At 41.9% G+C, this 72,089-nt stretch overlaps 1 protein-coding gene across 1 annotated transcript; it reads left to right on the forward strand.

The window, feature by feature from the left end:
* The first annotated feature begins 3,626 nt into the window (after positions 1-3,626).
* Positions 3,627-42,306, forward strand: ankrd50 (ankyrin repeat domain 50). Its single transcript, XM_003443366.5, has 5 exons — positions 3,627-3,904; positions 5,219-6,332; positions 21,903-22,135; positions 36,752-40,296; positions 40,566-42,306. The coding sequence occupies exons 2-4, from the start codon at positions 5,827-5,829 to the stop codon at positions 40,291-40,293; spliced, it is 4,281 nt and encodes a 1,426-aa protein (XP_003443414.1). The 5' UTR covers positions 3,627-3,904; positions 5,219-5,826; the 3' UTR covers positions 40,294-40,296; positions 40,566-42,306.
* Positions 42,307-72,089: the final 29,783 nt, after the last annotated feature.

Genomic DNA, 72,089 nt, shown 5'->3' on the forward strand with positions numbered 1-72,089 from the left:
AAGAGTTTTGCACGTACACTATAATGCAACCACATGCAGTGTTATTAAAACCAAAGCAGAGATTTACTGAGTGCTGTTTCTTTGTTTTGCTTTGCTTTTTTGGTCCATTAAATGATTTTTCCTTGGAATTAACAACTTAAAAGAAGTGGTGAACAAAAAGACTTAAAAGAAAAAGATAAATGGGCCAGAGTTCAGAAAAAAATACAGCTTTTCTGTTATGCAACAGCAAAAAAGGTTTTTACTATGGATTATAGCCGTTGTGCTGAACAATTCTGATGAAATATTTATTTAATTACTGTGTTTGAAGTGACTACCTTTGAATTTTGGACAGCGATGAACATTTCTTTTTTTTTCAAGAAAGCTGTTTATAGATTAATGGAGAGCGTCATTAGTTTCAGCCCTATAATCGCCCAAAGTAAGATGTAAAATGGAAAACCTGAGTCATTTATCTTCCTCCTGTCTTCTTCTTGTTTATTTGCTGAGGGGCAGCATTAGCAGACTGAGTATCATGTAAGGTAGATGAGTGTTTGTGATTACTCTTGAGGGGAGTTCAATATATGGATTTGCTTATCTCCTCTCTGCATCCACAGGGGGCACGTCCATGTTTCCTGCTCTGGGTGGTAACACCAACAACAGGCTATCTGAAAGAACAAAAAACTGAAGCAGCTGGTAGATGTAGAGAAAGTGTTTGTGTCTCCAAAGATGGGATATTTCCTATGCTTGTCTAGTATTTTTTCCAAAACTGCCTTTATCTGGATGGAATAATCATTTTGCGTAAGAGATAAAGCTATGACAAAGATCATTTTCCAACAATATTCCAATGGATACATCTAATGTATTTGTGGAACTTTGTGCTTTGTAGTTTTAGAGAACCTTTTCAGAGTTAGGCCTATTAATGTTTTTAGTTATTCTTTAATAGTATACCTTCTAAGATGCTATCCATATGGCATCATGATCTCATCACTATGTCTGTGTGTTAATTATTAATTAATCTGATTAATTAATTATTAGTTTATCATTCAATTTTTTTGCTTTTTTGTTGGGAGAATGCAAATGTTGACACATTAAATCCTTGAATCTGCAAAGTGCTGGTGGTGTCACTGTGAGAAACGCACAGGTATACTCAGTGGATTCACAATGTGAGGCACTAGTGAGAACAGAATTATTACCTATTGTGCGCATCATTTGAAAACCAAGTTTTGAACTTTCTCCTGACTTGATTGCCTCAACATCGTTTGGAGTTTCCCGTCACATACTGAGATCAAATCTACAGTTTTGACATCATCACACCAATCATCGGTTCTCTTCTGCTTATCTGGTTCAGGGTTGCAGGGATGCTGGAGCCTATGTTAACTGCCACTGGGCAGTGCATACCTTAGACAGGTCGTCCTATGGCTAATTCACTAGAAATCAGCCAAAATGCATGACTTTGGACTGCGGGAGGAAACCAGCATTTCCGGAGAGAACCTGCACAGGAAGAACATGCTGACTCCACACAGGCAGATGGATTTTCTGAACTTCTTGCTGTGAGGTAACACTGGTGACCACCACACCACTGTGCTGCTGTGCCACCCACATCATCACACTTTGCATAATTTAATTATATTAAGCGTGGTATAGTTTAGAGGTTACACCTTTCAAACTTTTTCTATTATTGCGTATCCTCAGACTTTTTCGATTTTTATTTGTTTTGTTTCTGAACCTATATCATGTCTTGTTTTGCCTTATTTTAACCACCAATCCTAGCTCCTGTCTTTTTCTTCCTGTCTGACTTGAACCCAGCCTTGAGCCTATCCCCAAGCAATCATTTCTGTAATACCTTACCATGAAGAAAAAGGCTGTTATGCGACTATAGAAAATTAGATCTGAAGTGGAACTTCACTTTAGCACAAGACTGAATTATCTTCATTTGAGCACAGTCAGCTTCAGCCGGCAACACACTGTCAGCTATTACAACCTACTGCAGCTACACCTCACAGTAAAAGTCCCTGAAGTAATTCTTCAGGGAGTGATAAATAAGTTGTGAGATCAGCAGCCTCCAGTTAGATCAAAAAGTATCAGCGTGAAAGCCCTGTGTGCATCCCTGCTGGAAGGAAGAAAAAAACTTTTGGGAAACTCATTTCTTCTGCATTTTGATTGCTTACGGATTTCATTTCTAAAGTGGCTTATGTAACAAACAGAATGTCTTTGTGCAGCTTTGGTCGAAACACACACAAATCAGCTGGTGTTGCTCATCAGTGAATTTCTCTTGTATTATAAAACACATGCAGCCATTTAGTTGGTTTGTTCACAAATCAAAAACAATCACTCAGAGACTAAAACGGGGAAGGTCTGCACACAGGTGAACTACAATTTAATCACTGGGAATGAGAATTCAGTCATTAAATTGTTTATTGTGTAGCCCTTTTCCATTTTGTCACATGCAGTGACTGAATATTTTTTCTTTGGTGTGAGCACACTCGGTCTTTTTTTCTGTCATTACTCTGGTGCTGCCAAATTTAGAAGCCTCATCAGAGTCAAAAGGAAGACCTAATTCTAAAGCACGCACCTGCCTTCTGCTCTCTAACAATGACAGCATCTGGTGTGTCATCCATGAAGCAGGAAATACATCACAGTTAATAGCTTTCTAATGATAGGAAAAACCTGAGATTGATTATATATAGACGGTATAATGTAATTATAAAGACATTCTCATATACTCCCCAGATAAAGACCTCGGAGCCATAATTCAGCCAGGTACAAGGCATCGTTGATTTACTGTGGGTTCTTTCACAGCTCATCTTCTGCTCAACATCAGTGGCTGCACTTCATTCATAAAAAAACGTGCAAATATTGCAGTGTCCTTAATTGAAAAGCCTTAGGCAGAATCAAAGCAGGGTCATTTTTCTCATGTTATTTTTTTTAAGACAAAGGGCTTTTATCACCACAATGAGATGCAAGTAATGAAATATTTTCAAACATCATCATGTGCATGTACAATTTTACTGCTACTGCTACTTAAGCTGCATATTTTATATCTTTTTGTTTCAAACAACTTGCTGATCAACACAGTTAAATAAAAGTACCACAGGCACTCACTGGGGGCCTTATACAATGAGAGAGTTGCAAGAATTTTTTTTATATTTAAAACAATGATAAAAACAAAGAAAAGTAAAAACTGAAGTTAGTTAAAAACAGTAAATGTAAGACTGACATTGTGTAAGAGATAAGTGCAGATTGCATGAACAAATAAGGTATAAACTATAAATCAAAGAAAAACAATGGGATCTTAACCTGACAGGTGTGCTCACCTGTTATAGAATGAAAGGGTTCACGCCTGTCTAGTATAATTAGCATCTCCACAACAGGAAGTAAATTATATTGAAAAACTGGATTGGATATGAGTAGAACCAGTCTTTGTAATGACATTAATGGACCGGTTTGTACCGTTCGTTTTGGCCCCCGGGCCACATGTTTGACACCCTGGCTTGAAAGCGAAATAACCGTTCCATGAGAAGATAATTCATCTGCAGTTGTTATTCAGCTTTTATAATGAACCACCTGTTTGTACACAATGAATAGCGACCAAAGGTTGAAAACTACAAGTCCCAAAAAGCTTTGCGCCACTCATTAGCGTGTGTTCTGCATGCAGTGGGGAGAAATGTAGAGTGTTTGGAGGCGGAGAGTCAGTCTGCTCACTGTGGAGCTGTGTAGGGGCAGCAGGAGGAGCCGACGCCGACAGAAAGGAGCGATTCAAAGAAAGACGTGAACGTTGCTCAAATGCACAAAATTGGGCTTTGAATTACGCCGGGAGGAACGGTCGTGTGGTTTATCCGGAGCCTTTGGTTTGGACAGAAAGGGTGTAGACTACGGACACGGCAATCCCCTTTACCCCCCCTGAAACAGCGAGAGGAATCGGAAAGAGGTGAGAGGAAAACCGTTTGGGACTGTGAGACATTTAAAACTAGCGAAGACAGAGAAACGCTCCACAATTGGCTCAATTGAAGTTGAAGGAACAGTTCTGACGGGCTGCAGGAACATGACCGGCTTCAGTTAGCCTTTATATGATTTTTTTTCCTTCTTGATGAATGCAGTTGTTCGCCGGTCTAGTCATTTTTAAAAAAGCCCCCATAGGTGTAAATTGTATCCCATCCGAAATGGGTGAGGTTTGTCTGCCATACAAAAGACTTGCGCTTCCTTTCCAGTCAGCTGAAGTGAATTTATGTCGTTTTCTCTGATGGATGTATTTTTTTTGTTTGGTTTTTTGGTCGCCTTCCGTCTTAAGACAGCTAAGGTTTGATGTATTGAACACTTATTTGGAAGGCTTTGTGTTGACGGCGGGGAGCGCCTTAGAAAAACAGAAATGTGGAAATGCATAGCAGCCCGTGTAAACCCTTGTTATTTGGCAGTGTTACAAAGTAACCAGCAAGACTACGTGTGTGCGCGCGCACGTGTGCGTGTATGTCTGTCTGTGTGTGTGTGTGTGTGTGTGTAAGCGTGTGATTTCTTGGCTGAGGAGACTGGGGAGTATTTGCATTTGCTCCAGTATAGAAACAACAACGATGATGAACAACTAAATAGGAAGATGGTTAAAGTGCAGCTGGCCACCAAAGCGCCAGAATCTTTTCGGTGAGAGCTTTAATGGGCCTTTTTGCCCTCTAAAGTTTAATCATTGCTGCAAAACCTTAAAAAAAAAAAAGCTGTTATGTTACATTTACGCCCATGTAAACGACCTTTGTACGTGCAGGAAAGGGGGTCCTGTTACTTGGACTTTTTTCCCCCCACAGTTCAGGACGGATGTGGACTGTTTGGGATTTAAAGCCACATAGGAAGGAAGAGGGGATCAGTGGATAGACTAGAGAAACTGGACGAACCCCTGCCAAGAATTTAGTTGCAGGGCAGGCAGGCAGTGATGTGGGATGTGGAGGATGAAAGCACCGAAAAACCAGCTTGCCCACCTCTTGTAGCTCACTAAATAGAGTTCACTCTTCTTTGTAGGCTGGAAAATATCTGTAAAAGTACTGTGCATGATGATAAATGGTGTCAAACTGCTTCAGCTTGTATGGAGACTCTTTAGGGCAGTAGATGTGTAAATAAATTACACACTTGTGTTTTCCACTGTCTGCTTCTAGGAGAGTAAAATATGTCTCATCAACTGCCTACTTGACTAATTAGGACATATTGATGATTTTTTTCTTTTTTCTAATTTGTGTGTTCTCATTTTGTTTCTGTTTTCCAGGGAAGGAGGCAGGCTTAGTGTGTTATTGGAGAAAGCCATTCAGCACTGGCAGTCTATTCCATATTAATGTAATGGAAACACCCTTTTGGTCGGTAGCATCTGAAATGCATCAGTGGAAATATATCAGTAACTTCCATGGCTAATTCTATCAAGCAGCGGTGGCTTGAGTTTGCCAGTGGATGCACTCAAGAGCCGAGTGCCCTGCCATGCCCAGCGCCATGCTAAGGCAACACATTCATAATAACAAGGAGCACTTAGTTCAACCAGTGGGGAAGCTATGGAAAAAGTTGGTGGAAAATCTATGGTTTAAACCTCAATTTTAAACTTCCTTTTTTCATTTTGACCTAGATTTTCTGTAACGCTCCATAGCTCAGTTGCTTTTCCTGCCATCCACAGCGGCTCTGCTCTTTTCTCTACTTTTCACCCAGCTTGCCTTCTCTCTCACTGCTTCTTAAAACCAAGGACAGCTAAAGTGCATCCTTCTTTTGCACCTGACAAAATGGATGTTCGAATTTACAGCCAGCCTTTGTTGGAGATGAAAATGTGAAGGGGCGTAATGAAGGGAACCTGAAGAGGAGGAATAGGTGGAACAGCAGCACTAGATCAAAATGGCCCAAACCAGTTTGCTGAAAGGGAAGCGCTTTTACTGCCGGGAGTGGGTGTTCCATAAGATCCAGCATTGCCTCCAGGAGAAAACCAACAACCTCAGTGGAGTAATCAGCACTCCCAGTAAACAGCCCCCGTTGGCACCTGGTGGTAGTGCGTCCAACCCTGGCACCCTCACAGCAGGATCTGCAAAGTCGGGTAGCTCCTGGGGTGTGTTGCTGGTGGGAGGGCCAGGGAGTGGGAAAACTGCACTGTGTACAGAGCTGTTATGGCCCACATCAGCCCAGGGAACCCACCGCGGTCTACACCAGCAAAGCCTGGCTTTCCACTTCTGCCGGGCAGATGACTCGGACACGCTGTGCGTCGGCGGTTTCATCCGAGGTCTGGTGGCTCAGATTTGCCGCAGCGGGCTACTGCCGGGATATGAGGAAAAGGTGCGCGATCCGGCTGTGCAGAACACTTTGCAGCCTGGAGAGTGCGAGAGGAACCCCACAGAGGCTTTCAAGAGGTAAAGACACACACTCTCACACAGTTAAAGTATGGCTGCAAGCAGATGATTTCACAGATTAGCACCTCTTTACAGTGAGACGGATATCTAATCCATGTCGACAGGACCTCATTCTTTGCTTAATCAATTAGTCAGCATCTAAAAGCAAATAGTTGCCGTTTGCAGCTTGCCTTATGTGACTATTATGTGTTTTTGTCAGCTTTTATCTCATTGTTAAATACTGGATGATTAGACATACACACCATTTAATACCATCCTGTTTTTCAGTCTCTATCTGTTTTTTCCTGTTGATTCATTAAAAAAAATCAACTGATGCACTTATATATCTTATTGAAACAGCTACCTATTGCAGCCCTTCACAAAATTACCTGAATTATGATTCTTTTTTGGAAAATATAAACCTGCCTATTAAGTGTTTCTTCATATCTTCTTAAGTTAAAAAAAAAAAAAAAAAAGAAGTAGCAAAAACCGGTGTCTCAGGTAGTAACAGAAATCTAGGAATTTGGTTTGACTAGAAATGTAAAGTGCAGCCAGCCCATCCCCCCCAAACCTACCCTCGCCACCTCCTGACCCTGATGCACCTCCCCCCATTTATTTTTTTTTCCCTGCACACACTCATCACATAGCTCCGCCCCAGCAGCTTCTCCAGTTATTTCTTGTCATGGTTTTGTTGGTCTCCCCCCAGTGTGACATGCTGGGTGGGACTGTCCCCGCTTGGCTTCGGATTCAGGAAAGGTCAGATATTTTTAAGTTGTAGCTTAGCTCACGAGGTTAGAGACTCATGAGAAAGAAGCTTTGAAGTACCACTGACTCACTGACCTGGGTGAACTGAACTGTGGTTTAGGTTCACCCGGGTCAGCCCAACACTGTGCAAGAAGATGAAGTGCACATGTAAGGCTGAAGTACAGTAGGCTCGTGGGATTCGAGCACCCTGCCCGGACATGTAACACGATCAAGATGGACTGTTATTGCAGACGGGGGCTTTAAACAGAGCTGTGTGTGCGCGTTACTTGCACGACTTGTCTACACAGTATAGGTCAGGCCGTCTATGCAACACAGGCTGGAATGCAGCACTGTACACACACACTCACGTTTCTCATCTGGCCATCTGGTGATGCTTATTGCACCATCTCAGCATCACACACAGGAAGAAAAGTAGGTCAAATGTTTAGTAAGGTAAATCATTTTTCAATTACTCACCAGAGTCAAGATCCTAACCCACCTTTTTTTCCTTTCTTTTTGTTTTAAACCCACTCATTCCTAAGGAAATGCTCATCTTGTCATCGTCTCGTAATCACGAGGCTTCCACCAATGATTAAGACTTCAGTTTGACCCTCTGAGATAAAAGACAGGTTATCATAGGAACATTGAAAAATAGACTGAACCCAACAGGGACAGACTTTTCACTTCAGCTTTGCTCTATGTCACTCTGGATGTTGAGGGCCTTTTGCAGACACTTGCACTTCACTGAACCCAGCCTCATGAAGCAAACATTCTGTAACACTCGAGACCTCAGGCTTTAGATTTTGCAGACAACAAAGACACAAGGCCTATTATCTCTGCCTGTTGTGTTCGTCAGCCACATAAACGGTTGAGTAAATGCCTTATCGCCATCTCAGGTGTAAAAGCATCCCAGGCGCTGTTGTACACAAAAATCTGAACAGATCCCCTGCTGATCGAGATGCTATCTGGATTCAGGAAGTCAAGATTGCATCTGGCAGTGGCATTTAGAAAAGTACAAAACAAAGCAAGACGTGGAACGGTGTTACTCTATGAGTAGTAATTTACATCAGGACTAATGTTTACACAGGGATGCATGTCTCGTTTTGATTCAACTACCTTTGGGTTCATATTTATTGCAATAAAGGTCACACGAGTTTCATTTAGTTAAGGGTCTTGTTTAACACAGTTTTTTTGAGGCGCTGTTGACCCCCTCCTCCTCCCCTGCCTTCCAGCTGTGATTTTTAAACATTACCTAGTGAGTGAGTGCAAGAGGCCCTGCAAAATTCTTTGGCCTAGTCAAAGACAAACAAGTCAGTTTGTTGGTAGTAATCACCAGCACTGTGTTAATACAATGAAAGCGGTTTAAACATGGGTTTACGTCCACTTACTTCCACTCCGATACCACAACTAACCAAAATTTGGACATTTTAATAAATCCCTGCACATTTTTTATGAACCTGAAGTTTCCCCCCCATGTTGTAATCCTTAATTTCTGTGTTTTATTGCTGTCAGGTTACAAACATTTGTAGCATGAACAGTGACTTTAATAATAAGAAGCCAATATACTATTTAAATGAAGGATATCTTCAAAGTAGAGTTAATTTTTAAGTATGACTAGAACAATCTTGCATTTTAAGATGAGTCTTGTGGACATGATGATTAAATTAACAATAAATGGCAATCAAGTGAATAAACAGAATTAAAGCAGGTTCTTAAAATTTACCTGATTATCTACTGATTCATTGATTGGATACTTATCTGTCGGTCCAGTATCTCTGCTAAAGGACAGATCAGTTCAGTTTTGATGTTAGTCCATGTTTACTACATCAGATGTCAGCAGTGCGTCCGTAAACCTGCGTATGGAGCACGGAGAGTGCTAATGACGAAAGGTCAGGACTTTGGAGGCATTTCACGCTGGCTCACAACAAGTTTTGTTCATTTCTTTGCAGTTGTTTGTAACTTTACCGATTCAACAGCAAACGGTGATTTGACGATGACGGACAAGAGCAGTTAATGGAGGTTTTCCTTGTTTCCCTTGCTCTTAACTCCAATTTGCTCAATCGGATGAACTTCCATCTTAACCTGTCTGTCAACTGCTCTGTAAAGTTTGCAAAGGAGCAAGTGGTGAAACAGAGAGCAATGGAGGCAATATGGGAAAGAGGCGCAGAAAAGCAACAATTCAGAAATTTACATGGGAATTTATGCTTTCAAGTTTCTCAAATCTGCCTTTTTTCTTTTTTGTAGACAAAAACATCTGAAATGCTTTTTCTGAATTTCTTTGGGCTAAAATAATAGGAAGATGAAATAACCCGAAGGTCAGTAAAAAAGAAAAATCTGTGGCCTTAATCGTAACATTAACAAAAAAATCCTTTATTAGATTGTGATCATGACTTTAGTTCTTTTAACCAGACTTTCTATAAAGTCTTTTTTAATTCATGCCTGTATCAAAAGGCAGTTTCACCTTTTAATTTGCCCTTTGTGTGCTTCAAGTCTGCCAGTGCCAGCGTGTGTCTTGTTCAGACAATAAACTTCATAAAATAAACTTTGGTACATTCACTGCTTGCCATCAGAGCTATCTAAAGGCTTTGACACTTGAGTTGCAGTGTATCATCAAAGATTCGACTTCCAGACAAAGCCAAAGCACATTCCTCTGTCTTTATCGCTTCTTCTGTAGTCTGTGTCTTAGCACTATCAAAGGCCACTGCCATGTTTTGACTGGAGTCCTCCCGTTTGAATCAGTTTGTGAATTTTAAACAACCAGTCAGCCTCCTGTCATCCAACATGCGTCACTTTCTCCCTTCAGGACAAAAGAGCTGGCTTCGAATAGGTGGAATTAACTCAGTCGCGTCGGTCAAATGACAGGCAACAGTTGCTTTTCTTCTTCTTTTTTTTTTTTTTTTTTTCCCTGATGGGACAAAGCAGGCTTTTAGTGTAGGTGTGACTTATATGTGGATCTGTTGTAAGGCTATTCTCCAGTAAGCAGGAGTTAAGTTTGAATTGCAGCTGGACGAGTTTCTATTTTTATAGAAAGGGCACAGACTTCAGAAATGATGAATGACTGTGGCTTTAACTGGTGAAAAAGATTTGAACTTTCTTGGCAATGTTTTATTCCCTCAAGAATTGTCTGTGGAAGAAATTGATGATGCAGTTTTGAGATTTTCCTAAAAGATGGTTAGAAATGTTGATTTTCTGGCAGCTTCATCAGAAGGTTCTTTGTTTAAAAAAAAAAAAAAAAAAAAAAAAAAAAAAATTTGCCTGTTGCTTTGTTCCAAACAACTGTTGATCCTCCGGAAAAATAGTCACATCAATCAAAGATAAAGAAAGATTAGATCAGCTGTTCTTGCCTCCGGTGAGATCATGAATATTGTTAAACTTTTTTTTTTCCTAGTCATTTTTCTAGACAGTATTGGCCCAATGGGATTTCCTTTTTAAGCGTCTTGAGACCAATTATGCCAGAGAGATAAATGTAGTGACATTTGCAAAGGCCTCTGATCTGATTGTTACCTGAACGAGAGAAAGCTTTAAATAATATAAAATTAACGTAAAACTGTGACCTCACCCATATTGGTTGCCTGAGTCTCAAGTAAAACTAACCAAGCGGGAGCTCTGCGGTGTTTTTTTCCTCTTTGTGTTGACTTTTTGACTGTTGCACGTTGGGCGGCCGTGCTTATTGGGGTTAAGGGACCTTAAATGAAAGCAGCTCACTGGCTTTCATGTGGTGCACGGCTGTGGAAAACTCGCTGCAGATTAGGCCCACATTTTAGAAACCAAAAAAAGACTCCCAGTGTGACGCATCAGCTCCAGTAGAGCAGATGAGGAGAAATGGCAGCACTGGTGTGGCTGCACCGATGACTCAGCAATCTAATGCCAACGTCTGTCTCCACACCACCGGCTATGTGTGTACTTTTTGTTAGAGCTTATTTGTTTGTGGATATGTCTGCCTACGTGCTGCATGTGGGCATACAAAACTGATTCATGTAATTGTTACCCTCACACACTCACAGTCAGCATTGCTGCAAGTTTATACTCATTCATGAAGTGGAGCTCCTTTCTGATTGTTCATTTAGTCTACAGAATATTGGATAATTGTGGAAAATGTAAATCATGTTTGTAGAACCCAAGATTAAATCTCCATATGATCTCACAGTCTAAATAAAAGTCTCCAATGTATTAGGACTTGGAACAAAGGAAAGCAGCAAGTCTAGCTTTTTGCAAAGCTAGACTTGCTGAATGTTTGCCTGATATATTACGTAAATGATTAAAGCCTCTGAAAAGTTAGTTGATGAATAAGTTACAATTTAAAAGTTTCAAATTAAGTACAAGCGAACCTCTAAGTCCTGGAGAAGACTTTCTAGTGTTTGAATGGTTTAAAGAAAAATGCTTAAAAAAACTGGACTACTCTTCTGTGCCTCATCCGGATTGTGTGGGTGTGTTTTAATCCCGTTTGATTGATAATGGTCTGGAAACCTAAGCAAACAACCCCACAACTGTCATCACATTTTGCTGCAGAACCCTGATTAGTAGAGATGAATATGAGATCACCTTTTTCAGCGGAGTCCCACCCACTTGAATTCTAAGGAGCCTGGAAAGAAAAGCGTCTGGACTTAAGGTTTCTTGAAGACGTTTCACCTCTCATCATAGAAGCTTCTTCAGTTCTAAGAGCAATTGGTGGAGAGTCACAGATTTTAAGCCCTATGGGAGTGTCTTCAAGAAACCTAAATGTGTCCAGATGCTTTTTTCCCCAAGCTCCTTGGACTACGATGACCTGGATGAGTGAGAACCTGCACAGACACACCCACTTGAATCCATTGAAACAACTAAGGACCAAAAACAAAGACAAATTTTGCTCATGGAGCACTTCTCAGGGGCTTTAATCCAATATTGAGATTATTTTTAGAAAGCTTCGGCATCACTCTGCTGCCCTTTGTTACCAGAAATCTGTGAATCCAGGTAAAACCTCTGCTTGAAGGTTTACCTGTCAGTGCTGAAATCCTTCCCAGTGTGTGTATATGTGTGCTTAAGCTGGATGGACCCAGCTGTGAGTCTGTGTACATCTGTGTGTGAGGAGAGCAGGAGCACAGCAGAGTGTTGGATGAGGACAAAAGGGAGGGAGGGGGGCCCAAAAAGGATGAAATTTCAAATTCCTTTGACGGTATTGGATAGCTGGCCAGGAATGCACACCTCATCTGGGTTGGGAAGAGCTTGGGGGGATTTGGAATAGCTATGGCATGAGGAGGTATGCATGGTGGCCATGAAAGAAGTGTGTTTACACTTTGTCAAATCATTAAACAGCATCATTATATAGATGCATAACGTTGAGGAGATCTCATTTTAATATAATTTACCAAGAAATTGGTCCATTCTGAGCAACTACAATTGGAATCACTTTGGGTAATAAGTTGACTATAATACTCTCACAGAGTGAACACACAGTGTAGTCATTGTGTGATCAGTCTCGTGAGATGCTTTCGGATTTAAAATAAAAAAGTCATAAGACTCAAAGATTAGATTAACTAAAAATTATCACTTTAAGATCTTTATCAATGGTCTATTAAGAAGATCCTTTTCGGACTTGCCTTTGAAAGCTGAAGCTGTTTTTGCATGAAAGCAACTTGGATCTCTTTTCATATGCTTCTCACTTCCCCCTGACCAAGCAGTCTCCAACACACCATTTCTCGGTCGAGGAGGAGGCATTTGTCTGCCGAGGGATTCAGCGCAGAATTGATCGTGCAAATCCATTAAGACGAGATCAGATTCTTGCATTGTCCAGCAGTTTTAAAGAACAGCAGAAGCAAACACTTTTAAATACTTACAGGGCTTTTCTAAAATGATTTTTGTTTTGTTACTTTTGTGTTATGTCGGATAATCTGCCTTCGATACAAGGTTTATACACCTGTTTTGATGCCACAGGCTAAAGCCTGGCCTGAAGTGGAGCATGGTTGAGATGTCACAGCCCTTTTCCCAAATACTGGAATACTTAAGATGTCAATATAGTAATTAATTTTTCTACCTATAGCACAAGCAGGTGCAGCTTTTCATGCTGTATGCCCGCATTATAGCCTGACATAAACCCCACCTAATGCAAATGTGGTAAACACTATACAATGTCAAATTACTCTAAATAAAAGAAGAAATACACCAGATCAGCTACAGTCTTAGTTGTCATTAAGCTGTGAAAATGATACTCACATATTTTGTCATACTTTTTCTGTTATTGTTTTATGGTTGTTCATAAACTGCCTTTAAAAATTCATTTTTATAGGGAATCTTTTTAAAAAAATATATAATTCAATTGAAAAATGAATAAATTAAGATGTAAAGGGTGGTGGTGGATACAAGTTCATCAAGAAGAGGAGTTGGGGCCCTAACTAGGCTTTGTTTTGACTCTAAAGTCTGCCTCGCAAGGGCAGCCGCCAGTCGTTGGCTTCTGCTTCCACCTGGGGATGTCTGCGGGGGCAGATGAGGCGAAGAGAGAGCCCCAGGCGGCAGTGGACTCAGATGCCTGCTTGAGACATGCTCAGCAGCCAGTGGGTGAATATTAGAGAGCTGATGCAGACAGCCAACTGAAAGTTGGATTGGGTAAGAGATCCTGTACAATTTGGAGACACTAAGGAACCAATAACCCACCTACAGCTTTAACTGTGAAACCTTGAGGGATTTACTTCCTGTAGATGCATCTTGTTGACTGAAGGCTCTCCGTCATCCTGGCTGAAGCTGCTCTAAGCAGCAAGTGAGTTTAGGGTGGGTTTAAATTTCTCTGCTGTAAAGGAAAGGTGTGTGCTTGATTGGCTGCAAGTGCTTCATATCAAAATTGAATGCAAGACAGTAACAATTTTAGCATTATTCCCACTTTCATAATCATTCAAAGCAGAACTGATACTTAAGTTATTTGGTCACCCAGCCCCAGGCCCCCTGCAATTCTGGCAGTTGTCATGTCTGTCTGGTTGTGGATGGAAATATTTGTCAGCAATTGATCCCTTTTAGTTCTGATGGTTGGAGCCTTTGTGGATTGGGGTTTTTCAGTTAAGATGCTAGTTACCCTTAGATTTAGACAAGGTCACAGTTTCACAGTTAGTCCATTCGTCCTCCTGCCAAAAATAATGGCTCTCTCCTGAAAGGCTGTTGAACTCTCACCTTTTTCCTTCTGAAAGCAACACTGGAAATTGAACTCTCACTAAGAATTTGTTGGGATGAGTGAATTCGCATGAATGCCAGGAGCCAAGGTTTTCTAGCTGAATATTGGATTGTGTGGTGATAAGGTTGTTTGCTTTTCTTGACAGTGGTTTATTTGCTGTGGCTGATGAGTGTAAAATTTCAGTTTCTGTTATTTGATGTGGCATTTTTTTCCCATTTTAGATAAATTAGTCCTGAAGACATTTGTGATTTGAAGAAATCTGTTTAATATATTTACAGGATGTAAACACAGCCTTAGAGGCTTTAAACTCGGGTATCTCCATTTAGATTACATGTTTACATGTTTTTTCTAAGAGACAACTGGAATGTCTTTTTGCTAATTAGGCAGCACTAAATGTACCATACTGGTACACTTAGTACAACATATTGGTAGACATGAACAGAGTGGTGCTTTTTAAGCAAAATGTTTGTGTGGGTGTGCTAATGTGGTTTCATGATGACATTATTTGAAAAGTCAAAGGATCACCGAAGTTAATAGCAGCCATCTTAGTTGGCTTTTTACTCCAAACAGGAAATGTCAACCTCAAAGTGGTGTTGGAGTAAAAGTGAAGGGATCACCAAAGTCAACAGGAATGGCAATCCATCAAGAAGTAATTTAAATACCCAAGTCAGGAGCAAAGTGGTGGGATATATGGTGGGATATTGTCATATTTTTTAAAATTTAGATTATAAATCTGTTCTAATTCAGCCCTGCACAGAGTCTTGTGAAAACTAAATATATCCTTACTGATTCTATAGGAATTAAGAGAGTAAGTAGTAGCCATGTGCTGATAATCAAATAGACTTGATTACTTGATCATCAGCATGTGTGACGTTGTGTCATTTACAGGTCAGGCGAGTTCAGATGTGTGTTAACACAATGCCACAAGCTTCCCAGAAGTGGATGTCCCAAAAAAAATTACCTAAAAGCTGGACTATGCAGTGCTCAGAGACATTGTTTACAAAGCAAAAACCCAAAGCATTGGGCCTCACAGACTAGAGGCCTCAGCTGGCATATTAAATGTTGAAGTTCATCACAGCACAATTAGAAATTGAGTCGACAAGGATGGCTTGCTTGTAAAGGTGTCAAGAGAAGGCCTCTTTTCTGAAAAACAGCATAGCAGCACAGCGAAGGTTTGCAAAGCTGGATCTGAACAAACTAAAAGACCACAGTATCCTTTGGAGAGATGAGACCAAAGTGGAGATGTCTGGATTTAAGGCAAAGCATTACTTTAGCAAAAACCAAAACACTTATCGGCATAAACTTAGAAGTCAAGCATGGTGGCCGAGGGGCGGCGAAATTGGTGATGGGCTTTTTTTGTACTCACAGAGTTGATCATGAACTGTCTCATAGCTAAAAAGAACTGTGGATAAATGCCTGTGAACCTCAATGGACAGAAGTAATGTTGTAATGAAGAGAATTCCTCCACCACGACATAAGAGACTGATAAGTCACTCAGAAAACAAGGAGAACAAGTTATTGATGCGAAATGTGGTTCTACAAGCTACTGAATCATGGGGCGTACTTACTTCTCACAAGCACACAAAAAGAATGAAAAGTGTGTGCAGAGCAGCTTTATGTCAGGGGAGATGTTGATAAAATGGTGCCGTTAATCAGAAAAATGTCATGACATGTTTTAAGCTCATATTCCACTTGGATACAATGTAGTTGTTTGAGTTTAACAGGGATTTTTTTTTAACATCACCTAATTCTCCACTCAGTCATTTTGAACAAATGATTATCATGCCCATTTCAGTAATTTTGAAAAGCAACTAATTTTCTGCTGCAAGGTTGACATCCTCAGAGGATTATCTGTCTAATGAAAAGCTCTCAACTCAAATTAATGTAAATATGCCTGTCCAAAGCTTACATAAGTGCTGTTCTGCTCCTGTGTAACCACTCTGGATCAGACCACTTTTTTTTTTTTTTTGTTAAAGCTTAAAAGTCCAGCTTTTTTTTCAGTGCATAAATGTTTTCCCAAAGCCTGTAATAAACCCTTAGAATGGCAATTTATGTCCAATCAGACAAAACTGGAGTTGGATGATAACAGATCGTGTAGGAAACGAGACCATATGGTCGATATAATGGGAAGAATACAGTTAAAGTGTGTGAGCCTCTTTGTTCAGAACATTTTGCCCACAGCACCAGTCACTCTTATTGTTCTTGTCAGTGTGATTACTTTCGACGGGATGATTGCAGTAATATAATTCATAATGTACGAATCGCAAAGGAAACTGTGAGCAAACGATCTGCAAGATAGTCGTCCCTTTCAGTTTGGATGAGCGGGTGTATGAGTCAGCTGTTGTCATTGAGCTCTGTGGTATTAAATTGTCTTGACTTTGCAAAGATGCTGAGCAGGCTTCCTCCAAATTGACTCAATACTAAATGAAGGGAGAGAGTTTTTTTGTTTTGTTTTTTAAATCTCTTTTTAACCCATTATGGAGGAAAGCCTTATTGGTATCGCTCCGTGTTGTGATCTATCTGAAGCTAAGAGCTACACTCACCTGCTGGTTATTCTTCAATTAACAGAGCCATGTCAAGGCCATGCATGGATTTTATTTTTGCTGTTTTCTAATCATAGTTTTGGTGTGCATACAGTGTGTGGGTATGGGCTAGCTCTCTAAAATGAGCTGCGTAAATTTATAAGGCACTGGCTCGGTGCCCAGCGCTGCCTTGTCGCCCCAGACGTCTTCACTGAGCGTTTCACTGAGCGTTTCACTGGAAGCTTCGCTTTGCCCATTGTGGTGGGAGTGACGGCTGCCGCGGTCGCGAATACAACATGACAGATGGTGACTGCGTTAGATGCATTTCACATCCCCCTCTTCTACTTTTTCTTTTCCTTTTTGCTCTAGACTTAAATGGCAATTGGCATTGGGTTGGGCATATGTTAAGGATTTGAACAAGAACAAAAAAGTTAGTACAAAAAGTCAGAGACCACCGTGTGAAGCTTAAATACTTTTGGTTTTCTGGTCCAGGTATGCTGCAGGTTTGTCTGGCAAACTAAATCAGCTTTTCCTGAGCTCATTTTCTCTCCATGTTCCACATCCCGCTAAGTTTCCTTTGTCTGCAGTCCTTGTCTTTTGACTCTTTGACAGCCTGAAAGTAGCTGAATAGCGAGAGAAGAATGGCTCTTTGTTTCGACCGCTTGCTGTCACTGTGGATTTGATTGTCTCAGTAGGCAACATGGCCTCAAACATGACTATTCACACACTCACACACACAGTCACCCCTGTGGATGGACATTCCTTTTGGCAGGGCTCCCAGATGGCACTGCAGGTTCTGTGTGGGCTGCGACCATAAGAAGGAGTGATTGACTGTGTTTCTCAAAGGCCGAGCAGCATCACACTGGAGTGTGAAGGTTAAAAGACCATAACTCTGTTTTTCTTTGCTGCTGAGAGTTCAGATTTCTCTGTAAAGTCTTCAACAAAAGTTCAAGCTTCACAGAAACATGTATAACTATTGATTGTCGACTTTGGACAAGATTTCATCTGTTGCTGAAATGACCAATTAAGAGAACAAACTTTTTAATTCTAGCTTTTTAAGTATGATTGATTGCTACTCTTCCAATTATAACATCAGTAATTTAGAGGTTATGGCTGTTTATGTGGGAACATTTGGAGATTTAGTCAAAGTTCTTTCAGTATTCAGGAAGAATTAATTGTAGAAGTGGCTTCTTTTGTATTTAGACTGAAATTGCATCACAAATAACATGGCTTTTCCTGCACCCATGTTCATTAGGGACAATAAACTTGAAGTAAAATTTAGGTCTTGAATGGTAGAACCTCAAAAAGGGAATGTCTTTGGAGCCGCAGGGTTAGTGACAGGCTGTTGAACATCCAAAAAAACATCTTGTTAAAACTGCGTCCTAGTGTTTTATGACAACGCTTACAAGCAATGTCAGTTCCCTTAAAGAAGAGTGGTAGTTAAAGAGACCATCCCATCATCCGGAAGGTGACTGATTTTTATCTGTGCGGCAGCTACCCTAAAAGATCCTCAAATGCCCCACAGCCACGTCTACTCTTGAGTCAAGTTTTTATGTTGAGTAATCGATTTGTTCAACCTCCTTTAAATGTTTAATTAACCTAGACCCAGAGTAAAATGTCACTAATATGAAATCCTCAGATCCTTTATCACAGCCAGCTGAGCTGGAAGCAATTTTGTGAGTATTAGGAGATGACATTTTCCCCAGGCAGACATCTTATGGTGGATTTAAACTAGTTGCAGTCACAGTTGAACAGAAGTCCTGCAAACAAAAATTAGTTCAGTGTACATTTACGTGTGATCTGCATATTAGCCTTGAAGCAGAATCATGCCTCACTTGCATTTGGACTTTCATAAACGGTTAATGTGGCATTTGCTTAAAATACACGTTTGCTTTCTTACTGAATGCTACAGTTTGTTTTTTAATAGATGTTCATGTTCAGGCATCAATTTTAACGCTATTGGGAGATCAGTTGAGATTTGACTCGAAGAAAATATCCATGTTTAATTGTTGTGAAAGTTGCAAAACACTTTTCTCCTTCCACATCTTTGGCATAATCTCAAAGCTGAAAATCTAGCTGTCGGGCTAAGTTTTTTCACTGGGGGGGGTTGAATTATAGTGATTGTATCATCTGTAAATCTGTCTTTCAGCTCACATCATCGGTAGCAGGCCTGTTAATGGATCCAATTTGAGCTGGATGGAGATGTACTTAAACACCTTTACTCTCCCTATTTAAACAGATGAACTGAAATTGGTTGTGTCGTGACTCTTGTGTCCTTGTAGAGCCACTGTTTCATTGTATTAGACCAACTGTTTGTATTCATCTTGAAGCGAAGTCCGTGTTGTGCAGAGAATGTCAATAGAATGTTTATGACTATTACTGACAGTTTTTATTTCATAAGCATGAATATCTGAGCTCTTTAGAAGGGGGAATAAAAACATTTATCACTTTCTGGGTAAATAAGAGTGAATATAGAATTTAGCTATAGAATTTAGCTAGCTAAACCAACATAAAAAAATAACAAAGTGGCAATGCACTGACCTATCAAGGTTGACAGATGATATCAGGATGGAGTCTACTTGGATTAGGACAGTGGTGTTCAAACCCAGGCCTCGAGGGCCGGTGTCCTGCAGGTTTTAGATGTGTCCTTGATCCAACACAGGTGATTTAAATAGCTAAATTACCTCCTCAACATGTCTTGAAGTTCTCCAGAGGCCTGGTAATGAACTAATCATTTGATTCAGGTGTGTTGACCCAGGGTGAGATCTAAAACCTGCAGGACACCGGCCCTCGAGGCCTGGAGTTGGCCAAGCCTGGATTAGGATGTTTGTAGATGAGCCTGATCTGCAGTCAGAGTAGGGAGCAGGTGGAAGATGGTCTAGAGTGGTGGAGGTGTGCTCTAGTGAGAAGTGGAATGAAAGCCAGTGGAGGCAAGACAGAATATGTGTGTGTGAATGAGAGGGAGACAGTTGTGACAGGAAAGATGCAAAGACTGGAGGTAGTGAAGGTAGATGACTTTAAATACATGCTACAAAAAGACAGGAGGCCGACCTGGAGGTGGGAGAACTGAAGATTTTAAGATTTTCACTGGGAGTGGCCAACAACATTACATTAGTGTACATCAGAGGGACAGCACAGGTGGAGCTGGTAAAGAAGCAACCTTAACATGGTTTGGACATATGTAGAGTACCAAGGCTGTTCGATGTGGAGCTGCTAGGCAGGAGAAGAAGCAGAAAATTAGAAGATTCATGGAAGTAGTGAAAGGGAACATGCGGCTGAGTATGCTAGAGACCAGGATCTGCTGTGGCAACCCCTGAAAGAAGATGATTTATGTCATCAATTAAACAAAATCAAAAAGATGAAAACATTGTAACAGTTTTTTTTTCTTTCTCCTTCCGTGTCTCATCTCAGAGGTAACATAACTCCCTTAGGTAACCCCACCAATCATGATCTTCCACACCCCATAATTATGGAATCTTTTCTCCCAATTTCTTTAAAAGATCTATCAGAAATACTGACCCAATTGAAACCCTCAACGAGCTCAGCTGATGTCTTACCTACTCATTTATTTTGTAAAGTTTTTGATACCATTGGGCCCTCTGTGGTCACGCTGATAAACTGTTCCTTGCTATCTGGCTTTGTCCCCAGGTGCTTTAAACAGGGGGTTATTCAACCTTTGCTGAAAAAGCCTAACCTGGATCCAACACTTCAGTCAAGCTTCAGGCCCATCTCAAAACTTCCTTTTATCTCTAAAATCTTAGAAAAAGTCATTTGGCTACAAGTAAAGAAAGCGCTGGAGAAGCATAATATTCTTGATAAATTTCAGTCGGGTTTTAGGAAGCTACACTCTACAGAAACAGCTCTCCTGAAAATCACAAATGATCTTTTGATGGCTGCAGACAGGGGTGATTGCTCAGTCCTAGTTCTTCTAGACCTTAGCTCAGCCTTTGATACCGTTGACCATCAGATCTTAATCCATCGCTTAAATCTTATGGTAGGGATATCTGGATCTGTCCTAAAGTGGTTCACCTCATTTCTGGAGGATAGAACACTTTTAGTTTCAGTGGGAAACTTTCGATCAGATGCGGCTAAGTTTCTATGTGGAGTCCCACAAGGTTCGGTTTTAAGCCCCCTGTTATTTTCACTATATATTCTTCCTTTAGGCCGGATCATTAGCGGCTTCAAAAATATTTCCTACCATCTGTATGCAGACGATATCCAATTATACATCTCCTTTAAACCTTGGGAATTAGACAAGCTATCCACTGTCTTAAGGAAATTAATGTTTGGATGACAAACAATTTTTTGCAGCTGAACGCAGACAAGACCGAGTGCTTAATCCTTGCTCCAGAGAATATCAAGCCCCAAATTAGTCAACATCTGGGTGCCTTTTCATCCTCGATAAAAGCTACTGCTCGGAATCTTGGGATAATTTTCGATCAATCTCTGTCTTTTGACGCTCATATTAAATCTGTGACCCGCTCCTGCTTTTTTCACCTAAGAAATATTGCCAACCTCAGGACTATTGTCTCCAAAACTGAACTCGAGATGCTTGTCCACACTTTCATTTCCTCCCGGCTAGACTATTGTAATGCACCCTTCTCCTGTGTATCTAAGGCTTCACTAAATAGGCTCCAAGCGGTTCAAAATGCTGCAGCAAGGCTGTTAACCCATAGTAAAAAATTCTCCCATATCACTCCTATACTAAAATCCTTGCACTGGCTTCCGGTTGGGTATAGATGTAAGTTTAAAATCCTCACCTTTACATTTATGTCTCTACTCTCCAAAGCGGACTCTTAGAAGACCACTATCAGTGGATCTATCTATTCCACGGACCCGTTTGAAAACGAAGGGGGATCTCGCTTTTCAAACCCTGGCTCCAATACTGTGGAACTGTTTACCCCCCCCCCCCCCCCCCCCCCCCCAATCGACACTGTGGCTTCTTTTAAAAAACAGCTTAAAACACATCTGTTTAGACAAGCATTTGGGTAATGTTCATGTGAAATATGTTGTTTTATTCTATATTTATACTGTACTATTGCTTTGTTTGATATGCTTCTATACTGCTATATTGTTTGTTTGACATGCCTTCATTATTATTTGAAGCACTTTGTAACAGCTTTTTGTCTTAAAAAGTGCTATATAAATAAATTTTACTTACTTACTTACTTACTCACCCATTTTCATCAGGTGTGTACTCCTGCCTCTCTTGAGTGTGAAGCCTCCTCAGCAGGCGCTCTTCCTGCTTGTGGACTCCATTGATGAAGGCTGTCAGCTGGGTGAGGGGGAACAGAGGTCCTCCCCGGGTTCTCCCAGGACCATTGCAGAGCTCCTGGCCAGTCACCACGAGTTTCTCCCTCCCTGGCTGCTGCTCATTTGCTCCGCACGGCGACAGAACAAAGCCATTACCAAACTGTTCACAGGTAAATGGTTCAACTTTTCTTGTTGATCAGTTAAGATAACTGTTCTCCAAGTGTAGAGGCAATTTTCCAAAAGCTTTAGGGTGTTATGTGTAGTTTTTAAAAAATCAATACATCATTGTCAAAGTCACTGTGATACCATTATTACAACTGAGCTGAGCTGTTGAAAAGAGACAGTTTGATGTATGAGAAAGTACTTGCAATTGTCAGTACTGCTGTATGCTTGTTCCGCTTGATGGCAGCCATTTTTTAGATTTAATAATATACATTTTGCCAAAAAATACAGCAGTTACAAACAAAGCCTGCAGCATCATTCTTTATTTTTTTTGGTCACTGCTTCAAATGCTTTCTAACATTATGACATGCCTGAAGGGATTAGTCACCACTGCAGACTTCTGTAAGAGATGCAGCTTTTCCTTGTCTTGTGACACTGTACCATACCCACTGCTATTATCTCCTTGTCAGGCCAGCAGCCTACTCTGTGGCGATGAGCTGGCATAACATTAATCAAAAACCTAACTGTGTGGGAGGAAGTTGCCTCCGCAGAATCACATTGCTGCGTGTCCCCCGTCTACCTTTCCAAAGCCATTGAATGTGGGAGCTTCTAGTGCCCTCACCTTACCTTATTTTTACTGTTACACAACATCCCAGCAGTCTGAATAGTTGTGCTGCTCCCTCCTCAGGAGATGCTTGCAGTCAGGCTTGGGGATGAACAAGCTTACATGCATGCTTCCTTCTGTTCCTGCATAAATAATGAAATGCCTATGTTTGTGTGATCTAATTCTCCAAACTCAGTTCTATTTGTAGTGCTAATATTTCTATTAATTTTATGTTGGAATCCTGGACAGTCAACAAAAAAATGTCAGATTCTGTGTGCTCCAGCTTTTATATCCAGCATTGATTCTGTTATTTCTTCATGATGAGTTCTCACAATTGGGTTAATCGGGTATGATTATGTCTCTGTGTATAGTATGTAGAGAAATGCATGGTAACAATATAATGTGCACCTAAAATCCTATAAAGTTAATAGGACAGGTAACAAGCATCCTTCTTTAACATCTAGCCCCAGCAGCGAATTAATTCAGTTGGCAGTCTGTTCATGTTCTGGCTTGTCTTCAGTGGATTACGTTGCTTGCCACTTGTCATTTTAGATAATACAAATAGTATTCCTGTATATATTCCAAATTAAATGCAACAGTGTGCTTGTGTAGAATAATTGGTCACAAAGGTCACGCTTAAAGTTGTCTTTAGGACTCTTAAAATACGTTTTACATATATGCAGCAGGTAAAGTAAATATTGAACGCGTCACCAGTTTTCTAAGTAAATATATTTCTAAAGGTGCTATTGAGATGAAATTTTCACCAGATGTTGGTAACGCCTCAATCCAATCTACACATGCAAAGTGATCAAACTAAAAATGTCCATATTTTAAGTTGTTTGTAATAATGAGAAATGACACAGGGAAAAGCTGTTGAACACATGAAGAAATGGAGGTGCAAAAAGACCTAGAAAGTCATGACAGCAGCTGAAATCTATCAGTAATTAGAAAGCAATCCTGCCACTTAATGCTAATGAATAACAGCTGGTTCAGTCCCTATAAAAAGGTATCTCATTACCAAAGCGTCACACAAGAAACAACCCAAGCTGGGTAAAACCACTCGGGTCTTGCAAGACCTGGCAACCTTATTGTTGCAAAAGATACTGATGGCATTGGTTGCAGAAGAATTTCAAAACCACTTGAAGGTTCCAGTGAGCGCTGTTGGAGCCATAATCCAGGAGTGGAAAGAATATCATTTCACCATAAACTGGCCACGACCAGGTTCTCCCAGCAAGATTTCAGACAGAGGAGTGAAAAGAATTATCAGACGAGCTGTCCAGGAGCCAAGGACCACTTGTGGAGAGCAACACAAAGAGTTGGAATCAGCAGGCACAATTGTTTCAAAGAAAACAATAAGAAATGCAGTCAACCACCATGGCCTGTATGCACGCTCACTACACAAGACTTTGTTGCTAAAGAAAAAGCATGTTGGAGCAAGTTTAAAGTTTGCTGAAAAGCTCAAAAGGCACTGCATAACATCCCAAAAGTAAATACAGTTTGGAGGTGGGACCATCATGGTGTGGGGCTGTTTTCCAGCATACGACAATGGCACGCTTCATATAATTAAAAGAAGAATAAATGGAAAACATGTACAGAGACATTCTTAATAGAAAACTGCTGCCGTCAGGATGATGAAGACTAAACGAGGATGGATGTTTCACCAAAACAATGATCCCAAACACAGCCGAGGAAACTCTGTTGGTTTCAGAGAAAGACAATAAAGCTGCTAGAATGGCCCAGTCAATCACCTGCCCTCAGTCCAATTGAAAATCTATGGAAAGAACAAAAGTTCAGAGTTTATAGAAGGGGCTCAAGGAAACCTTCAGGTTGGTGTGTAAGAATGGGCCAAAATCACCCCTGAGCAATGCATGTGAAGAGTTTCTCTATACAGGAGGCATCGCCAAAGGCTTTTGTACGACGTATTAAATACATTTCAGTGTGTTCAATACTGTGTAATTTCTCATTATTACACTTAATTTATGGACATCTATGGTTTGATTTCTTTGCTTGTGTGGATTGAATGGGACATCTGGTGAGAATTTCATCTCAATAGCACATTTTGTATTAACTTGGAAAATTGGTAACACATTTAGTACTTATTTAACCCGCTGTAGGTCTCCTGCAAGAAAATGAGCTGTCAGCTATTTTGATCATTATTTCCGTGCAAAAGTGCCATTCACTCCTTGGGTCTAGTTTCTGCATTGTGAGTTTGTTTCTTAGTCATTGTTGATATAAGAGTGGAAACAGGAATTCAGGACACTAGAGTCTCACTTTGAGTCGTTCGTGGGCATCATGCGTGTAATTCAACAAACCAACTGTGATGCAGGCTGCCCACTTCATAATTTCAAAGACACGCCCACCCACGCTTTCCTCTAACTTAAAAGGTTCTGTGTAGGAACCCGTGTGGATTGGTATCAGTTTAGTTTAAAGCGTTTTCCAAAACTTTGTGTCCACAGACAACACAGATGGAAGAAGTTTTCTATTTGATTTTCTTTCGGCAGCATTTTGCATTAAATCACATTTTCTGCTGTCCTGTGTGTGTTGTGTCTGGCCCAAATCTTTAATTTCAATAGTGAGATTTTATCTGGTGTGCACTTCATGTTCAGAGCGGAGTCAGCAGGGGAATATATAGTCTTATATACCACAGACGCAAATGTTTTTTTTGAACATGTTAGTTCTGTTTCTGCTTGTTGCGCCTCTTTTGTTTGTACTTGATGAGCTGTCTGTTGTGTTTTGGGGGTTTTTGATATGGTTTGAAGGGAGTTTCATCGTGGAACAATCTGATAAGTGGCAGTTATCTTCTTTTTCTCCATTTTTGCACTAGCTCATTCCCTCTTTACTGCCTCTTTGATGATGGCCAGGCTTTTGTTGAGCTCTTACTCCAATTGTCGAGCAATTGGTTCAAAAAAATTAATCTACTTTTGAAAAGAGTGCCAGGCTCACATATCAGATGTGATGTCCCTACTTGAAGGGAGTGAAGGACATATTTGGTTTTGTTTTTCCTTTCCGTTTAGACTTGCTGATGTCTTTTTTTTCTATGAACATACTCTTTTACAGTTAATACCTTTTATTATTTCAGTTCTTTATTGAGTCTATGCACTGAAATCCTCCTACAGAACTACAGTAAGCCTTGACCTATCCATTTTGCTAATGCTTTTAGCAGTGTCTTTGTTTTGTCTGGATCTAGTCTTCCGCTTTTAGTCCAGTGCTGGAAATTCTTCTACAAGACTGGCTTTTTCTTTTTTTTTTCCTCATCACACATAGACGGATGTGGACTTGCACACACACACACACACTCCCTCACTCAGTGTATTCTATTGCCTTTTGTACCTTATTATTAATATGGCACTATGAATGCTCCTTATTCATGCAGCAGTGGACTGAAAATAGACCAAAGAGCTTGGAGTATCAGACTGAGGCCAAGTGTCCCCTAAAAATATCTTGCATATTGTTTACAATTTAGAGATGGCAGCGACCTGCCAAAAGCGTCCACTTTCATGCTCACTGCAAAGCAAACTACTATTTTATATGAGCGTCCGTTTTAGTCGTGGTGGAGGTTGTCAGTTTCCCAGTATACTCTGGTTTGTGGTAATGCGAAGTTTGTGGTTTTGTAAATACAGTGCTGATAAAGTTTGAGGAATGACCTTTAACCACAAGGTTTTGAAGGGAGCTCACTGGACCTGAATTTTGGTCCTGTACTTTTAAAATGTCTAAAAGAATTCAGACTCCTTTTATGTGAGCAACTCGAAGCTGTAGGTTACCTTTTGATTTTTGCAAAATTCACTTCAGTCTGACTCGCAGCAAGTGCGTTCAGCTGGAATTTCTCATTTAATTTTTTTTAAGGAGATGACTTTATTCCCCAGGAGCAAAACTCAGAGTTCCTTGTCTCTTGCTCAACTGTTATTCCTTGTGTCTATCTCTGAGTGGAATGTGCTTTGGGAAGTTTTCAGCACCTCAGAGACCGAGCAGGAAGGAGGCATACTGACTTCTGCTGCAGAATGCCTCACTCACATCCGCTTGGCTAATGCCTCACAAACAAAGAGTGGTCAGTTTGTGAGGAGTACAAGAATTTTGCACAGTATCCCTCTGGCAGACCCGTGTTATGCGATCATTCCGATTCGAATAAGCTTCGGACTTCCACTGTTACCTTTGACTTGGACTAAAATTTCACTCTCGAGATGCAAATTGTAGTATAAAAAAATCTTGCTTTTTCTGACTTTGCCTTTTCTTTGAGCTGTGCTACTGTAAGGGCATTGTAGCGGTAGCGCAGTGGAAACACTTAGGCAGCGATTTTGGTTGGGAGCCGGGTAGAATCTGTGCCAATTTATCAAGGCCTGCAGCAGAAGGTGGAGCAGGGACAGAGAAAAGAGGGCTGTATGAAGGTGCGAGGTGGGGGTTGGGTGTTTAAATAAAAACTGCCCCCCACGTGTGTGTGTGTGTGTGTGTGTGTGTGTGTGTGTGTGTGTGTGTTTGTTTAGTTTTTCAGCTCAAACCTCAATCTCTTGCCATCTTGTTTTCTTTTTTCTTCCCACTTTGTTATTGGTCTCATTGAAATACTTACAGCCCTTTTTTAAATCATATTTCCAACATAGCATTTGAATCAAACTCATGTGATCTTTCCATCTGTCACATGAAGGCATCACTGGACTGTAAGGGCTCCTATCTGAACAATACTGTTTGATTCATACTTGTTAAAGTCACTGTTTCTCAACAGGCATGTATGTGTGGGGGCTTGAGAGAGTACTGCACGGACTACATGAAGGTGTCTGATCAGCTGATGAATATTTTTTATAAGGGGATGGCTCATATTGACATTTTACTTCTGGAAAAGCAAGGCTTCATTTTTAATTTCTTTAATACCTGCTTAAGTAAAAATGGCTTCCTTTCCCAGTCAGAAAGTGTGACATCCAGCCAACAAGTCATCTAAGGTCACAGTTGTAGCACGGTGACGACATTCCTGACAGTGACACAAAAATGCAGACAGGGTTGACTCATCAGATCAAAGTGTAAATCCAGTCTGGTGCTATAACTACACAACATAAACAACTGGACTAAGGTAATAATCACTGCCATCTCTTACTTGTAAACGATATGGGGGTATTTTTAGCAGACACTTGGCCTTGGTCTGATAATCTAAAGTCTTGTGGTTTGTTCTCTAGTTACAAAGTGCTTAAAATGATGTTTTATAATTTATCAGAAATGAACTGCATCATTAACTTTTTGCTGATAACTTTAAAAAATGTAGATAAAACATTTTTGGTTAAGAACTAAACATAAAATTTTAAGATTAACAGGCCACAGCGTCTCAGATACATGTGTATGTGGGTCCTGTACACTGTCACTTAAATTCACATGACTTGGTTTACCTTTCTTTTGCCAGCCTTGGCACAAACATATATGGGCAGTACTTGTGGATGGAAGTCTTGCTGTTCTGCAAGACTTCCACTGGAACAGTGAGGCAAACCTCTCCACCAGTTAGCATCCAGAAAGGGCTGTGCACTGTTTGAGCTGTACGCTGAATATTTCATTTGCTGATGATTACTGCTGAAGCTCCTGCACTCAAAAATCATAACTCCTACCTAATGTCCATATTTTAGCTTATTTTTTTATTTAATTCAAGTATTACTGGCTAACAGCCAACCTTATGGAGAGCTCAAGGCATGTGTTTTCTGAGATCTGAGATAATCAGAGTGAGGAGAGAATTGCTACCGAAATCTCTTCTTCTGTATGCAAGCATCTCCTGACTAATCCTCGAGTACAGGAGGAGGAAGATAACCGTGATAGAGCCTGTTTTAAAGGAAACACAAAACAAAACCCCGTGCAAGCTGTATTTAGGATTTTGAGTGAAAAGCCAACATGAGCGAGGGATGAGGAAGGATGGAGAAGGCATGGAGTGCCAGTAGTTATAATAATATAGTATCAGTGTGCTCCTGAAGCTGTGAAACATAATGACTCCCCTTAAACAAGCACATTCCTGCTTAGGAGTCTTACAGCAACTTCAATTAGATTGATTTCCACTGTAATAAAATACATAATTATTTTAACTCCTTTCCCGATTTTACTTCTTCAAGTGGGTGAAAAGGAGCAACGTTGCCAGCGTTAAGGGGGGCCTACCAGTCAAAACTTGGAAAGTAGCCACCACAAAACCTCACATAAAAGCTTGTCTTGGTTATGAATCACAGCTTTAATTAATACGGTTATACCCCAGCTTAGTCTTAGGAATGTTACAGGAGTGTGTGGCTGCTTTAAAAAGACACTCATCCTTTGAGACATTTTGATGGTGGGTTAACTCATTTCCTTCCCAACGTGACATATTTGCTCATGCTCGTGAGGATTTTTTTTGTTTTAAAAAAACCAAAAGTAATCTGCAGGACTGCTTGCATATAGATAAGTCATTAGATTTCACAGCTATTGTGTAGTAAAAGCTACACTTTCAGGAAATTGTGCTACTCTGGGGTGGATCTATGTTTCTGTTTCCTGTATTTGTGTCTTTTTCGGGTGAGGGTAGACCACCCTAGCAAGGGCTTGAACCACATCTTCCACCTTCGTTCTGTCCACCATGAATGGAGCTTTCTTAACCCAACATGCTAAGAAGCTGAACTAATTTACCACTAGTGACCACAAAAGAAAAGAGCAGCTCTGTTTTAAAGTGTGTGCACTTCTTCAAGAAGCCCTTTGTCCAGAGGCCTATGGTTGAATCCAACGCAGGGGAAGACGGTCCCTTCACAGAAAGGTCAGCAAAACTCTTAACATCGCACTAGATGTGTGTGTTTTTTGGTAAGGTTTCTTTTTGGTCAAATGTAAGACCTCTCTGGAGGGACCGCAAGATCTACTGGCCAACTGACAAGACAAACACAGTCATAAAGCAGCGAGGACGGTTTATTTCTTTTCTGCTGTGGAATGCTCCCCGAAGAGAGGCAAAGACTGCTTTGCTTACTGACTCCACAGTAAAATGCCATTTTGTGGCACAGTTTGGACAACTGGATATATGGTTGCACAAACAACAGATGAATTTAGAGCTTAACAATGCCAAGAGTTTTCAGCAGTGAAAGAAGAAGCAGCTCCAAGGCACTTCCACAGTTAATAGTCAAAAGAATTTAATAATTGATTCCAACATATTTTGGTCATGCTGCGGCCTTCACCAAAGAGACTAAATTGCTCAACACTAAACCAAAATCACGTTCAACAAATGCCTCCTGCTATTAAAACAAAGTTCACTCTGTTCTCTTTTTAGTTTTCATTATAGATTCTGTGTCACCATGGCTAACAAAAGCAAGCAAGACTCTATTAATAAGCTTACCCCTCTTTTCTTTTTTTTTCTTCTTCAGTTGGCTTACACGGACAAACGGATTTATGTTCATATTCATGTATAAGTTGTCGTCTGTGAGGCTGCATGTTGAGCCTCACTTTGGATGAGCTGGAGACCATAATCCCTGTTGAATACTGTAATTTTACCACCATGCCGTCTGACAGCCGGGCAAATTACAGGTCTACCATGTCTGTATCTATAACACCTTGGGTGCTGCAGTGCAGTCACATGACTGTGAGCACGGCGAACAAAACTTGCTGGCCTCTTCCTTCCTGAGGTGATGCCCTTTGGTATGTGGCATGCCTCTGCCAGATTTTAATGAACCTGTGATTTTATTTTATTTTTTTTCAATTTCTTTTGGTGGTACAGAGCAAGACTTGTTGGTTTTTGATTTAATTGAAGGGTTTTTACATTAAGCCTTAATTAAAATACCCTTCAAGAATTCCTGGGATAGTTTTCAGTTGGTTGCTGCAACTAAAGACATATTTTATCTTTTAAATATACCACACTGTCTCTTCACTTGTGTGCCAAGAATGACTTTGCAAGTGCCTGATTCCGCAGCAAGCCGTCAAAGCTTTCCTCATGCTGAATCTGTCATCTGTACATGTGAAATCTTCTCAAAATGCTTCCAGGCCTACCTGGCAACACTTGTTGATCGCAGATAATGGATTATTTGACTTGATTGCTGTCAAGCTAGTCTGAGCAGTCTCTTACGCAGGTGAATGGAAACATGTGGCGGTAGAGCCAAATGAGGTTACTGATAGGTCAGCCTGTGTAATGATGAACAAAAACATGGTGAGAAAGTGTGTTGCAGAGGCTTACTGCTACTGCAAAGCTACAACGTTGCATCTTCAGAAAGAATCGGTTCTATTTGATGATTCAGTGACAGTTAGTTTGGAATAGATTCCAGTCTAAAACATATCCACTTCCAAACATAGCCCTTATTTAGGTTGGGGGCCAAGGTATATTCATAACCGCCAATGTATATTTGGCAACTTATTTTAGCATTTTTACATATTTGAGGGAATTATATGACATCCAAAACTAGTAAACTAGTAGAGAATTCCCACAGTTAGTTTACACCTCGCTCATAGTATCTGATGTGCTCCGATCATCACCCTATTCCCTAAAACTTGAAAACACAGCATTTGACTCACAGAGGACACTGTGACAGTCTGAAAGTTTAATGGGCTAATGGATAAATGTGCACTTGGAACAGATGCCATGCTACTTTTTATGATTTGTGTCTGTTGTTTGGGGTTTCTGTTAGAATCTTTGACATGAATGAAATTTGCAGCCATCTGTGCAGCTGCAAGAAGCTAGCTGTAACAGCAGTGACAAGTCTCTTAGAGTAGATATCTCATATGGGGTAGACAGGTGCTCTGCTTTGACTCAGCCTCTTGTCACCATCTTAATGAGCTTCTGCCATTCAAAAGTAATAACTAAGCTCTTTGTGGGTTAGAAGAAAAAAACCTAGTATTTCTACTGTGTTTTGCATAGATTTTTATATGATTGATGTAGTATTCTTTGCACAGGTGGCCTTGTTGTGAATATGTTCCTGTTAACCCAACCCCCAACACATCAGCTCTATTCAGCTGCCCTACAACAGGTTTGACTGGAAACTCTTTCACATCCCGTTTGAAAGTCAGCAGAGGCATGTTTGGGCGGGAGTGTTTTCATGTGCCTCGCCTCAAGCAAACCTAAATTAATTGTTAAGTGTAATCATTTCTGCGTCTCGCCTGGTGGTCGCGTAGCATGGCAACTGTTTGCATCTTTGCGCTGTTAAATCGGCTCCAGATTTGAGCTGAAACCTCTCAGATCTCAGTTCCTCAGTCTGTTCTCACTTGTGAATAAGCCACATTTATCCAAAATAAAACAGAAAGAGTTGTTGCCTTTTGACTGTTAAACTCCAAATTGGAGTCTGTAAACAATCAAACAAAGAATTCAGCAGTATTTTTCAAAGATTGAAGAGTAGCACACTTGCACAGGACTTTAGCTTGCAGACCGTTGGAGCTGACTCTCTTCCACATACTTGTGTTTAGGAGGTTGGCTCTCTCGTGTTTTTTGGAGCTGGGAACGCTGCAGCTGTCGAACAGACGTTTGGTTGAGCGCGGGTTTACTGGAGAGCCTGAGGAGAGGGCAGTGAGGCTTGGGTTTCTGTTTTCTTTATGGATCCAGTGACTTAAGATGGTGTCTCGCGAAAGATCGTGCTGAATCCGAGAAGCTGCCATTCCACAGTCCCAGTTGATGAGCTTAGACCTCAAGTTTTTTTGACAGACATGCGCGCACACACGCTGGCTCATTCGTCATTTGAAAAATTAATCTAGAAAGCAAACAGTCACTCTTTTGTACGCGAGACCCTGTCTCTTGTGGCTGGTATCCAGCTCTGTAACGAGCAGCAGCTGGCTCAGAGGCCTGCACTCAGGAGCTGCATCCCTCACCCTGATGAATGTGTCATTTGTTGCTTGTTTAGCAGTCGCTTTTGTTCTGGGTCTGAACCATCCTCTCACACACACACACACACACACACACACACACACACACACTGCTCAGCTACAGTTTGTGTAACCTACTTAAAATGGTGCAAAATCTAGGCCTTCATGACTGCTGGGTTTTGGAAAGAAAGAAAATGGTTCTTGGAAGGCGTCTGGGTATCTGTAGCCAATGAGAGTTCATGCATTCCTGTGTAGTACTTAATAGTAGTTCCTGTTACACCGCAGTCATCAAATGCAGGTTGGATGACATTCCCCCTGCGGTTGTTTTATTGCTTTATCGGCAGGAGTAGGGCAATAATATTGCCATGACTTCACAGTTGATATCCAGTGAAGTGATGTCTGCTGATGACTTAAGTGGAAACTGTAGGCTATCTTTCAGTATGTGACTGAAGGGAGATGTAATTTTGGTGTTTTGAGCAAAGGCACTTAAGTAGGTCTATTGTTTTATTTCTTGTAGGTTTTTTTTTTTTGTCTTATCTGAGCAAGTGCTTTATTTCATGGTGGCTGCAGTCAAATTTCGATCTCCTCCTCCCTCCTCCAGCTTTCCTGTTCACTGTATCTTCATAATTGGTGTGTCAGCGACCGTGGAATGTAGAAGAAACTGTTTATCATAAACTACGGCACAGAAGCATTTTTCTTCTGTTCCCCAGAGAAAATATTCATGATAGAGCAGCATCTCCAGAATTGGGCTGTAATGCATACTGAATGTTTTTCTTAGTCCCACTGTGAATAGAAGAAATCATCATCATGCCAAAAAATTAGTTGTCATACTTTGGTAAAATCAGTGGCTGGGGGGGGGGGGGGGGAGATAGATAGATAGATAGATAGATAGATAGATAGATAGATAGATTAAAAAAAATAAAATAAATGAATTTTATGGTCTCTTAATGCATGAAGCCTTTTTTGTCCTTATTTTTCCCTTTAATGGCCTCTTTCCCCCTTCCAAGCTAGTGGGTTTCCTGTTCCAGCTGGAGCAAACCCAGAATGCCCAAAGAAGGATTTGGTCCAGAAGAAGTAGGAGGACCCATCACTGACATCCGAGCATCAGAAAGTCGCACCAGACATAAGCTCTCTGTCGTTAGCGAGAGAGACAGAGAGACTGTAAATGTGAAACTGTGTGCTTGTGTCAAGTGGAGCACTTGTGATTGTGCACTGGCCTGCAAAGCAGAACAGTAGAAGAGAAAGGAAGCATGTACACCAGTTAGATTAGCTTTCAAGCTGAGGGGAAAAAGGAAAAAGAAAACAACCCCCCCCCCCCCCCCCCCCCCCCTCTCACACACACTGGACACCTGACATGAAACAAGAGGCTAGACAAAATGAGATAAGGATGAGTGAGAGATCCTCTGATGATAACATGATAGGCTGAAATTTGATCTTTGCTGCTTGAAGTATAGGGCAGGGGAGTTGTGAGCACACAGAGAGAACAGGAATGCTCATTAGGATCATGTGGTGCCTTCAATCAAGTCTGTATCTTTTTTGATATAAACCCTGAAGTAACCCCAGAGTCATGATAACAAAGTGCTTTTTTTCTGGATGCTTTTTAAATGAGTACTTAGCCAAGGTTTGTAAACAAAGAATGAAATGAATGAAATAAAGACATCACAACAGTTCTAAGTACTCAGAGATGGAAGTGATTTTTACATGGCTACATCACATGCTTGCCATGAATTTGGCTCTTGTAATGTCAGTGATTCCTCCAGGACTGAAGTAGTGGGAGTTGATACAGGAGGTCATGGAGCTGGAGAGAAGAGGCTGAAGGGAGTGTGGAAAATGTGCACAGTTACTGAAAACAGTGGCATACTAGAAGTGGGTTAGGGCCTTTCAGTGGCTATAATGATGGGGAATATTACTTTAAAGCTTGTTAAAATGTAACGAATTCCCACAACCGCCCCATACATAAACCTGTTTATATGTTCATATTTAATATTTGCAAAATATTTATTTATTTAGTATGGGAGTTTATAGTTTTTCCCTTACTCAGGTTTTCATTCTGTCCCAGATTGTAGACTTAATACTACATAATGCTATATGCAGACAGATGTGGGGAGTTCAAGAACTGTGATTGGCTGTTGAGTCTCAGAGAGAGATCTCGCTACCTCTCTCTTGACTGTAGTTAAGAAACATTCTTAGTCTCCTCTTTTTCATTTAGATCTACCACAGGCCACCACATCACTAAAGAAATAAAATAATACAGACAGATGTAAAGAACAATGGAACGTGATTTTGAATATTAGATCTCTGGGTGAAATCTTACATAAATCCTATTTCATCCTGTCCTGTGTTAATCCCAGTAACTGTTCCCTCCTTAGCAAGTTGGTCATAAGATGTTTCATGATGTGTAATTAGTGCCTTTTAAAAAGTAAATACAAAGCAAATATTTGTCTTGTATGACAGATTACATTCTTTCATTCAGTTTTATTTATACAGTACTGATTAAAACATTCTTCTCAGTGGGCTTTAGGTTGTAAAGTAAAGACCTTACAATAAAGTGTAACCATTACCCGAAGTGTGAGTGCTTTAATTTCACCAAGTAACCAGTTTTTCACAGGCTGAAATGTGACGAAGGGCCTCAAGGACAGAGTAAAAGGGAATTATTGTGAGATACTGTTTGAAGGAACCTGCTTATCTTAAACAAACACAGAAGGCAGCGATAAAGGGAACCTGTTGCTCCTTCTGTTTACCAGGATCTGTTGTCCAAACTGTCAGTGCCTGCTTGGGAATTCTTGTTAAAGTCATCAGGTTTGCTATCTGGCCTGGAAGTGTGTGGTTACCACTGGGCCTATGTGGAATAAGATTTCACTGTCTTTTCTACCCACACAATAGCAGTCGGATGAACAGAGGACTGCTCCAGGCCTGGTGACAGAATCTGATTCATACTGGGGAGAGATGTTATATAACCAAAGCAATCACATTTCACTATGGAGAATAAACGTTTTGAACTTTTTAGTAACCCTTTCTAAATGCTCTCTTCTTTTAAGCTGTTTTATCTGAAGATAAAATATCTTTATTTTAATGATTTGATGCTCAGGCTGGCGAAGAAGCACATCAATTTAGGGAGCAAAACACAAAAGCTGTTCCCATAGCAGGAGGCTTGTTAGATGTTGGGGAAAAAACAGTATGTCAACAACACTGAGTGAGCCTCTGGTGACTTTTTTTCCTGTCCTAGTAACCCTGAGAAGCATGGGAACTGTAAATAAAAGTATGCAAAAATGCTCCTACTGCCCTCAAGGCTGCAGACTACACAGACCATGAACAGATTGTTTAAGCATGGAGGAAAGTTCACTTTATGCCCATTAGCAGAGGCCATTTTGGAGCCATTTTTCCACGTCTCGGAGAGGATTTCCCATTAAAGATAATTCATTAAGACCCACTGTGATTATTTTTTCCCCCCAGTAGGATTTCTAAAGGTCAATGTGGGAGCATGTTGCATGATAAGTAAGGCATTGGAGAAATGTTTTACAGACCATTGATGTGTTACAGTCATGCAAATAACGTGTCCCTTGCTCTCTTCCATTTTATAGCAGATATGCTTTAGCTGATTAGTCTCTGCAATTAATGAATGGGCTGAATCACCAATGTAGTGGATTCCAGTGTTGAAATAAATTATGTTTTCTCTCAGGGTGTGAGATTTGTTTCTTAAATGGTTATCTGCATAGGCTTAAGGCTTTCTAGCTTGTTTTTTTTTTTTGTTTTTTTTATTACGCTGTATTCATTGTTTCAGTCATGTTTATACTTAAATTATTATACATTTTTACCTAATGCTGGCACTCTTTATCTAAGCTGAAATGGCTGTTTTAGCCAATACACTAAAGCCACTAATTGACATGATTTTGTTTTCGTTGGTATTTTATGGGCTAAGCTGAGAGTGGACACCCACTGATTGTGTCTGTTTCCAGCAGTTAGAGGGGTTATGCTCTCAATTCCTCTGAAAGGATTTTCTTTAACAACCTGGCTTTACTATTAATTATCTTAAGAACCTTGGGAAATAAGGTTGGCTTAACCTAATTATCCAAAGGTACATGATCAGTGACTAAGTACAGGGCAGGATCTCAAGGTCAGACATGACCAGTGTGGGGAGAGTAACTCTACTCATCATTAGCAAATTATGTAGCAAAGGTCATACTTGAATTAATCTTTTGGATCTTTTAATATACTGAGTAAGTTATTAGCTCAATTTGCCATCAGTCTCATCTTATGTCCTTCCCTTCTGTTTCAGGATTCCGCAAAATCAGCCTTGATGATCTGCGTAAGGCCTACATCGTCAAGGACGTGCAACAGTACATCCTTCACAGGCTGGATCAGGAGGAGGCCCTGAGGCAGCATCTAACCAAGGAGACAGCTGAGATGCTTAACCAACTTCACATCAAGAGCAGTGGTTGTTTCCTTTACCTGGAACGTGTCCTGGATGGTGTGGTGGAAAACTTTATCATGCTTCGTGAGATCCGCGACATTCCGGGCACTCTTAATGGCCTCTACCTGTGGCTCTGCCAGAGACTGTTTGTCAGAAAACAGTTTGCCAAAGTACAACCAATTCTTAATGTAATCCTTGCAACTTGTAGGCCACTCACAGTCAAAGAACTGTACCATGCAGTCTGGACCAAAAACATGACACTGACCATGGAAGAGTTTCAGAAAAAGATGGACATTCTCTCCAAATTATTGGTCGATGGCCTTGGGAGCACTAAAATACTCTTTCACTACAGTTTTGCAGAGTGGCTACTAGATGTTAAGCACTGCACCCAAAAGTACTTGTGCAATGCAGCAGAGGGACATAGGATGTTGGCAATGAGTTATACTTGCCGGGCAAAGCAGCTCAAGCCGCTTGAGGTGCAGGAATTTGCATTGCATCTTGTGAACTCCAATCTACAGATTGAAGCATTTAATCTGGCTCTTTGGATGGTTTGGAATGGAACTCCTGCTAAAGACTCTTTGAGCACCTCCATACCAAGGGAACAGGAGGTTCTGCAGCTACTGGTCAAAGCTGGTGCACACGTAAACAATGAGGATGATCATGCTTCATGTATTGTACAACAGGCCCTAGAAAGAGAGGACTCGATAAGGACACTACTTGACAATGGGGCATCTGTAAACCAGTGTGACTCTGGTGGAAAAACTCTGCTGAGTAATGCTGCATACAGTGGAAACCTTGATGTTGTCAACTTGCTTATATCTAGAGGGGCAAACATGGAGCTAGAAGATAACAATGGACAGACGGCACTTACCCTTGCTGCAAGGCAGGGCCATACTAAAGTGGTCAACTGCCTTATTGGCTGTGAGGCCAACATAAACCATACAGATCATGATGGGTGGACTGCTCTCCGTTCAGCAGCCTGGGGTGGACATTCAGAAGTCGTGTCTGCTCTGCTTTATGCTGGTGCCAAAGTGGACTGTGCTGATGCCGATGGCAGAACTGCTTTAAGAGCCGCTGCTTGGGGAGGTCATGAAGACATTGTGTTGAATCTTCTTCAACATGGGGCCGAGGTCAACAAAGCAGACAATGAAGGAAGAACTGCTCTTATTGCTGCAGCCTATATGGGACACAGAGAAATTGTCGAGCACCTGTTGGACCATGGAGCCGAAGTTAATCATGAAGACGTTGATGGAAGGACTGCCCTTTCAGTCGCTGCGCTCTGTGTTCCTGCAAGTAAAGGCCATGCATCGGTTGTGAGCCTTTTGATTGACAGGGGTGCAGAGGTCGACCACTGTGACAAAGACTGCATGACTCCTCTCCTCGTGGCTGGCTATGAAGGACATGTAGATGTAGTTGACTTGCTTTTAGAAGGTGGGGCTGATGTGGATCATACAGACAACAATGGCCGCACCCCTCTTCTGGCTGCTGCATCAATGGGCCATGCATCTGTAGTCAACACACTACTTTTTTGGGGGGCAGCTGTTGATAGTATTGACAGTGAGGGAAGGACTGTGCTGAGCATTGCATCTGCTCAGGGTAATGTGGAGGTGGTCAGAACTCTGCTGGACAGAGGTCTTGATGAGAATCACAGGGATGATGCAGGCTGGACCCCGCTACACATGGCTTCATTTGAGGGCCACCGGCAAGTTTGCGATGCCCTTATTGAACAAGGTGCTCGTTGCACAGAGGTAGATAATGATGGTCGAATACCGCTGATATTAGCTGCACAAGAGGGACATTATGACTGTGTGCAAATTCTTCTGGAACACAAGTCATGCATTGACCAGAGGGGATATGATGGGAGGAATGCTCTCAGGGTAGCTGCACTAGAAGGTCACAGGGAGATTGTTGAACTGCTGCTGAGCCACGGTGCTGATATAGATTACAAAGATGCAGATGGACGCCCGACGCTTTACATACTAGCACTTGAAAATCAGCTGGCCATGACAGAATATTTCCTTGAAAATAGCGCAAATGTGGAAGCTTGTGACACTGAGGGCAGAACGGCCCTGCATGTATCCTGCTGGCAAGGGCATATTGAAATGGTGAGGCTGCTGATTAACTATCACGCTGATGTGAATGCCTGTGACAATGAAAAAAGATCTGCCCTCCAGTCTGCTGCATGGCAAGGCCATACAAAAGTCGTGCAGTTTTTGATAGAGAATGGCACACATGTAGATCACACATGCAATCAGGGAGCAACGGCACTAGGCATAGCTGCCCAGGAGGGTCACATCGACGTTGTACAAATACTTCTTGAAAACGGTGCTGACCCCAACCACGCTGATCAGTTTGGAAGAACGGCAATGAGAGTAGCAGCAAAAGGTGGCCATTCAATGATTATAAAACTTCTTGAAAAATATGGAGCTACAACTCTAAATGGCTGCAACCCCTCCCCAGTGCATACCATGGAAGAAAAAACACCATTGGCAGTGACTGGTAAAATGCAGTCCCTCACCATCAAATCAAGTAGTTCTGGCAGCACTGGGGCAGGAGATGTGCAGTCATCTGGACGCAGTCTACAGAACGGGCCTGTGCATGCCTTCAGTTCACCGTCAGAATCTCCTGATTCCACTGTAGACAGACAGAAATCCTCCCTGTCAAATAATTCTCTTAAGAGTTCAAAAAACTCCTCTTTGAGAACCACATCATCTACAGCCACAGCACAGACGGTGCCCATTGACAGTTTTCACGGACTGACATTTACAGAACAGATTCAGCAGCACTCACTGCCCCGCAGCCGGAGCAGACAGTCTATTGTATCTCCCTCCTCTACGACAAAGTCCGTTAGTCAGCAGCCATCATCTCCATCCAGTGACTTTGACTGGTCTCAGCTGAAATCTGGTCTTAAATCAACAAAGGGAACTAAAACTGGAAATGGCACAGCAAACAGCAAAACAACACTGGGAGACAAGAAGAAAATCAAGAACAGTGGCTCAACCCAAGGTCAGGTTCTGGAGTATGAGATGACCCAGTTTGACAAGAGAATTGCCATTAACAAATCGGTAGCTAACATTGCAGTGAAAGATCCACATTGTAAGATCATGATTGGTGGTTCAGTTCAGCAGGAAAGGGGACAGTGCCAGGATCAGTTTTTCATACAGCAGCAAAGCTGTTCTGAGAAGAAGAGGAATGGTATAATGACCAACCCCAACTATCATCTACAGGGTAATCAGGTTTTCTTGGGTAGGGTATCAGTTCCACGGACTGTTCAAAACAGGGGCCACCAGGATGTTCTAGAGAACTATCCCATAGGGGAAACGGAGCTAAGCCTTAAACAAGCCCTGAAACTGCAGATTGAAGGATCAGACCATGGGTTTAACTACAAAAAGGAGACTCCATTATAGCTGGTAAGAGAGATTTTTTTTTTTTTTTTTTTTTTTAAATATTCCAGCATGTGATTTTAATGTAATACAGCAACCATGTGTTTATATGTTGAAATCAAGAAAGGGCGAGGGCACATAGCAAACAACACATGCTTTTGGCTTGTCTAAGGACTAATAAAGGAGCAAAAATGGGCACATAGTTGATACTGGAATGCACTGAATAGAACCAGCACTTGCATGAAGAAAGCCTCCCAAGCAAAGCATTAACCCAAATCATTCCTGTGCCATTTCAGATGTCTTGAATGCCATTCGTCATGCGGACGGAGGAGGGAATGTGCCAAAGCAACTGTTTTCATCTGCATTTTAAAAAAAAACAAAACTTTTTTTTTGACACTTTTCATCAGTGGGAGACCTCAAAATGTTACCTAGGGAAGATTGTTTTCTGCCTAAGGCTTATGTGAACTGATACTTCAATGTGCCTACATCTGTTACAGCCTTCTCCATGTATCCATGCAAACTATCATCTTAATTTAATGTAATGCTATTTAATAAACAGTGTATGCACTTTTAAGAGTAAAATGACAGACATGCATTTGTTCTAGTCACTCGTATCCCATCCATGTTTTATCTAAGTAACTGTTTGAGAAAACGTACCGATGCTTTTTGCTGTTATTTTGTATTAATGTTTGTTCTACTTTTTAAACACTGACAACAATGTACTGCTGAGTACAATGAAACAAACCAGAGGACATAACAGTAACTGATGCCATGGTATGAAGTAAGCGCATTGATAGTCTGCCTTTCTAGAGACCCCAAATAATCTGTGTTAACCTTGAGCAGCGTGTTAAACTTACTTTGTGTGTGATATGTCAATAGGTATTTTCATCACAAGTATATGAAAGTGTATTTATTTTTTGGGGAAAAAAAAGCCACTTTTTGTTTTTGCATTACATTCTATCATGGTGCTGTGTTCAGACGTTGCCTGCAGTCATTTTGAACTCCCAATTTGTTGGCTATGTAAGTTTGTGCATTATTAAAATAACTAAGAAAGAGGGAGGTTCATTGAAAATGTAAACAAAAAAATAATAATTTTGTCCCTATGGGATTTTTTTCTTTTTTTTTTCTTTCTTTGTTGTTGTGTTGTGCGTCCTGTTTTGTGTGCATTAAAAAAATATTTAAATAATCCATTTTGGTGCTAAAAGCAGCAATTTCAAGTGATTAAAAAATACATTTGTCAGCACAGTTACATGTATAACCTACTGCATTGCAAGAAACAAAATCCAAGCTTTGTTTCCGTATTGTCATGTGGTTCATTTTCAGTTAATTCCTGGCTGGATTTTTCAGGGGCATGACACACAGACTCACAAAGGCTTCAGCCCTTAAGACAACTACTAGCTGTTAGTGACATTGTCTGTAATGCAAAGTTGTAAAGCCAAAGTTGAATGGGCATATTCTGCCCCGCCTCCTCCCTGTGAGACACTGAGGATCAGTTCGACAGGACTTACCCCTGTGGGAGATTGAGGGGAGGAGGTGCTCAGCTGTGACACTGAGGAAACCGAAACATCTGTTTCTTATGAATTCTGTGGAGCTGCGTTAGCGTTTACAGGCTGTGTCATATTTTTTGCAGGCTTTTCATAATGTTAACAGTGAGCTATATATTGCCAAGAACTGGGATCGAGGAGTAGAAGCCTATCGCATGCACGAACACTTATAAGCCCTAGTGAAAGCTCTCAGCTCTTCAGTACTACAGTAGCTCAAATGTATGCCATGAAGGGACGGTAGAAGGATTCTAAGCAGGACCTGGTTTAGAAACAGTGTTGGAAAAACATACTGTATAGTCTTATTAAGCAGTTATCTTGTTTGTCTTGACTGTGTTTTGTCTGCCATCTTTGATTTGACTGTCAGTGATTGGATTGTAAATAGCTTACCATGTACATTCAACTTTCATTTAAAAAGAATTCCTGTATTATATGAAGTGGAATTTTCTGATGTATATTAAAGTGCTTAATAAACATATTTGCTTTACTGCTGAAACAGAAATTTTGCTTGCTTATTTCATTTCACATCCTTTTATAGTAAAAGGGCCAGTATGCTGACAGAAATGGTTGTGTTGGCCGTTAATGGTCCAACACAAGATGGATAATAAAAAGGTCACCAAAGGAAAGAGATTTGATTTATGGGAATGTACCAGAAACTGAAAAATCTGCACTATGATTATGTTGTTGTACTTTTTTCCCTCTCTCTCTCTCTCTGCTGTATTGGGGCTGTGAAACCACAGCATGTGCTGTTAATACCTACTTCACTGTTGGTCATTTGATATAGAGGGCCAAACCAGGACACTGCAGGCATCGCAACACATGGATCAAGCTGAAGTGGAGCAGACAAGTGTGCCAAGTGCTATCGCAGCCTCCCCCTCTCCTGCATTTCACTCCGTTCATTCAAGTTAAAAGCAAACTGAAAGAGAGCTCTAACAGAAGTAGCTGAAAGATTTGATTAAGAGCATTTTTATTTCATCTTACGCAATTGCACAATAAAGAAACTGGGTGCTTTTACTGGATTCATTGGCTGTGATTATGAATTATCTCCTATTCAAATTCCAAATTGATGCAAAGTGTACAGTGAAAACATTAAGCTGTGTTTCAAAAAGATTTAACTTTGGACCAAAGAGTTAATTCTGAGCAAAGTGGTTCTATTGACTAATTAGGTTTAACTGCCACCACCCAAAATGTCATGAAAAAATGCACCAAATAGCCGTTTAAGTGCCATTTAGACTTTTGGACCTTTAGCACAGGCTTCTCTGTATGTTTTGAGAGGGTGGGTGTTAATGAATAAACCATCTGGTACTGATGTCATGCAGTGTGCACTGTCCAAGCTTGGAGGATCTCCTCATGAACCCTCTGCCAGTGGCCACATCTGGTTGCTCTCCACCCATGCCCTTGTTTTGGATACAGCGCTAACAAGTTCCCTCACAATATACACAACATGGAGACAGTTGTGGCTGGCTTGTTCCAGAGGTATTTTAAACCCAATGGCCTTCAACTAGTGCATGCCTTTGAGAGTCACGTGTGTGCTGAATTCACATTTAAGCAAATGTGATCTCTGTTTAGCACTTTAGCTACAAGCTTTCTTGTTTGGCTTCACAGAAACCTGCGTGTACTTCGATCTAAGTTGGCTCAAGGTGACTGTCGAATCACAAAATGCTGCTAATTCTCGTGTCCTTGTGGGGAACATATTTCCCAGCTTGTCTTGAGATCAGCAATCCTCACAAGAATGCAAACACTAAAAAGATTTCTTCTTGGCAGGTGTGTGTGTGTGTGTGTGGCTGGTGTCTTACTTCCAAGTTTCTCTGTGATCACATATGTTGAGCTTTAATCTGTGTATTTTCTAACTTCTGCATACGATTTTCAAAAATATACACTTTGAAGAGGGTTTTTGAGATAAAGTCTTTTCAGTTGTTCAAAGCTTAGTGAGACAAAACGAATAAAGGTTGGATTTTTAGATGTATTCTCGATTATGAGACGTTAACCAGAGCAAAGCTTTGTTGGAAAAGAAAATACTGTATGCATTCAACAAATCCTCTTTTTGTGCAGAGATGAATGAGTATGTGCCAGATTTTGCTTTGTGGATTACATTACTAATTACATGCAATTTGTAAACATCACCACACAGTCATTCTTACTAATCAATTAACTTGAGTAAACACATCGAAGAATTTGTGTTGACTCTTGGACAGACTGTGTAAGTACAAACCTATATTTGAACAATTGAAATCAGACTTCGAGTGCAACTCTACTTCATGTCAGACCAGTTTTATTCTCTAAATGTTAACTGTTGTTCTGGGAAACTGGCATCTGTACAAGTATAAATAGTCGGCGTCTTGGGATGAGTGCCAGAAATGATTTGGTGAAGAAGCAGCCAAGTGGCAGACTTGTGGAGAAATTTTACAATGGGGTATTTAAATATGTCCGTCCAGTTTTATAATGACACAAGTGCAGCCATGCAGAGCCCTTCATCTCAGTGGCGTTCAAATTAGATTGACTGGAACTACTAGCCTGCGAGCCTTGTTAAAACTGTGACCTGAAATGAAGGTGATTTTTCTCCAAACCCACAGCACACAGCAAAGAGGAAATGGCTTCAATTTGGTTAGAGAGAGAGACTTTAAATGCATTAACTGCTACATTTATGTGTTATGTTGTTCTGAAGAAGTTTGCGTAGATCTTGTTCTTTACATACAATATTTTTAATCTTAGCTTATCTGGGAATGATTTTTATGCGACACAGTTAATAATTAACTGATTCATATTAATAATTATTATTATTTATTTTTACAAAATCCTGCTTGAAAATGAATTTTTTTGTTTGTTTAAAAAAATTGTCCCTCAAAGTGACACTATACAAAGAAAAAAACTTAAAATCTTACACTCAGTGTTCTATAGTTAACTTGTTTTTTGAGCTGCATCCCCACAGGAGGTAATTTGCTCTACGAATTGCTTTGAAGCTGACCTCTGATAGCTAGTCTAGATAACCCCTTAATAGATTTACTATCCTGTCATATGTTAGTCACCGCTATCACTTGTTATCCTGCGCTCTCATTGGTTGTCACTTTAATCACTGACAGACCACAGTACGTCAGGCTGAAGGACATCATGTCTGACACTATGGTCAGCAGCATAGGAGCACCACAGGGAACTGTGCTGTCCCCTCTTCTCTTCACCCTGTACACCTCTGACTTCTGCTACAACTCTGAATTATGCCATATTCAGAAGTTTGCAGACGACACGGCCATCATGGGGTGTATCTGGGATGATCAGGAAGAGGAGTACAGAAGTCTGGTGAGGAACTTCGTCACATGGAGTCACACAAACCACCTGCAACTCAACACCTCAAAGACCAAGGAACTGGTTGTGGACTTCGGGAGGTCCAGAGAAGGTCCACTGCCGGTTCAGATAGAGGGATAGGAGGTTTAGGTGGTCAACAAGTACCTCAGGCTGTGGGTGGACAACAAACTGGACTGGTCATGCAACACAGAGCACCTGTATAAAAAAGCCCAAAGCCGACTGTACTTCCTCAGGAGGCTGAGGTCTTTTAACATCTGCAGGAAGCTCCTGAGGATGTTTTACCAGTCAGTGGTTGCTGGAATACTTTTCTATGCTGTAGTGTGCTGGGGGAGCAGCACAGCAAAGAAGGACTCATCCAGGCTGGAAAAACTGATCAGGAAGACTGGCTCTGTGGTCGGCATGAAGCTGGACACTCTGGTGTCAGTGGCAGAGAGAAGGACACTAAAAAAATTGCTGGAAATTATGGACAATGCTGGGCATCCTCTGCACACGGCCATAAACAACCAGAGGAGTCTGTTCAGTGACAGGTTGCTTCTCCCCAAGACAAGAACCAACAGACTTAAGAACTCCTTTGTCCCACACACCATCAGACTGTTTAACTCCTCTCTGGAGGGGAGAGGGAGGGGAAACAGGAGGACAAAGGAGGGCGGGACAACTAAGCTGTAGTGCCTCTTCACTTCACTGTGCAATACTTTTTGTGCAATACTACTTGAAATGTGCAATTCCCTTGTATTCTTATTCCTATTTATTCTATTTATCCCTTCCGTATATTTTATTTATATATGTTTGTATTTATATATGTGTATATATATAATATTCTGCTCACGTTCTGTAACTTCTGTCGGTGCTGTGCTTTTGGAAACCGAATTTCCCAGAGGAACCTACCCGAGGGATTAATAAAGTTTTATCTTATCTTATCTCTTATCTTATTGTGGCGAGCTCAGACAAGGAGGAGACAGAGGTTTCATTCGGTCTTGCTTCCCTCCGTGTTAGCCCGGAAGCACAGCCATTTATTTTGATTTAACGGGAGAACAGCTGCCGCTAGCAAACTGCTCAGCAGCACTAGCAACAACAACAAAACAAAAGGCGCTCTCTCACCCGGAAAAACACACAGTCGCCGAGAGAGCGGGTCACCTGTCACCATGGCAACAAAACATAACTGTCAGAACAAACCCTGAACAGCCCTGGCCTGCTACATAGCCCCCACCTAAGGGGTCAGTCGTCCCCGACAACCCCATTACCCCACACGAAGTCCTGCAAATGTCCAGGTGTCTTCCTCTGGCACACCGGCCGATCTCGACCGGCGGGGGGAAAGCCACTCGGATCAGAACATGGGTTGCCACCAGCATCCCCTGCCCCGGCGTCTGCTGGAGCGAGCGGTTGGTACGGTAAGAGCCTGTCCTGGTGCAACACCACCATGCGCCACGGGCCCGGCATGCGGATACGGTACACCACTTCTGTTAGCCGCTCCACGACCTCCGCCGGCCCTTGCCAGTGACTGCAGAATTTGGGGGACACTCCTCTCTTGCGAACCGGGCAGTACACCCAAACCTTGTCGCCAGGCACGAAACCCCCCCCCAGCACTTGGTGTCGTACTCACCTCCTGTCGTGAACCACCTCCCTCAGCCTCCTGTAGTAGTCCATCTCTGGCCCACCATCAATCTCCGGCTGGGGAGGGGACCCGAACACCAGATCAACAGGCGTCCGGAGCTCCCGCCCAAACATCAAAGCGGCAGGTGTGCACTGGCTGGACTCCTGGACTGCAGTCCGATACGACCAAAGGACCAGGGGCAGATGTCGGTCCCAATCCCGCTGGTGACGGCTGGTGAGAATGGCAAGCTGGGTGGCCAGCGTGCGGTTAAAGCGCTCGACCAAGCCGTCGCTTTGTGGGTGGAGTGGTGTGGTTCTCGTCTTCTCCACCCCCAGCCGCCGGCAGATCTCCCCGAAAACCTTCAATTTGAAGTTACGCCCCTGGTCACTGTGGAGCTCAGCCGGGACCCCAAAACGGGTGAACATCTCCTCCACCAGCTTCTCCGCCGTCGTCGTTGCACTCTGGTCCGGCACCACGTAGGCCTCTGGCCACTTTGTGAAATAGTCCATAGCCACCAACACATACCGGTTCCCTGACTCCGTAACAGGGAAAGGCCCTAGGACGTCCACTCCCACTCGCTCCATCGGTGCCCCCACCAGGTACTGCTGAAGGGGGCAGTGGAGCGTTGAGTCGGGCCCTTCTGTGCCGTGCAGGTGTCACAGCAGTGCACGTGAAGTTCCACATCCCGTCGACAGCCAGGCCAGTAGAACCGTCCCCTGAGGCGGTGGAGAGTTTTGGCATTTCCATAGTGGCCGGCCCCCACCGAGCCGTGGACAAGCTCGAGCACCTGCAACCGCAGCGACCGAGGCACCAACAGCTGCAGGAGATCTCTGCCCTGACCGGGGGCCCGCCATCTCCGGTACAGGAGGCCGTCGTGGATCTCCAGGTTGTTGTACTGGGAGTAGTAGGCCTTCACTTCGGGCTCCTGTCCCGACACCCCTAATCCAGTCTGGGCGTTGCGCCGCCTCCAGCCAGGCCCCACCTGAACCAACGTTGCGTCGGCCTCCTGCTCCCACTTCAGCTGCTGCGTGGTCAATGGGAGCCATCCCCCTCCGCTGGCTGTGGCCTGAGCAGTAGCCACCCCCAGCGCCTCCTGAGCCCGCTCCTCCTGTCGCAGACAGTAGCGGCACTCGACGGCCATGCAGGGCCATCTGGAGAGGGCATCAGCGTTGCCATGCTGTCGACCTGCCCGATGCTGGATCTCGAAGTCGTAGCCCTGAAGGACCTCCAGCCAGCGGGCCACCTGACCTTCTGGGTGTTTGAAGTTCAGGAGCCAAGTCAGAGATGCATGGTCAGTGCGCAGGAGGAACCGGCAGCCGTGCAGCTATGGCCGGAAGTGCCGGACCGCTAGCACTACGGCCAGCAGCTCCCGCCGGGTCACGCAGTAGTTCCTCTCGGCTCGCCCCAGAGCACGGCTGAAGTATGCCACCACTCCGGCCTCGTCCTACATTGCTAGCGTCAGTGTCCACAATGAAAGGTTGCCGGGCGTCGGGGTAAGCCAGGACTGGGGCTCTGGTGAGGGCCTCCTTCAGCTGTGCAAAAGCCGCAGCGCAGGCATCACCCCAGCCAAACGGCTGGCCCTTGTCAGTCAGGCGGTGGAGGGGGCTGGCTATCGTCGCGAACTCCTTGATGAACAAACGGTAGTAGGAGGCTAGGCCCAGGAAGCTCCGCAGTTCTTTGACATTCGAGGGAGTCGGCCAGTCCCGGACCGCAGCCACCTTTGCGGGATCAGTGGCGATACCTTGAGCGCTGATCACATCGCCTAAGAACGTAGTCTCTCTCGCCAACAGCCGGCACTTCGCAGGGTTGAGCCGCAGCCCAGCTCGACGGATGGCACTGAAGACCTCGCTCAGGTGAGACAGTGCACTGTCGAAGTCGCCACCATGCACCAACAGGTCATCCAGGTACACAACACAGCGGCTACGAGGGATGTTCACGAGCACCCTCTCCATCAGCCTCTCAAACGTCGCTGGTGCATTGCAGAGCCCAAATGGCATGACCCTGAACTGCCACAGCCCCTGTCCAATGGTGAATGCAGTCTTAGGCCTTGCTTCGGGGGCTAGCTCCACCTGCCAGTAACCGCTGCGTAGGTCGAGGGAGCTGAACCAGCTGGAGTCGGTGACGTAATCTAGGGCCTCGTCGATCCGTGGAAGCGGGTACGAGTCCTTCTTGGTGACTGCATTGAGACGGCGAAAGTCCACGCAGAACCTCGGGCTGCCATCCTTCTTCCCCACCAGGACCACGGGTGCCGCCCATGGGCTGTTGGACGGCTCGATCACCCCAGCCGCAGCCATCTCACGGATCTTTTCCTCCGCCACCTGCCGTTTTGAGAGGGGCAGCCGGTGTGGGCGCAGACGGATGGGTTGAGCAGAGCCGGTGTCGATGGTGTGCTGGACCAGCCCCGTCTGCCTGCAGTCTTTGTCACTGGCGGCAAAGATGTCCACATTCTCGTCCAGGAGGCACCTCAACCGCTGGCGCTGATCAACGTTGAGACCTACGCTGCTGCGCTGCCACAGGTCACCAACAGCCTCGGTTGTCTCGGTTGAGGGAGATTTGTCGGGCTGAGAGGCCGGGGCTGAGGTGAGTAGAGATGACCCGGAGCCACCGGCACCCGAAATCTGCTGAGCGGCAGCTGCCCGACGCCTGTCTCGTCTGGCTTTGGTCCCCTCCACTCCCTGATTTTGACCACACTGGAGGGCAAGAGTCTCTGTGCAAAGAGTGATAGCCCACTTTGCGGTGTCGACGCAGGCCCCCCAGCTTGTCAGCAGATCAAGGCCGATGATGTACTGGTCTTGAATGTCAGCAAGTCAGAAGTCGTGCACCAGCTCCAGATCGTTCACTTGGATCTGCAACGGTTTCTTCCCCCACATATCAGTTCTCTCCCCCGTCACTGTCATCAGCTGGGTGTCGGTGGGCGACCAACCCTTCACCAATGGCCCGGACGTTCCAGGGAGCACGCCAGGTCGTACTAGGGAAATGGTAGACCCCGTGTCCACCAGGGTCCGGCATGGCTGGTCCTCAACACAGCAGCTCAGGTAGAGTCCCTTGAGGTGCCCAACTTGACCCACCACCGTGCATCGTCCTTGGAGGGGGACAGGAAGCTGGAGCGGTGGTCCCCTCGCTACACCGCTCCAACCCCGTTTCCCTGAGGCTGCGTAGTTCTGGCCGTCGGGGCAGGTGCTGGGCACATGGCCAGGCTCATCGCACTGGTAACAGCGGTCGGTCGGTCGACGAGGACGCCTCCGGGGCACTGAGGGCTGCAGCTGGCATATCTCCGCGGCCTCCCCCTCCCCGTCGCAGTCTGCGGCTCTGATTTGGGGGCAGTTTGGGGGGGGCACCTGCTGGTTAGGTTGTGAGGTGAGCACCAGCTCGGCCCTTTCAGCCTCAGGGAGCGCCTCACGGAGAGTTTGAGGCATGGCCAGGCGGACGTGTTGGCATAGTCGCTCTGGAAAAAGTCCTCGCAGAAAAGCATGCAGGCTAAGCTCCTCACGGGCTGCTGCTGGGAACTCTGGGTAGCCACGACGAGCATACAGCAACACGTCCGCTGCAAAGGTGCCCAGGCTCTCCCCCGGCCGACGGCTCCGGTTGGTCAGCTGCTCTCTGCTCTGATCAGTGGAGTGCCGCTGCCCGAATCGCCTCTCGAGTGCCACGGTGAGGGCCTGGAGCTCATGCTGCTCTGCCGGGGCTAGGTCAAGGAGTACCTGCAGTGCATCTCCCTCCAATGCTAGCACTAGGTGTGTAGCAGCCTCCTCCTCGCTCCAGCCACTATGCCTTGCAGCTAGCCGAACTTGTGAGAGGTAGGGCTCTAGCGGGGTTAGCCCATTGTATTTCGGTACCTTAGCTGGCGTTGTAGGCATAACTGCTCGCGGTTGGGGGCTCGGTGTGTCGGTCGACAGAGGCAGCCCATGAAGCATTGCCCTAGCGTCTGTCGCGATGGGCCGCCGCTGCGGTGTGCTTGCACCGTCGGGACCCGTCGGGGGACTTACATGGCCGCTCGCTTCCTCTCTCTTCAATCGCCAGCTTCCCAAGCAGCGCATGCTCTCCTCGACAGCTTGCTCCAGCCTCCGAATGTCTCTCTCCATTACGGCAAGGGTGAGCTATCCCACTTCTGACACCAATGTGGCGAGCTCAGACAAGGAGGAGACAGAGGTTTCGTTCGGTCTTGCTTCCCGCCGTGTTAGCCAGGAAGCACAGCCGTTTATTTTGATTTAATGGGAGAACAGCTGCCGCTAGCAAACTGCTCAGCAGCACTAGCACAACAACAACAAAACAAAAGGCGCTCTCTCACCCGGAAAAACACACAGTCGCCGAGAGAGCGCATCACCTGTCACCATGGCAACAAAACATAACTGTCAGAACAAACCCCGAACAGCCCTGGCCCGCTACATTATCTTAATCGCTTGCCTCAAAAGTGAGTTCGTCTTAGGACCTGCCCACTTCCTGTCACCAGCTATTTTATTGCAGGTTTTGTGCCAAAAAGTGATTGTAGATGTTTCTATGTGAGTTTTCTTTTAATATTACGTGTAATATAATTACTTATATTGGTAAACAGGCTGCAATCAACAGGATTTGCTTATAAAATAAATAAATGACCAATTTTGCAAGAAACCTCATGACTGCATTATTGTACCTACACTATGGTCTACATTACAATCATGTGACGTAGCAAGAATTTACAAAAAAAATAAAAAAATCAGTGCAGGTCAAAGTTTAGTTTCGGTCAGTTGCAGACCAAAGAATAGCAACATACACATGGGCACTAGATAATGAAACCCTTGTGCAAATGTGCGCATTAGCTCCCACTCTTCGTGGCTGAAGTGACACATAAACTGAGTTAGACAGATCAAATGGGTATCTTTTTTTGGCAGGGAAACACTAGCTCTAATCCCACAATTTATCACATGAACAAACCTACATGTTATTGCCAGCAGTGGCTATGGAAACAAAAATAGGGAATGTCATGATAAATAGACCATAACTTGGGAAAGCAGATTCTTCTTGATTTAATTAACATTGCATATTGTAAAAATGGCAAATTAATACTGTGCTACAAACACCAAAAACACATCCGAACCCATCCTTTAATGGCTAGTTGCTGGCAGCCATGTATGCAATGGAAACTCAACAACAGGCTGTGTAAGCCTATTTCACACTCCTCTTTCCTACAAACATCACGTGATCAGCCATAATTCATAGAAGCACACTTAAATTTGCAAGATTTTTAGCTCCAACAACCCCACAAGTGGGTTTGAAAGACAGACATCTCTAAACCCCCAAAAGTAGTATTTGAGCCAGAGATATGGATCTAAAATCCCATCATCCTGCTGCACGTACATTATGATCACACTGTGCACTACTATGTTAGTATAAATCTCACTCATACTCCCACAAAGCTAACAAACAGTAATCGCAAAGCTGGTTTCGGACCCTGTTGTGACAAGGAAGCCTGCTGAATTTCATACTGTTTACTGGCAACAGTTCAATCATGAAGAGTTTCAGTTAAAAAAGACCATTCCAGTTTGAATTTGTGTCAGCACAGTCCAGCAGCAGGTGGGCAACGGGTACATTCATCAAGCTTTCACAACCGAGGCATTTAAAACATGCATACAGTATACAGCTCTTAGATCCGGCAAAGCACTAAATGCATTTTTTATGAACGCACGTCTTATACAAGGTACAATTTCAAAATGGTTTTATTTGAAAAAAAATAAGTGTGCTCCTTTATGTGTCACAGCGCAGTTTCAACCGAAAAGTTGAATTCATATTTTAGATAAAAGCCTGCGCTTAAAAACAGGCAGCTTTCAAAGCAGCCTCCGCTCAACAACAATGCAGCACCTCATGGCCAACAAAGCTGCAGAATGAGAGATTACTGACATACTGTATTCCTCTTTGTTGCCTGTTTACATAATCCCCACAGTCTCTCATCAAGGATCGTGGATGAAAAGTTTTCATCAACTCTCGCCGGAAAACCTGTTTTCTTCTTTGAAACTCAACCCACTGGTCCAGCGTGCACACAGGTGTTCCACTTTCACTAAACACTGAACAGGATAAGTAACACACCTGATGGTACAATCTAAAGTTGAAATGTCTGGCTGCGAGGACACAAAAACCCTAAAGAACCTGTCTTTTGAGCTTGGGTGAGTTTACAATAGTGCACCACCATACTAAGCATCATTAATCATTATGGCTGAAGCCAAGGACAATAAATGGACCCAAGCTCTACATAATAAAAAGACTATAGCTTCACAGACCGAGATACTCAGGTATGAGACAAAAGCAGCTGTCTGTTAAGCAGAGAGCTCAGGATTTCACAGCTCCGTGCTCTCTTTCCATCATAGTCACTTTCAGATGCAAACCAAATCTCCAAAATGTCAGCTTTTGAGGAAGTAAGAAAAATGACATTGTTTACATCCATGAAGACGAGACATTTTTGAGAACAGTTGGTGCTTTTGTGAGGGTTTCGTAAACCCAGGAGGTCGGTGAACTTTCCCAGGCCACGCGGGGCATGTAATGTTACAATTCATCCTTATTGGAGTTAAGAGGTTTGCATCAGGCAGTGGTGATATGTGGGAAAGTGGAATCTGTAAGAAACAGCTGGGAATTGTAAGACCAAAATATCTACCCAGTGACACAGTGAAACAATATATGAAACAATATTTAGTAAAACAAGGCGTCGTTATGAGAGCTACAAAAAAATTACAAAGCAAATAGTGAATACAGTATAAACGTTAAACAATCAAAAGGAAAAGTTGAAAATAAAGCAGGGATTTAAACAAGTATTCAGCTACATTTAGCTTTAGGCTGTGTTTCATTAGTCGAAACTGTGAGAAACCAAGTTTGCCAAGTTCAACAGTTTGCTGATTGTTATTCCATTTCTAAGGGACAAAGAAACTAAAGGCTTATTTTCCAAGGGCAGACTGTGCAGTGCTAAGCAGAATTACTTAGAATAAGGTTTAGTAAATAGGTTTTTCTTAGGAATATTGATAAAGATTGCAGCAAGAAATATGATTTTTTTTAGCATATGTTAACAGCAAGATTTTCTATAAAAGGCAGTGCCAATGAGCTGATGCATCATCGTTGTCTACAATTGTTTCAAATTTTCCACAGTTTATAGTATCCATATGATGAACCCTAACAACTCTGGTGATCCTCTTACTTTTTTTCCTATTTCTTTAGGAAATGAACATTTTTGCTGTTACGTTAGTTACACTAGAGAAAACAGGGTTTGGAGGCTGCAGCATGAAGAAAAGTTTTTGCAATCCTCTTCTTGTTGTGTCTGTCAGTTGCTGTCTTCAATGCAACTTTGGTATTTTAAGATGGCAATAAAATGGGATTCAGTCTGCTATCAGTTTGCATTTGAATGGGGTCAAGTTGACATTTACATGCAATCTGGTTATAATGTGATGATGGTAAACAGGGCTGGACTGTTAATCTGGCATACTGGGCATTTCCCAGGTGGGCCGACATACTTTTGGGCTGATGGGTCAGTAGAAGGGCTGCTGTGCACCGGCCCATTTTCATTACAACCACTATTGCCCAATCAAATCTCTTTAACACAACCGGGTCTTCCCCTATGCTTAATGTGTACTCATGCACCTCGTAGAACAGAGTTTAGTGTGGAAGAAGTGGCGAAAAGGTGGAGCTGCAAAGCTGAGACAGAAAAAGACCCTGATATGTTAGCTGTTGGGGCTGCTGCTGCACTGCTGAAGTATCAGCAACAACTAGTAACAAGCCCTCTGAGTCACAGGAGGCTGCTGGTAGCGCCAGCCGTGGAGAAGCACAGGAGGAAGGACCGCAGTCCCGACAAGAGAGCTAGGAAGAGACACAGGAAGGTGGAATTAACGTGGTAAGAAAAAAGAGGGACATAATTAGGAAGGGAGAGAGTCAAGGATTAAAGTAAAATGAATGGCTGCTTTGATTACGAGTCACTCCTAACAGCTAAAGTGTAATTTGTCACACGCTGTAGTGCAGTGCAACTAAGAACTAACCTAACAACAATTGTACCAACTTGATTAAAAAGAAAAACTGTTTCAATATCAATAATCAAACAAAATGAAACATATACATAATGCATGTATGCATGATATTGGCCAGGGTTGTTTTGTTGTCCCAGTCCAGCCCTGATGGTGATAACTACTTGCAATTAGTCCAGAACCTCATACATTAGAAAGGAATTCTCCCCAAATAGTGAGGTAGATGTAACCAGAGTACAAGCCTTTGGCAACCAATTGAGTTGAGTCCCCTATTGCAAAGAGAAGAACGGAGCTCATCAGTGCAGACTGACTCGGATTGAATGTGTCGACAATCTGTCTGCTTATAAATTTATATAAAGTTTATAAATTAGATGACAATTCTTTGTAGACCTTTGACGATCTATCTGAAAGTATTTGCAGTCAGTCCCAGTCAGACTGTGATTGTTTGGAGATATGATGCCTCCCACCAGAAGTTGAGAGCATTGCACACTGAACCTCTGGGCAACCAGATAGTCCCTACAACCATCCATCCATCCATCCATTCGCTTCCGCTTATCCTTTCCAGGGTCGCGAACTGAAATCTGTAAGAATCTCAAAAGGTGTTTTATCCAGTTCATATGAAGAAAGATTTACATACATGAAAAAACAAAAATAAGCATCCATAAATGATAATGTTAATGGAATAAAAGTAGGAGATTTAGAGTTGCTGACATTAAAAAATACCACATAAATTTATGTTAAAAGTCCATTCTAACCAGCATCTCAGTGTCCTACCATATCAAGCACGCAGGCCAATAAACACAGCACGACAATGTTAATCTTTATCTACTCTACAAAAATCACTGACACCATGTGACCCTAAACTAAAGCGCCTTTTTCTTCAGTTTTACAGCAGCTGAACATTACGAGCATAGCACGAATAGAACAATGAGAAGCAGATTTGCTTGAAACACAGCATTTGTCCGTCAAGCTGAGAAAAGTGAGCACCACCTGGGTGTTTTATTGGTACTGAGCTGCTAAATCGGCTTATTATGCAGAGCTATTATCGCCAGGAGTTGAGGAAATTTCACAGTTGGCAAGGGTTCTCTCTTTCTCTCCCTCTGGGTACCTGGCTCTCTCTCTTCTTTGGCTCTGTTTCCTTTATTTTATTATATTTTTTTATTTATTTTGTTGCTGTTTTTGATGCCTTGCTCACTTGCTTTCGGTTTGAATTTTCTTCTGCCATTCTCTCGCAGACCACTGTGTTTCCCCTACCCCCATCCTTTTGTTTAGCTTTATCTTTCTTAGTCTTGGCCATTCTCCTTTGAGATTTTTCATGTCTTTGCTTGCAATAGCCCCTTTCTCTTGCCTGTCCCTATCTGTATTTTCTTCTTCCTCCTGTCTTTGCCCCATTGCTTTTTCTCATTTTCCTGTCTTGTTTTTGTGCCTACATACAATTTTTCCATTGTTCTTCGTTTTCGTGGCTCACTCTCTCCCCTCGTGTCACTCACTCACGTGCTGTTTATTCTGTTTTTGGTTTTTCTCTCTTTGGCTCTCGTAGACTTTTCTTCTCTCTCTTATTTGTCATGTCCGCCTTCTGTGTCGCTCTTCTTTTCTTTCAGGCAGATTTTTACCCTCCCCTGTCTCTTCCCTCCGTCCCTCCCTCTCTCTGTTTCTTCCCTCTGTCAGCAGCAAGCAGCCTTCACCACGACTGCTGCAGAGTTCATCTCAGGACAAAAAAACCCCGCTCTGCTGCTGCTGCTGCACATACACACCGTTTGTCGACTGAATCAAAGTCTTGGGTGTAACGGGGCCCGGGGACAGATGGAGAACAGTGACAGTAAAACAAAGACATTCTCTGAGTTTCACTGGTGTATAGGGGAGAAATGTTGAAATGACAACACAGGCTAAGACTCTAATGCCACATGATTTCACAAATGGTTCCTGCTCAACCGTGTTTTGCACATCAACACATGAAAAAAAACCTGGCACAGCCGTGGACTCATGGCTTCAATTTTACGATCAGTTTGCTCCCTCTCGCTTTTGCCAGGATTTACATTTGTTTTGTGAAGAGTGCTAGGGAGATTTGACCTGATTTGACTTTTGCTGCAGATGTTAATCAGCTGTCCTAAGACTTTGATGGATAGTGTTTTTCGCGGTGTACACAGCAAAACAAAGGGGAAAAATTAGGAAAGGGATTTTCTTGTTGGCATCTTTGGGACAAACACTCCAATGGTGTGTTTCTGTCATAGCAATGATGCAACAAAATGAATAGAAGTCACTCCGTAGTGGGGATATCTGTTTCTGGAATGGCTATTGTTCTTTGGCCCCAAATGGTAAAACCAGTGATTAGCTATACCAAATCTGTTTCTCTTGGGACAGTAATGAGAGCCAATTCATCGTTTTCCCCAAATTATGATGGAAGTACCTCAATGTCTAGGGATGCATTTACATGAAATATGTTGGAGTAAAGTAGTGAACAATGAATGTCAAGGATTTTGTTACTAATGATCCACCTATGCAGTCTCTCCTCAGAGTTGGTAGGGGTCAAAATAGAGGTAAGAAGAAGAAGAAGGTTCATTAGACTTAATGGACCCAGTGTTCATATGAGAAGTGATGGTTTCCAATGCATTTTAAACATCATCTTTGTTTACACTCAAAACACATTGTTTATGTATGTGTCTAAAGGCTTATTAGTCGATAGCACTGCAACTTTGATCAGATTCAAAATGGAAACCAGAAAGTTGTTGTCCACTGCCTAAACATTCTTCATAAAAATCTCCATAGATTTTTTTCTTTAAAAATTAGTACAAAAAGAAAGATTATTTCAAGTCTCCTTTAATGCAACATTTAAACTGGCTATCTTAGCACTGACACTACTGTCTAAGCTTGCCTAATGTTTTGTGGCTAGCTTAAGTTGCCAGACGCCTTTACAGCTGTTTATTGTGACAGTGAGATTAAAAACATCATCCAGCAGTTAGAATATTATAGGAAAGTACATCTTGTATCAATAAGCAGTATCAGTACTGACATCAATATTTAAAAAATATTCACAATACCCATCCCTGGTGAAAAGGATCCAAAAATAGCTCCATGTTCTCAAGGTTTTTTATGATTTGACTTGTGGTTTCTGAAAAGCATGGGTGTTGACTCTTAGTCTTGCATTTATCTCAGATTGATATTGCTACAGTAAAGTGCCTGCAAACTCTCTGCATCCAAAAGAGTGTCATGGCTAAGTGGCATATGCCTCTGTGCACACACAAACTCTGCATTTTGTTGTATCTGCGTAGATTCTTCTAGAGACACTGTAATACCTGCACTACAAGGGCACCAGCTGGGCATGTTTCCTCCAATCAGACTTGAACATAATATAATAAAAACTACTTGTTCTTGGTGTTCACAGCAGCCTGTGTGTGCAGTACAGTTCAAGCTTTAGTTGTGGCAGCTGCTAGGGTTCTTCCCCTTAGACATTCACTTACCGCCTTCAAATCACTGGCCAAGCTTTTGTGTGTGACACCAGACCTTGAAAGCAACTGCTATTCAGCACAACCAGTGCATGACATTTCAAATCAGGACTGACCTGGCAACCCTGAACTTCCCCTACCATTTCTCTGCCGCTCTCTCCCTCTCCTCATTAGCACGAACCCTATTCAAGGTCATTACCTATGGCACAGAAAGCACACCGTGTCAGATATACATAGTTACATAAATTCTTTATCCCAGGGTTTCTCTGCCACAAAACAAAAACACACACAAAAGGCTTTCTACTTGCTTTCTCTCCCATACACCCTCACATAATGGCACACATATTGCTGATCAGGGCAGATGAGCAGGCAGGAGTCTGACCTCATTAGGAACCATGGCGGTTTGCCAAGAGAGAGTCTGTCGATGAATGACCAAGAAGAACTGGTGCGAGTGCAGGATGGACTCATTTATAGAGCAACAGGAAGAGATCTAAGAGTTTCTCCAGTAAAGCTAATGATAATCTCATATTTCTAAGAATTCTTTCCCTAAAAATTACAGGATGCACAAGGGATTATTTTATCATTTGTACTGCACATATGCCATTTATGTATTCCTTAAAACATATGCAGTTTACCAAAAGCTGATGATGTGATGCATGTTAAAGTGATGAGATTTTTAAAATGGCATTCAAGAGTCACTGACTTTTTATCAAGTATGTCAAAATTTCTGTTTGTCTTGTGAAATTTCATCATCTACGATAGATGATTAAATTTAAGTCAGCCAATGACTTCCATCAGATAGTAATATAGTTATACTAAAAAAAACTTATAGAACTTGGAGTCATTTTTATAGGCTCAGGTATAACTGGAAAAACTACCATAATTTTAAACACCTGAATAAAAATCCTTTGCAGTCAATGACTGCCTGAAGTCTAAAACCCATGGACATCGTGATATGCTATGTTCTCTCCCTCAAGATGCTCTGCTAGGGCTTTACTGCAGTCACCTTCACTTGCTTCTTTTTTGTGGGTCTCAACATTCAAATTTATATTTAATAACTTAAAAGCCTTCTGTTGGAGTGAGATCAGATGACTGCCATCGCCATTGAAGAATATCCCATTTCTCTGATATGGGAAGCTCTTGGGTTGCTTTTGCAGTATGTTTTGGATCATTTGCACTGTGAAGTGCAGTCCAGTAAGTTTTGCAGCATTCGGTTGAATCTAAGTAGAGCGTACAGCACTGTACACTTTGTCCTGCTACTTCTATCAGCAGTCACAAAATCAGAAAACATCAGTGATTCGGTACTATTGCCCGCACCACAACACTGTCTCCAGATGACAGAAGTGTCATGTGTAGATGTGCACTTTTCTCTTCTGATCGTTTTAGTACATGTTCATCTTAGTTTGATGTAAAAAGATATTATTTCAGACCGACTGAGTCCCATCTAAATCTTTCCTGCCAAAGTCTAATCTAACCTTTCTCTTGAGTGTAGCCAATGGTTTGCACTTTGCACCTTTAACAAGGTGTCTTTAGGCTTTTGACAATGATACATCTATCTCCCAAAGAGTGATACTGACTTTGTTAGAAGTCGTGAAGTTGTTTTTCTTAACCATGAAAATAATTCTGCGATCATGCACGTTAGGACTTTGGTGTTCCTGAATTAGCCATTCTTTGGCCACCCCTAAAGTTTGTTTTTTTTCTCCTGTAATTGCACAAATGCTTCTGTGTGCCCCATATTTAAAATTACAGTGAAAAACTACAAAATACAAATTTAAAACTTTAAATCAACTTTAGATTTTGGGTTTGCCTCATTTGTTAAGAAATCACAAGGGAACAGGCCTCACCTGGCCCAACTGCTAATCTGTTGAATTTTTTTTTGTTAATTCATTGTTAATTTTGAGCTTCTATTTATAAAAATGGCTAATGGCCTAAAGATAAAAGTCTGAACTTTAATCACATCTCAACTGATTCAAAGTTATGGATCTAACTGTATGTATCAATGCAATGCATCAAAGAGTTCAGCCACTAAAAAGTAAAATATCTCAATTAATTTAGCCATTCAAAGTATTCATATTTATAACAATACACCTCTCCCAGCACTAATCACTTGGATTGTTACCTAGAAGGATTGTTATGTAGGTTTATCAAGCATTACCTTTGATGTACAGCAATACTGCAAAAATCCTAACACGTTAAAATTATAATGCTACAGTGTCCACCAGAAATTACATCACACGTCAGACAGATTCAACCTTGTGTTCCAGATGAGACTTTCTTTTTTTTTTTTTTTAACATGCAATCTTTTCAAAGAGTGACCAGCTCAATCCAAAGCCTTTATTTTTCCCATCAGACAATAGCTTCCATCCATCATATGACTACTTCCATGACTTTCAACAGGCATGTGTTTGCATTAGTGGCTATGAAAAATCGTTCCTCCATTCCTGCCTACAGTTGGCACTTATGGTTTTCAATAGGAATGAATGGAAAGAAAGTGTTGTGAATTATACATAGTCAAACTCTTACTTTTTCTTTTGGATTTATGACAAAAGGTAACCTCAGCTTCCCTTACTATTCAATATTCAACTAACAATTTATTGGTAGTGGAACAGTTATGGAGAGTGGAAGGCGGACATGCAGCCAAACCTCACAAATGATAGATTGCTTCTGCACTACAAGGATGTATAGGCTTTCCACTGCTGTCAGAATATGTCCAGCTGAATACATTACCAAACGTTATGCTGGAATCACTCAAATCCCAACCAAGGTCCACAGACAGATTAACATATAAATGAAACTACAGGCAAGATCCTGCCCTTCATTTCCTATCTGTTTATGGGAATGATGTGCAGCAAAAGAGTCTTGGAGCAGACAAGTCAGGTGGATGTCAAACCTCTGTATCATTAATAGTATAAAACATTGCCCTTAAACCAGGGAATCCGCCGAATGGATGGCCTGAAATGTTTCCACTTGTAAACTCATGATAGTTGAAATTATAAAAAGCACATCAGTCACACAAATAATTCTGTTCCTCACTCATTATTTCTTGTTTTTTCTCCAAGTCCAGAAGAACAAGAAGAATCTATTTTGCTGCTTTTGCCAAATTATTAAAAAGTACCTCTGAGCTTTTCTCGAGAGAAAACAAACCTAGAATTAATACTGTGCATGGCTTCACCAAATAGCTTGAGGAATAATTTCTCAATATACTCTACAAGCTGACACTGTTGGTGGTATTTATTTTATTAAATTCAGTTTTGGCATTCGAGATATTACGCAAGACAAGGAGATAAATTTGCACTGTCTCAAAAAAGTGTCCCATCCACAAAGTTATTTAATAAGTTATTAAATATTAAAATCTATATCTCCTCTTTATGGAAAAAAAATGTCTTCTTTCCAAATGGATTTTCTCAGGGCCCAGAAATAGACAGAAAAAAAATGAGAAAAAATGGATGATTGGTATATTGCTCATTTTAAAAAACATTTTCAACAACTTTTTATATTAAATAAGGGACTGACACTTAACAATGCAAATTAACCCTGATGTGTTTTCCTCCATAGCAGCTTTGAGACTAATGAACCTTTATTCTTCTACAAAAAGCAAATCTTTAACTGGTTTGCTGCAAAGCCTTGCCAAGCCCTCTGTTTGTTGTAGCCTTCAAACATGCAGTGCAGTAAACAACCAGCATATCCAACAAAATCTCTGTATAATTGCATGTTACACTAAAAGAGCTGTTGCTATTTTCATCAGTATACTTGTGTAAGTAAACAGTGTTTAGCAGATCTGCACAGTGCAACAGTGTTGTGTTATGTGTTAAGTAAAATACGGGGTATTCAGCTGATTCTATTCTAATCCACAATCAGGATCACATTATTTACAAAATGTAATAAATACACACTTGTTGGTCTTGTTTGCCTTGCTGCAGACACTGATCGGCACAAGTGATGGTGACAGAAAAAGCACTTAACTGAGTTGAAGGACAGTGTGACCTCACATAAAGGCAGGACAATGAAACACACAAGACAGACAATATAATATAAAATGTGCATTCTAGCAAGTATGCACAAAGTTGCAAGTGCAGACAGCTTAAGCAACTTAAAATGTCTTAAAATGTCAAATTTGTGCACATAAGAGAGTTTCTACTGGGCTGCAAATTAAGTGCCTAAAGCAGCTTGAATTTAACTTCACCACGAGGTGTGTGTCTGTTAATCCGTTACAACTTAAATCACAGGAATGTGCTTTTAAGGCAGTTACACCGTCAGATAAACTGAGCAGACAGGAAAGGTCAAAAACATATAGTTCTAAATCCAGACTAGGAGAAAGCAGTGATGTATAATCACTGAAAACAACTGTAATGTTTTGTTAAAGCCTTGTTGACTGTTGAAATGTCAGTTTATACAAGTGCTGAAACAAGACGAAAAGTCAGTTGATAAGTAAAGCGCCCAAGCAGCCGTTTGGAGCGGTGGAATGGGCTGTGTTTATGCCTCCTGACAAGAAACCTCTTGTGGCCATGTGAATAATGACAGCACTCTGGATTTGGAAACAGCACGAGGATTGTCACATAGTTTGAGTTTGAGAGGAGGTTGAGGTGACTGGATAAATGTGTCATTTTTGACACTGAAGACCACATTTTGTGTCCTGTCTTCTATCAACAGTCAGCGTGGATTTTCTTTTTTTGAACCACAAAGGTTTCTTGAGTCTACCCATGACTATTGCACTTCACTAATCATATTCGTGTAACTCACTAAGTGTTTCACTAAGTGCCATGCTTTTTTAAAACCAAAAGTGTTGGCTTAGGTTTTTCTTGCCTCCCACAAACACAAATGTGGAAATACCAAACGTTCATGTGACTTGAACCATGTAAGCATTTCAAATTTGTCTGCGGCACAAAGACACCTGACTTTGGACAAAGAGTCTTGCCTGAAAGTATTTTTACATTTTTACTAGATCTTTTCTTCCCTTTTCACTCAGTGGTTGGTTAGGTTTAGGCGCCAAAACCACTTGATTACCATTAAAATGGACCCTTTCACAAAGTTAACCATAGGTTATAAAGCTTCATTTTCTTCGTTCCCAGCATGCCAAGTTCACCCCAATCTGAAGGTGACAACACCAGCAAACATTTTATGTGCATTTATTTGTATGGCAGCTACATTGTTTTGTGGTGAAGGACAGCCTCAGGAATACTAACGCAATTTACTTCATCTTCCGCAAATCCATGATTTGGTCCTGTTATAGCTATAAACTTGCATAGATAAAATGTAACCCATTTTTTGTGGACTACCATTTCAAAGCCTCCAGTTTAGTATGATGGCCATCGTAATCTTAACTTTTGTAGCCCACAAGTCACAATATTTGAATTGAAGGACTGAGCACCAACCTATTAGATAAAGTTGTAAAACTTTGTAACAAGTTGCATTGATACGGTGCTGTGAAAAAGTCTTTTTTACTGATTTGCATATTTGTCAAACACGTTTCAGATAATCAATCAAATTTTAATACTAGACAGATAACCTCAGTAAATACAAAATGGAGTTTCTTAATAATATTTATATTTATTAATGATAGTCCCCCCCAATAAATAAAATGATAAAATTATTTACTCATGTCTTGTTTGTCCAATACTAACATTTGATGTGTGGAAGGGGGCAAAGACTTTTCACAACACTGAAAACTATCAGTGTATTATATGTACACAGATATCTGTTAATTAGTCCCAAGAAACATAAAAATGTTAGAAATTCACTCATTAAAACTGGGGCACAGACTTGTTAAACAAACTATTAATGCAATTAACCATTCAGTAAGCTATGCTATTTGTTTGATGGGTTCAATAAAGTGTTCCAAAAGGCACCAGCAACACAAGTACAGCCCACACATAATAGTTTTATTATTAGAGTTGTAGTTATAGACACACTGGCTACAACAGAAGGTGAGTAAATAAAACACCTTCACCCTCCTGGCCTTCTAGTGAAGTGCGCTTATATTAAATGCTGATAACCACAAAGAAAACCACGTCTTACAGATTTAAAAATCAGGTATAATGCTTTTCCAAAACAGTACAAGACCTTTTATGGGTAAAAGCAATCCTGGCTTATTGTTAATGAGGACTTGATAATAGGTACAGAAAGGACACTGAAAGCCCATTTTGTAATTGTACAGCATGTTTCAATGCCATGCAAATCAAGCAAAGAGCAGAATGACTGAACTGAATGACTCATTACAGCAAGGTAAGGGGCTGCAGAAGGCCCTCAGAGTGCAGACCACCCACTCATATCCCCCATTAAGACAGCCGGCTCTTCTTGCACATTAACACCCCTGCAGAAATTTACTGCTCGGCCTGCACTGAGGGTGAAAAATGGTGAAAGACGAGGATTTTTAATGAGACATGGGTCAATGAAATGTCAGAACTGGACAAAGCACTGAGAAAATGCTTTAGAATGCAACCAAAAATTCAGGCTTTACAACTTCAAAGGGAAATTGTGAACTTGAAATGACAACAAAAAAAGACAACTTTTGTCTTATTGGTAATACTATAACAACACTCTGGCACCTAAAGAAACGACAGATAGATAAATTATCTTGTATTTCAACTGCTGAACAAGTGTACTTCAAAAACAGAAAAATGGTACAAAAAAAGCAAGTCATCTGCATCTGTATGAAGCATGTAAAGATTTAGCTGTCGATAGAAAACCCACTGGACCAGGATCGCTCATTCACTCATCTCATTTATTCAACCCAGGGAACTGTTCAGGAGCTTCATGTCTGCCACACAATGTGTCCTTGTGTGATTCATTGCACCTTTACCGCTGCATGTCCTCCTGCCATGAGGGAACTTGGCAGTAGCCTGTGCGAGAGAATATGGGTCACAATGTCCACAGAGATGAGTAGGTTATACTACATCCTTTGAGACACCAAAGACATCCAGCAGGCCTTGTGATACCACAGGAAGTCTTTACTGGACACCCCTGTCCTCAGTGTAGGAGCATCATGTGATCATACAACATGACTTGTGTGTGCTACTGTTGTTTTTCTTGTGTTCGAATTTTAAAAAAAAATGAAACAGTCACTTAAGTGCTAACTGAATTAGTTGTGCACGAGTTTTATTAGAGGAGCTTTAGTTGTTTAATTTCATTTTGTTTACTTGCCTTTAGCTTGTTTTGCAAAATGGAAATCAAAGTTCTTCACGAGTGATTAACAAATCAGAAATTACTGCAGACTAATGACATGGGAGTAACGTAAAATGACATAAGGATAATGAATCAGCCCAAAATTTAAATAAAAAATGATGAAATAACCTCAAAATAACCTTTAAAACAACAACAACAAAAACCAAAACTATCCATCCATCCACATTTATCTGGATCCTGCTTGCAGCAGTTTCTCTCTCCAGCTGCCACCTCCAGCTCTCCCAGAGAGATACTGAGGCATTTCCAAGTCAGTTGAGAGACATAATCTCTCCAGCGTATCCTAAGTCTGCCCCTGGCATCTTCTCCCACTTTGAAATGCCTGAATTCTCTCACCTAGGAGGCATCCAGGAATCATCATAGACAGATAACTGAACCGCCTCAACTGGCTATTTTGTTATGAAGGAGCAGTGACACCTACCAAATGAGTCCTGAGCTTCTCACCTTATCTTTAAAGTCCTGCATGAGTCTTAAAATACTAACCATTTTTAAAATTGGATTGCATCACACACTGAGGAGAATTCCCCATTTTTCTTCCTGTAGATCTCAGACACGCACATAGTAAAAGCTTAAAAAGCAACAACACAACACACACTAAATGTTATCATTAAGGTCATCATCACAGATGGAGAAAAGCACCTCCTTGAATATTATCATAGAGATGAAGATGTTTAAAATTAAAAGTGCAGTGAAACAAATTTCCTTAATGTTAGAAATACCTGCACTGAGAAAAAACAAACGCAGTTGACATCCACTGTCCATTTTTTGGTGAGAACTATAAGGTAAGATCTTAATTGTTAGTAATATCTGTTAAACATCATTTCTTAGCAACATCATTATCTGATGACACCTTTGCAGATTTGATCATCAAACTGCCACCTAGGCTGTCCCTGTACCAAGTGCACTTTTGAACACATAAATGTCCATGGGCAAACTGTCGTGGGCACAGACGTCCAATAATAGAACACAACTCAGGCTGAGACTCTGGGGACTCCAGCAAGGCCAGGTACTCTAGACTGGCGTTCAGTGCATAAGTTCAAATGATGGTCAGGATTGCTTCCTGAACTAAAGGTACTCAGATACCAACTTTTCATCTACTGGGGAAAACCCCAAGATACAGGCAGTGGGCCAGGGGGACAAAAGTAAACCTACCCCTGCCTGCTGCCTCTAACTGAAGGCAACTCCAGAGTGGAGTAGAGTCTGGTTACAGAACCTGAGCTGTGCTTTGAGGTGAGCCTGCCTATATTTAACTGGTACCTCTCAACTTCATGCATTAGGGAGATTGCTCCTCCCTCACCTCTCTGGTGCGGAAGGACACTGTCCCTCCTGTGGGTGGTAGTCCATGTCTCCATGGCCTGAATGGGCTAAGGCTCAGCCACCAGGTGCTCGCCCTTGAGCCTCTCTCTCAGTCTTGGCTCCAGGGTGGGGCCCCCTTGCTTTTGTAATCTTTATAGCTGTGTCTAGAATTGCTCTTAGTCTGGCCTTGCATCCAGGACCTATATGCCTTGGGGGACCATGAGCAAACATAGCCCCTGGTATCACTCAGGCACACAAGCCCCTCTGACATTATAAAGTGGCAATACAACATGTACAATGATTAAAAAAATGACAAAAAAGACCTAAAGGTCAACTTTTAAGCCAGTAGTTGGAAGTGTTTGCTCCATTGCTCTGAAGCTAGACATATAAAAACAAAGGAGGTAACGATTTAAATAATATGTAAGCATTCATTTTTCTTCAGCTCATAGATATTACACCACATAATAACTGCAGGCTACATGTACTTGCTGATGAAACTTTGAAGGAAACTGAGGTCTAATAACTTCAAAACATTTGTCATCAAAAAGTCACAATTTGTATGCAGGCATCAAACTTCTAATAAGTTTTACTTCACGGCTGAGGAATTGAAATGAGAGGAATGGATGCACTTGGTGATGGCCTCTAATCTCCAGAATACTAATAAACAAAAAAGAGAGCAATCTGAAGCCTGTAATCAGTTTGCAATCAGGCGGGACTATGAAGTGTGCAAGAACATCTGAAAGCCTCACTCAGAAAATCAGGGGATCAGTTTGCTCTCCGCACGACCAACTGGTACAATGTAACAGATGGTTCAACAGGGAGTTGGAATTGGGACTTACATATTGATTGATGCTGTAATGGATTAACTAGGCACGATCCCAGATGAGTCAAAACCCATATTTTTATTTCATATTTTTTTTAAGAAGGGTACTATAGTGGAGTCAAAAATCTTTGCCAGTCTTCTACTAAAAGTAATGTAAAAAAGTTGTTGACTAGTGTGACAAGAATTTTAATAACCCATGTTTACACTTCTTGTGCACATAAATTAGCAATCTGTACCATCTGACTACTTATTTAATTGTGTTTATTAAATAATTCCTACACACCATTCACAGAGCAGAACAAAACAGTCTGTTAGCCAAACATCTACATGTGTGTGATTCTAAGTGTCATGATCTGGGGTGTCTGTGATGTGAGGATGCTGTTGTTTCCCGCTGTTGTTTCCTGTCTGGAGCCTTCATCTCACCTTGAAGCGGAGTTCTCGAGTTTCTCCAGTTCCCTGCTCTTCGGGTGCATTCGTCATCTAACTCGGTGCCTAGCTGGATTTCCTTGTTTACTGTGTTTCGGGACTCCGTTTTCCCCTCACTGAGCCATTCCCAGTGAGGTGGGACACTGTGAGCAGGTTCTTCTGCAATGTTCACTATGTTTCGGTCTTTCTGTACGCTCCTTCCCCAATGATGCCTTCTAAGCTCTCTGTTATGGTGAGTTTACTGAGGAGAAGAGCGCTGGCATGGGCTAAGGCTTTTTAAAAATTTTGACCTTTTGCAGCCTGCCCATATGATGCATTTGTGGCAGAGCTGAAAAAGACATTCGCTCACCAAGTGTCTAAAGGGGGAGCAGGAACCCGCAGTGCCCTCGGCCTAACACCACCTTGAAAGTTGACAGCAGATTTGGACCCAGACTAGGTAAGCCCTGCTCAAGACAGCCGCTCAAAATAAAAGGTATGCCGATCATCATCGTCTTCCTGCACCCAATTACTCACCTGGACAAAAGGTATGGTTGGCAGCAAAGGACATTGCCTTAAAGGTGAAACTTGTACCTTGCTACATTGGACCTTATAAAATAGATACTGTGCTCAGTCATACAGCAGTCAGGTTCAAACTGCCTCCTCTCTGCACATCCATCCAACATTCCATGTCTCCCAGATTAGGCCTGTGCACTCAAGACTGTTGTTTTGCCGCATGAATATGAGAAATGAGAAGATGCAATGTTGAAAGTTTTGTATTGACTGGTCAAGAAATATTTTGACAGGTCATTTAAGGAATGGAGATGTTCCAGGAAGACTACAGAGCAGATTCATGGATGTAGTGAAGGAGGACATGCAAAGCATTGGCATGACAGAGCAGGATCCTAGGGACAGAATGAAATGGGGGCAGTAATGACAACTCCAAAGGGAGCACTTGAAAGAAGCTACATAGCAAGAGAGGAATACTTATGATTTATTTTGCTTATCCATTAAATATATAAAAATAAAAACACTACTTTTAGCCACTGCAAAGCTTCCATACTGACTGAAAATTACACTGAAAAGACAAATATGTCACTGGAAACTGACTGGGATGGACAAGACAGCCCTCACGTCCAACAAAAATAAAGAATAAACTCAAACAAAATAACAGCTCAATTTGATTGTGATGATTTTAATGATAAAACACTATATTATGATTAATACCAATGGGCTACTGACACAGATATCCCATAAGGTACACTTTATAAACCACTGATCTAAGTAGTAGCTTTTTGTTTGTTTGTTTGTTTTTTCTAACAAAAGAATTGGATGGATAGCAATCCTGTATTTCTCCATATTTTTTCTATTTGATAAATGTTGAGACATTAAGAATTATTAGGGCTGTTATTTACACTGGTGATTAATTATGCATGAACCTTTAACTTAAAGACCTGTGGTACAGCAACAGCTTCTTTTGAGTCCTGGGGGTTTAATCATTGCCAAACCAATCAATATCCACTCAGCAGCTGTCCAAACAGGTTTTACTGGTTTCCTTTGTAATCACCCCCATCATCCCCCACACCCCACATAAAAAAACCTTTCAATGTGAAATGGAAATTGTGTAGTTCTCTTGAATTTCCTCTTTAAAGAAAAGGAACAAGGAAATACTGCTTTTCATACTGAACAGTGATAAAAAAAATTATATATCAGATCATACTGAGAGGTTTTGAGTTACAGAAATGGAGGACTGTGAATGTGAACCGGTCACACCCACAGGGAAAAAATCTGACCTACAAAAATGTATTACTGACATTACCAGCTATCTTAAGGTCCAAATTTGGAACAGTAGTGTGGGCATGACCTGTATTTTTGAGAGTAATGGCTAAAAAGACACACAGTGTGAGTGCAGCACACACATGGCAGGTTAAAGCTGTGTTTGTCATTTAGAATGAAAAAAAGAAACATATGACAACCATAACTACAGTAAAGTGACAGATATGAATATTGTTGATTCTGAGGCAGTGTGTTATTTGCAGCTGTAGTGCATTTTAGTTTTTTGTTTATTCTTTTGTTTTTTTATTCTTTTGGATGAGCACTATTTTCTCTACTGGCCTTGGAAATTGAATTTCCCTCAGGATGATATCTGGCATTGCATCATGCGCTAAGGCCGACTCTGAAAGGAGGAACTGATATGCACACTCCACTGATTATTGATTTCTATTCTGCTGAGTCTTCCCTCAATAGTCCAAGACTTTAGTGTTTTTGCACAGGGAGATTGTCTCCTTCGTTTAGCAGAAGGACAGTGAAATAATCTATAACTTTACACTGAAATGTCAATACTGCATGTCACTGTGCCCAAACGTGTGGATGTATTGTTAAAAGGGAGACATTTAGCACTCAAGTTTATTAGGCTCTAAATCTTTTATTGCTTTATCTGTATTTTTAATGATGCTGCAAATTTTTAACATTTATATCTGTTAATCTCAGTTTAAGTCCCCAAATCTCTAGCTTTAATTACTCACTTTGTCCAAGAACTGCCAACAGTAAGAAATTGCTCTGAAAAATGTAATCTAATGGCTTACATGTTTGTGAGAAGAAACTGTTCCATATGACTCTTTGCCAGTGTCATTTCCTCATAGAGTGTGACTGAGGCTGCTGATAACAGGTTCTCCAAAAGGGAACAGCAATCCATTCAGGAAGAAAAGTGTTGCTACAGAGGTAGACCGACAGTTTAATTTTTGCAGTATTGATTGTGTTGTCATGCACATGATAGTATACTTAATATTTACTCTCCTGCAAATATTTGCTAAAGTGCAGCCTGACTACATGAAAGAAGCCGAAGACTACGCTAATGACAAAATGCTAACACTGACAGCAAATTACTCTGGCTGTGACTGAGCTTCTAGGTGCGCCTCGCTCAATTCATCTTTCCCTTTCTATCATTGTCTCGAACTGAAATTCATTAAAAATGGGGGTGGGGATGATGCAGAACAAGGTGGGGGTGAGGATGGGGAACTGGGAACTGAGTGGGGGTGGGGTTCACAGGTGCAGCCAAATTGGGAGGTGCCATTGATAATGGCGTCCTCACATCAATTATGGCCCGGCTGAGTCATGGTGTCCATACATATTTCATGACTATCAGCGGATGCGAGTCAGGCTGCTCAAATCTCTCAACTTCCACCCTTCTATCCGTCTTTCCCCCACCAATCTCCTCCCCCAGGGCTCAGATAAAAGGAAGGCTTGACTTGTTAGCACCCTGCACCAGTTATTTCTGGACATGAAGGTGGGGTGCCACAGCAGGGGGGGCAGACCAGCTTCACCCTGAGCTGCAGGAAGCTCCTACCTCTATTTGTCTTTGTCTGGCAGCCGGTCCCCTGTCTGCAGGGGGATGGAATATGTTAAGCTCTGTCTATGAGAAGACCTACCTGTGATCGTCTCAGCCTTTTGTCTATTTTGCCATTTATGTGAATACATTTTTGATTTTTAAAATTCACCTGTCCTTTTTTGCTTTTGTTTGATGTCTAACTCTTGAAGTATATGCATCTATCCCCCATCTCACAGTGATAACCGTTGTTTCTATTTCTTTTCCTTTCATTTCTTCCTAATTATTTCCATGCTTATACAACTGAAACCCTCTCATGCAAACAGCACTGCTGTGGATGGAAGCCATTTTGGTCGAAGGGTGCAAGGACCCTGCAATTATGGTAGTGGGGGTTGGGGGAGTGGAGTGGGTGCTAGAGGCTGTTGGCTAGGAGCCGAATGGTAACGCTTTGTAGTCTGTTTCCAACCAACCATGTGCTGTTCCAGAGACATGAGAGATTCTACCAACTGAGGTGAACAGTAGACACTGCAAAAAATATGTCAAGGAAGATAAACTATTTTTAATCATATTTAATGCTCTAACCATGAGTATCTATTGTAAAAAAGCAACTGCTCTCTTCATGAAATTTTCATTGTAGCAGTTTAACAGACTGGGTTGCATTTCAGTCGTCAACCCTAATGGCCAGATGTTTCTCTGATTCTATAACAAAGCACAGAAAGAAATTAAATTGCATGTGGCAGTGCTGGACACACTGGAGTTGTCATTATTTTAGAAAAGAAAAGTGTTGATGATATTTAACGAGGCTTGAAGCATGTACTTGCAACACCACTCGTTATAGTTTGTAACAGATTCCAGTTGGTGCACACGCAAAAGAATCTCTTGCCTTTAAAATGCTAAGCTCAGAGTGTGTCCTGATCAAACAGATCAAAGACTCTTCTCAACCTGTA

This window comes from Oreochromis niloticus, linkage group LG2 (genome assembly GCF_001858045.2).
Source record: "Oreochromis niloticus isolate F11D_XX linkage group LG2, O_niloticus_UMD_NMBU, whole genome shotgun sequence".
NCBI lineage: Eukaryota > Metazoa > Chordata > Actinopteri > Cichliformes > Cichlidae > Oreochromis > Oreochromis niloticus.

Bases quoted from the DNA above. Each gene is read 5' to 3' on its own strand.
- ankrd50 (XM_003443366.5), top strand. From the start codon at position 5,827: ATGGCCCAAACCAGTTTGCTGAAAGGGAAGCGCTTTTACTGCCGGGAG. The intron at 6,333-21,902 runs GTAAAGACACAC...CATTTTCATCAG, and splicing joins CCCACAGAGGCTTTCAAGAG to GTGTGTACTCCTGCCTCTCT. The intron at 22,136-36,751 runs GTAAATGGTTCA...CTTCTGTTTCAG, and splicing joins CATTACCAAACTGTTCACAG to GATTCCGCAAAATCAGCCTT.